The sequence below is a fragment of the Anguilla anguilla genome, chromosome 14, assembly GCF_013347855.1.
Source record: "Anguilla anguilla isolate fAngAng1 chromosome 14, fAngAng1.pri, whole genome shotgun sequence".
Taxonomy (NCBI): Eukaryota; Metazoa; Chordata; class Actinopteri; order Anguilliformes; family Anguillidae; genus Anguilla; species Anguilla anguilla.
The window spans coordinates 37,764,732-37,836,820 of NC_049214.1; the positions used below are offsets into that span (position 1 = coordinate 37,764,732).

The following is a 72,089-nucleotide window of genomic DNA, read 5'->3' on the forward strand; positions in this document are numbered from 1 at the left end:
CGTCCCTGACTCCGGAGATAAGACGATCTTAGCCGACATGAATTATGATAAAACAATAGAACGGGAGGACGACGAACGTTCGGGCCCTGGATGGTGTTGTTGTGGCAGTGGTGTCTTCTGGGAAGGTCAGTCCTCCGGCGGTTGCCTTCTTCCTGATCAGTGGCAATAGCTTTGTTTTTTCTCGCATATGAAGCAACCTGTTATTTTTTTAATTGTGGACGACTGGTAAGAAAGAGAGAAAAAATCCGAAGGCACTCAATCTCCAGATTAGCAATTTAAAAGGCCTTGATTATTTTGGGTTAACCCAACACGTATCGGCAGTAACTGCCTCCATCAGGGGATACAAAAACAGCGCACACAGGTGCAAGATATAAGACGCGAGGGGTGCGGCCTAAGCCAATCAACAAACGGCAATTAGTCTCATTCACAAATGTGTATGATTGGCGTTTGAAGTTGCGTTTCTTGGCTTGCAATGCTCAAGATTCCTTCTTAGATAGCATAAAGCAGATGTCCAGTTTCACTGGAAATTGAAACACACACACATACACACACACGCACACACACACACACACACACACACACAGGTGTGCCTATTACCTTTCCGTCGCCCTAGGCGAGAATGCGGACCTGGGTTGGGTGAGAGGGCAGCGATGGCAGCCCGTGTGTGGCTGCCAACTATCATTGACGCAGCGCGCGGATTTTAATTTCTTCCCCCTTCATTCGGTGCCCCTGACCTTGTCTTTGCCTGCAAACACACAGACACAGTCACAGACAAAGACACACACACACACAAATTCAACAATGCACTTAAGGTAACTTCCATAAAAGGGCTAAATATACTTTCGGCTGCTCTCGGTCCAACGCAGACGACTCCGTTATTCATCTAGCCACCGGCTTTGCGCGAGGAAGGCTTCGATCCCACATGATCGACAGCGTTACGGAAGCCGCTGCGTATTTAAAACCGTCGGTCGTAAAGCCCGGTCGCGCCGATGGCGCTCGCTAAAAAAACGTTAACATCGTATCGTTTTCCGAACGCCGCTTTTTTCGCCAAACGACGCTCCCGTCTTTGCGTGCTAACGATGACCTCTCGCTCCCCCCCCCCCCCGGCCCGGGGCCCGACGCAATCAAGCCCGCGCCCCGCCCGGGCCCGCGATCGATCCGCTGTCGCTCACGCGCGACACGCCGCAAATTAACACCAGCGAGCCGTCTCCCGCAAACGGAGGACAACTGGCAGGCTGATTAAAGGCCACTCCTCCCAAGACTCGTTTTTTTACAAGAGAGACCGGAACAACATCGTTTCAGCATAACGCCTGGGGTATATAATTAAAGACACACGAGGTCGGTGTGTTAAATATCAATTATCAATTTGAGTCCTTATATTGCAGATAGGTTCTAGCGTTTAGCTTGTATTCGAAGGTCTGTAGGTGTTGCAGATCTTTCACTCAAAGCCTTTGATCACACGACTGTGGTCCGGTTCAACAGGCCTGCAAGCGCTTGCAAAAGAGGAAGAGAACCGGAAGATGGAGTCTGAGAGATTTGAGGGTTAAAAAAAAAAAACCTTGAGGTCACTCTGGGGAGTTGGCCAAAATTTTTTAAGAGGAGAAAAATTTGTGTTGTGACCTTCTCCAGTCTTAAACACAGAATAAAAAAGTCTTACATGTGTGAAAGAGATGGTGGAGTGTGTTTACATTTACGGATGTGTCCTGCTAGAGAAAATTCCAGCTATGTATGAATATTGAGCCACTTCAGTGTACCGTTATCTTTCAGTCTACCCAATCCAACTAGAGCATGCTGAGAAACATTCTCATGAAGCAGTGACATCAGAGGCTAGGTTTGACTTCAAACCTTCTGGGCCTGGTCTGGTTTCCACTGGCAGTGTAGTGTAGACTCAGGCCTTTTCTTACCTGTCTGTGTGTGTGTGTGTGTGTGTGTGCGTGTGTGCGTGTGTGCGTGTGTGCGTGTGTGTGCGTGTCTGCGTTCGCGTGCATGTGTGCAAGAGGCTGTATTATGTTTAATCCAAGAAAGCCACAGAAGGAACAACTACAGTATATGCCCCTCTTTACACCCATTGAGCATGGAAGTGTAGTGTGTGTGCATGGGTGTGTGCGCAAGTCTGAATACCAGACAGAATAAAAAAAAACTTGTGTAAATTCATGGCTCGTGGCTAAGGATGAAAATCTTGGACTAAATATTTTCTACTTGCATAAACTGAACAATATAGTATTATAACTACTGCAAACATGTAATTGTACCGTACGATTCTTATCTGAAATTGGTTGTACTGCAAAATACAAAGTAGCTACGGTTATCTTGGGTCATTTTTGTATTACATGCTATTCTAACAGGCCACATCCATTATGAGAAGCTGACAAGAAATTGAGTTTACCGTAACGGCATATGTGGGAGGGTTTCTGTGGCTTTTATTCAAATATGTTTAACATTTTCTTCCGTTAAAAAAAAAAGAATAAAGCTTACAACAAACCGTTCCTTCACATGTTTTTCGAATGTGCATTTCTATCGCGTAAGATTACACTTGAAAGGCTAGGATGTAATAGACTGGGCTGTAAGCGTTGAAGAAAAGATTCCAAATGTCTTAATTTTCTGTTTCCGCGCTGGCTTTTAACCCCAGCCTCTCACTGGATTACGTCGCGTTTACTCTCGCAAACAGCTTGTAGTCACAAATAACTGACCTCTTAAATCACGCGGGGCAGAATGAATACCACTCCTAAGGAGCTTTAACACCCGCGAGCCCCATAAACCCATATTTAAATTAAATCCTAACGAGAGCACATCGGGTCGAGCGGCTGAGCTCGCGCCCCCCAAGACCTCAGCCTCGCGCCCCGTCACCAGCCAAGCCAAGCAGACACGTGCGGGACTGGGGTGGGGGGCGCCCCCGCAGGACTACCCGCCCACCCCGCCCCGCAATTACGCTAAGTGATTTATCACTCCTTTCAATCTGATGTTCCAGGGAAACCCGAACGAGGGCACTTTTATTGTTCTCCCAGGTCTAGACGCGTCGCGGACAAATTTGAGACAATAACCCCGCGCCTTATCTTTGACAACCCGCCGTGCGCGGGGCTATTTCTTGATGGATGTTTAATCTGCGCACATCATAGACCTACCTGCTACCTGGCCAGAGACGGAGTGTTGGGTTACTGGATGTTACGAACACAAACCGTTTTGTTGAAACATAATTTGCTAAAGGTGCTGTATTAGATACAACACCTTTGTACGACGAAGCGGATTGTTTTTTTAATTGATTTTTTTTGGAAAGTTCCTTCCTCAGGAACCACTTCAACAAAGAAAGAAAGAAAGCTGTATTTCTCAAAATAGTCCAACACCCCCCCCCCCCAATTCCAATTTCAAGGTGCTTTATCGCCATGCACAGTGTCGCCAAAAACAATAACAAAAATAGATTAAAAAAATAATTAAAAAATACTAATAATAAAATAAAGATCAACTATACGACTGTAACTAATATACACACATAATACACACTAATGACAAACAGCATACTGCCATATTTGTGCCATATAATATACACAATATAAATAATTAACTGCTGGTGTAGACAGTCATTGCGCTTCTATATTGATGACAGGTTGTCACATACAGGGCAACTAGTGGGGCTGTGTGTCCTTCAGCCAGTAGGATGGGTAATTTTTGTTCATCTGGAAGTGTGGCAAAATTTGGATGTATTATTTTCATTTTTTCAAAGAACTCCTTCTGAATTTCAGCATATTTGTTGCAGTTTAGAAGGAATTGTACTTCTGTCTTAACCTCTCCTGTCTCACAGTGATCACATATCTTCTCCTGTTTGGGGCGGCAGGTTTGTTTGTGTCTTCCTGTTTCAATGGCTAGGCTGTGATCGCTTAGTCTGTATTCGGTACGCATCTGTCTCCGCTTCATATCTCTGACAGTGGAGACATATTCTGTCAATTCGTAATTTATTTTTAGCATATTATAACAATTTAGTTTGTTTTGTAGTTTTGTCATCACCTCCCAATGTTCCAAATAAGAATCTTTTGTTTGATTCATTAATTGGTTGATTTTAATTGAAGCAGTTCTGGTCTGAAACTGCTCATAATTAGTGTTGCTATTTGCTTGGTTTGATAGTTTCAGGGCCGGCTGACTGAGAGGACTTCTATTGGGGCTTAGCTTATGGGATAGGAAGGCCTTATATTGGAGGGAATTTGGTTCACTTTGTTCTAGATGAATCCAAAATTGTAATGCTCTTTTTAGAATGTTAATTAGTAAAGTGTAATGGCCTAATTCCCTCTCTCTCTCTCTCTGTCTCTCTCTCTCTCTCTCTCTCTCTCTCTCTCTCTCTCTCTCTCACACACACACACTCTATCTCTCAATATCAATTTCAATTTGCTTTATTGGCAGGACAACTACAGTCCTATTGCCAAAGTAACACATGTAAGACACAGAAACATGGAAACCACATGTCTCTCTCTCTTGAAATGTAATATTTTAAATGTGCTGTATTAGATACAACAACATTGTATCTCTCTCTTTCTTTCTCACGCATACACACACTCTCTCCCTCTCTCTCTCTCTCTCTCTCTCTCTCACACACACACACACTCTCTCTCTCTCACACACACACTCTCTCCCTCTCTCACACATACACACCCTCTCCCTCCCTCTCTCTCACACACACTCTCTCCCCCTCTCTCTCTCTCCCTCTCTCTCACACACTCTCTCTCTCCGTGCTGTCTGTATGTGCCTGCGCGGTGAAGGATGGCCCCTGTTCACATTCTAATTGAAAAGCGTGATGGCTGGAGGAGCCATCTGCCGCTGTGGGTAGAGGCAGGCGGCGGGGGCCAGACAGGGCCCCACGGGAGCTGTTAGCACTCCATCGACACGAGAGGCCCCTGGGGGGGGGGGCGGAATGGGGGGGGGGGGGGTGGGCCTGAGCTGAGGACGCAGACGCCGAGGCAATGATCACTTCACCTCTGGAAAAATAAACCGGAGAGGAAGATGAATCGTGCTGAGATCCAGACGAGCGAGGGGTCCGCGGTCCCGCCGTCGCCGTAACGACCGGCCGGCGAATGAATTCCATTAAACGCGGCGGCGCATTAAAACAACCTCCGGCGTTATCAATTTCCCGAATTCTGTGACAGTAATATCGCCCCGACGCACCGCCCCATCTGCTGGCCCGCATGTCCCTCTCCCCGTCGCAAAACACACACGGCGAGATGACTTAGAGCGCCCGCTCTGCACGCGTTTCTGCGTTTAAAAAAAAAAAAAACCCCGCCCTCGTTACCGAATGCCGAGCGGCTCCGTTTTGGCTCGCGAGTCGACCGGACGCCGGGATCTCGGCGCGGTGAGAGGGCCCCGGGCCAGAACAGAATGGGCTGGACGCCGCGGAGACGCCGGCGGGGGGCGGCGCCCGCGCTCACGCCACCGCGGGCCTCCCTCTCCGCCAGATCAGCGGGCGTCGCGCTCCCAGTCAAAGTATTAAATTAAGAGGTCGTTACGCGGGGCGCGGATGACGGAGAGCCGCGCGGGCGATCGATGGAACCAGACGCCGTCGGTTAACAGGCGCTAATGCGCTCGCTGATTACTCGGACCGCCGCGGCGACGGCGCGGACATTCATCAGCGGGACAAACAAACGCGCCGCGCCGCGTGTGCTGTTTCCCTGTGCGTGTGTGTGTGTGTGTGCGTGTGTGTGTGTGTGTGTGTGTGTGCGTGTGTGTGTGTGTGTGTGTGCGTGTGTGTGTGTGTGCGTGAGCATGTGTGTGTGTGAGCATGTGTGTGTGTGTGTGTGTGTGCGTGTGTGAGCATGTGTGTGTGTGTGTGTGTGTGCGTGTGTGTGTGTGTGTGTGTGTGTGTGTGCGCGTGTGTGTGAGCATGTGTGTGTGTGTGAGCATGTGTGTGTGTGTGCGTGTGTGTGTGTCAGCATGCGTGTGTGTGTGCGTGTGTGTGTGTCAGCATGTGTGTGTGTGTGTGCGTGTGTGTGAGCATGTGTGTGTGTGTGTGCGTGTGTGTGAGAGCATGTGTGTGTGTGTGTGTCACATGAAACACTAGAAGCACTTTTACACGTGTTGGCCTTTCGGGTGTGCAGAGTGTGCACCAGTTTTGCACCGTTTTGCTACCCTATAGTGACAATAAACACAGATTCACACACCTAAACACTGATCCGTGTGTTTAAGGTGTATTCCCTGCATAATGGCCTGATTTGGCATTAACCATAGAGTTTGAACTTTTAGCCCAAAACTGACAAACGTTCCAAACAGTCGAGTCACAAGTGCTCTGCTAGCGATGTGCCACCAAGCCCCTCCCCTCCCCCATCACCCTGCTCGGTGACCGTCTGACCGTCTGTTTCTGAGAAACGGTCAAGCAGCCCTCCTGCCTCCCCGAGTCTCCCTTCAAACCTGCAGTCCTGCATCTCTGGCCTCTGCGTGAGATCAAAGGTCACTCCTCAACAGGTCAGAGTGAACTGGGCTGTAAACGATCTGATCTGGGCCCGTCTTTTGGACGAGTGCGCGGAGAGGAACGTTCGGCCCCCCCCGGCCCCCCCGGGCCCCCGGCCCCCCCGGGCCCCCGGCCCCCGGCCCCCGGCCCCCCGGCCCCCCGGCCCCCCGGCCCCCCGGCCCCCTCGGGCCCCCGGTCCCCGGCCCCCCGGCCCCCCGGCCCCCCGGTCCCCGGCCTGGCGTCCACGCCGCGAGTCGCGAGCCTGCCGTCGCGGCTCCATTACCCGTGAATTGTTGGCGCGGCGCACGGAACCCAGGGGAGGCGTTAGTGTCCGCCCTGATTTACTCCCGGCAACGGACGCCGCGCGCGGTAGGGGGTGTGTGTGCGTGTGGGGGAGGGGGGGGGGGGGGGGCAGAGAGGAGAATACAGGCCACACAACTGCAAACTACCCAACCAGCACTGGGATTTAAACACACACGCATGCACGCAGGTATGTGCGTACGCACGTTTCATATACGCGTACACAAACACACACACATACAGGCACGTACATACACATGTTTCATATACACGTACACAAACGCGTAAACATGCTCTCATATAGGAACAAACACACACGCATACAGGCACGTACATACGCACGTTTCATATACACGTACACAAACACGTAAACATGCTCTCATATAGGAACAAACACACACGCATACAGGCACGTACATACGCACGTTTCATATACACGTACACAAACACGTAAACATGCTCTCATATAGGAACAAACACACACACATACAGGCACGTACATACACACGTTTCATATACACGTACACAAACACGTAAACATGTAGGCTACTCATATAGGAACAAACACTTGCATACACACAATCATATATCATGTACCACCTCTCTCTCTATCACACACACTCATATTCATAGCCCTGACACTACAATTGTAACACGTTTCTACACAAGTAAACATATTTACAAAATATATATTTTAAAAACATTTTTGTTTTAAAATCTAATCTGACAATTTGAAAAATTGTTGGTTTAAAGAATTGTTTACATCAGTGTTTTCAAGAACATTCTCCTTTGAGAAGACACTTCCTGTTGTGTATGTGTGTGTGTTTGTGTGTGTGTTTGTGTGTGTGTGTAATTAAAATAATTTTGTTTCCTTTCTCCTTCAAAGCCTGAGAACTATTTCAGATAATACCTAATCAAACTAGGCCTTTTCAAAAACTGAATAATTCCACCAGAATAAAATCAGTTGCTGATGAATCTTCCATTACTCAGTCCCTCAGACCAATTCCAGACCACAAGGGACCGTGTCTAAACGTATGTGAAGTGTAGCATTTGTCTGCTGAAGAATATGTGCCAGTCAACTGTCATTTCAAACACGGGTCGTCCACACGAGCTACATATCCAGTTCATTCGCTGCAATTAGATTGAACAAAAGATTGACATGGAGGAGAAGGGTGTTTAAAACATACACAAGGGCTCATGAGGGACAGTACATACCTCTGTGTATACGGGTTACATAGTAGACTACCTTCGAATTACTATTCAATTCCACCAGTGTGATAACATTTAGATTATTTGAAAAAAGGAAAATATGTAATGTGATTTCTGTAACGAATCCAGTTCACGTGACACAAAATCTATTTGCTTGCGCTTGACCAGCCTTCTCTCCACGTAATGTGGGAAAATATGTTGAGAGTTGCTCGCGGAGCGGCAGGTGTGTTAAGGAGACTAAGTTAATTTGTGAGAGTGGATGAAGTGGCTTCACCTGCGAGTATTCTAACCTACAGGTGGCCCACAGGTTCTCACCTGTCCAAAGAAAGAACAACAGCAGCAAGCGGTAAACAAACGCAGTTTAAGGCGTTCTTGCGGCCAGGGGATTTCTCGTCTCTGTGCGCGTGCTTTTGGTAGTTCTAACTGGCAAATCCGCGGTCTAAATCCCCGGAAACCACCGGTAAATCTACTGGACATGGGATCCTTGGAGATTAGCGATGCTTTTGTGCCGCAATCTCTCTCTCTCTCTCTCAGACACAGACAAAGTCTGTGGGAGTTCGGGAGTTCGCATTCCTCACCTGCCGTTTTGGGGACCGTGGCTACAGGGAAGCATTTGTCTGGGTGGAATAATTTAATTCAGCGCCGGTTCGGCGTGAAGCGATCTGAAGCCCCGGCCGAAAACAAGACACCACTGGGGCCTTTTGTGAAAATAAAGCAAAAGAGTGATCGTCACGTGACCTGTCGCCAATCGAATTCCTTTTAGCAGTTGCCACAAGCTCATTGTTACGCGTCCACGGTTCCAGGAAATACCCAAATTAGAACAATTATGTGGAACTATCTCCTGTCACCATTTCAAACTGAGTGACATTTTCAGCACCTGGATGGAGTAACTGAGTTTTGCAATCTAATTTAGCTAATGCATTTATTAAATTGAACCTGTGCAAACTTTGCTTTCCCCCTTGTACAACAAGCATCCTGTGCATGTATGACGGGCACGATCACCTGTACAGGTAAATTTTCCACCAAGTGCTTGCATGCGTTTTCTGAGCAAGTGCAAGAAGTTTTATATGGGATATATTTGGAATGGTTCTCTTTTCAGTTTTTATTTGTCCTATAATTTAAATAAACAAATATTGTTACATATCAACATTTGTTGTGCTGGAGTACATTTAATTCCAGGGCCAGCTACCTCGTTTTCAGTTCGCCATTGTCGAAAATAGATACCATTTTTACGTGCAATATACCGATTTTGTCATAGAAGTAAAGATTATGCCCTGGTTCTATAGTACAGACGGGTGAACTGACATGCTTTCACGTGGACAGAAATTTGGGGGCTGGCGCGCGCGCGCACGCACAAGTCTCTCTTCCCACCATCAAAAACGGAGTGGCCTACATTATCTCACATATTCCTGCTACTGATCCGTTGGCTTCAGTAAATATTCCGCAGCCAATTAGTGCATTTAATTCCGCCTGACTTTAAATAAGTAAGTACGCAGAATGAGGAAATTCGCGAGCGTGCACTCGATCCCCCTGTTCGCTAATGGATTGAGGATTTCCATCACATACGGGCATATGTGGGTAAAAGCGACTCGCTTATCTCCAAATCAAAATGTCGCCGTGCAGACTGCATCGAATTTCTGCGTTGAACACGCAACCATTGAACTCTTGATACGGCTTTGGTAATTAGCCAGACCAGCCATTTGCAAATTCAGTCAGGACTCTCGTCTCTCTATTGCCTGGTTGCTCGATTCCATTAACGGCGGAGCGGCTAGATGGTAGAACAAGATTAATCAGGGAAAACTAGATCTGAACATTTCACACAAGACATGATTATTTCCCCCCGAAACCCTGGCCTTGTAGCTACAGTCATTTTGGATAGTTATGAATGATAAACATTTAATTCAGTATTTGATATGAGCCAGTTTGTTCTTGAACTCCATTATGGAACTTATGGAACTTAAGTTATATTTACCCGATTGCACTTTTCCGTTTACAGTATTAAAGATAATTCTAAATATTAACATTTTCTTAAGAATATACGTGGCAAGATCCTTCTATAATTATCTACTCTGTGTTTGATGCTTCAGAAATAATTAATTTCATCTTCTGACAGACTGAACTCTCAACTCTCTTTCTTTGAATTTCCTTTCCGATTATATTATATTATAAAACACAGATGTAATTAAGGATCCCATGACGATGTTCCCTTTAGGGTAACAATTGCGGTGTCTTGGGGTGAAATTCCCAAAATGGCCACATACAGGGCCACAGACCCAAGCTGCTTGGTTACTTAATTACTGGCTTGGTAATTCCGCGAATCCCCTGCACATTTTGATTACTCAGGTCAACACTGCAGCACAACTATTTAACCCATTTATTATCATTATTATTATTATTAATAATAATAATAATAATAATAATAATAATAATAATAATACAATAATAATAATACTGCTGCTGCTACCACTAATACTACTGCTACTACTACTAATAATAATAATAATCTGAACTTGGTGGTGCTGGGGAAGAGCCACACTCAGGAGACAGCAGTGGTTGGATTTCGCTGACAAATTTATTAAAGACCTGTATCACTTTATCATCAGAGAGAATAAATAAGACATAAAACATCTTCCACATAAACAAACACGTACACCGCCCTGGGGCCAGCATTGCCCCGATTGTTTCAGTATAATAAAACGGACAAGACACAGCTGAAGACACACAAATGCATAGAAGTACTCCTAATTAATTTGGGGCGGGGGGGGGGGGGGGGGGGGGGGGGTAACTTTTACGATCTGTCCATCCACAAAATACAAAGTCTTAAATATCTGTGTTCAGGTTAGCCTCCAGAGAGAGCTGTAAAAAAATAAGTCTTTACAATGAGAAACCGTGATAAATAGACATTTGGCAACAATCAGACACTGTAAGACAGACTCGGACAAATAAATTAGAACAGACCTCTGCAGTATGTCACTGGAGAACAAACACAGAGGGAAAAAAAGGAGACTATCGAGGCTGGAGGTCTCCCAAATCCAGCGGTGGCAGGTCTGCTTTTCCACCGAAGTCACAGCTCAGTCACGCTCAATCAAACCAGAGCAAAGACACAGCTCAGTCACGCTCAATCAAACCCGAGCAAAGACTCAGGGCCAAATTTAAAGAAAGGAGGTTGTCGGGAGAACCCGGAACGCAATCTTTAAGTAAGCCAATCCCGTGCATTTAAGAAGGGGAAGACCCTCCCCCCAAGCGGCGCTCCCTCTCTGAAGCAAATCACTTCTGAGGCGGGAGGAAACACACCTGCGTCAGAACCAGGAAGTGCGTGCGCTCGCTTTGGGTGGGGATGTAACCTGGGCGTAGCCATATAAACAAGGAAAAACCAAACCTACGTTAAATTAAATTAAATTTAAATAAATTATTTTAAGAAATGAATTGAAAGTACTTTCGGCGCCGAAAAGACCTCAGGCACCTCGGTTTGTGTCATGGGTCCTTTTTCTCCCCCCCCCCCCCCTCTGAGTGAGGCTGAGTTTCCTCAAACTTCTGAAACTACTCGCAACTGGGTTGGACTTTCTCAAGGGGGCGGGACTTGGGAGAGGCTGTCCAATGAACATCCAGAAGAAGAGGATAGGCTACAGATAGCCGGTCCTCTGGCCTCCATGGCAACGGGATCTTGTGCTGCCAGCTGAACACTGTGCATTCAGACACTTCAGAACGCTTCTTTTTCCTGGTCATCGAAAGTGTTCTGTGCACCACTGACAGCACCCACAGCCCTATCCTGGGCTCAGCCTGTGTAGACTGAGGAAGGAGTTCAGTCAGTGCATGAGGACCAAACTTAAAACTGGCGGAGCAAGACCATGCCCCTTTCCAATCGATTGCCCCCATATTTCTAGAATGGAAGGGAGGGTAAGTGGTCCTCCAGAGGGTGAAGATGTGAGTTTGGATAACTGACGTCAATCTGTACCCACATATGAAGAAGAAGGTTAATGATTGGTTGGTTGGTTGGTTGGTTGGTTGATGGTTGGTTGGTTGGTTGGTCGGTTGGTTGAAGGTAGGTTGGTTGATGGTTGGTTGGTTGGTTGGTGGTGCTGGTGGTTTATGGGTGGGGCCAGGGGGAGGGGCTATCAAAACTGGGTGTGGTCCACCTCGTCGAGCCAGGAGGCGGGGCTAGCAGGAAAGTCAGGGTAGCCGCCGCTGCTCCCCGTGGAGAGGTCCGAGCTGGGCCCGTTGACCCCGCCCATCGCCCTCATGCCCGGGGCCATGCCGGGGGCCCCGCCCTGCGTCATGATTGACAGGCCCGAGTCGGGGTACACCAGGCTGGAGATGAGGGGCTGGTGTCCGGGCAGGGCCTGCAGGGACCTGGGGGACTGGGGCAGGCTGTAGGGGCTGCTGGGGCGCATTTCGGGGTACGCGTCCTGGGACTGGATGACCCCGTGGTCCAGGGGGAAAGGCCCGTGGCCGGCCCCCGGTCGCCCCATGGCGGGGGACGTCTCGTTCATCCCCCCGTACATCCCGTTGGAGTGGCTGATGTCGGACATCGGCGGCTCGTCTGAGGTCACACACAGAGACGAAGAAAATCAGGGAGGGGCCTTTCGAAAATATCCTCATGCATACAAAATTTCTTGAAGTGTTTTGAGAATAAATAAAAATGAAATAAAATAATAAATGGCTTTGTCATTTTAAAAAAAATCTATATATTCAGGAAATATCAACAATAAATGTTTTCTATTAAGATGAAAATAAAAGATTCCACCATTTTGGCATATTATCAGTTTAATGGTGTGTGCTGATGGCAGTCTTATACAGTATACCCAACTCTACAGCATCACAACAGGTGTGCACACTACTCAGGGAGCAACTGCCAATCAGAACCTCTATTTTTGGGTAGGCTATTAATTATCTTAAACGTAGAAGCAAATCAATATGTAATATACCTTTTCAATAATTCTTTGCACCAAAGGACAAATTTTTCTCTCTCATAATCTGCACACAGTGCTCTCCAAAACGAGGTGGTTCCAATACCAATGTGATTAAATTCCGTATTAAATGTCATGGACACTACAGCCTGGATTAAATATAATTACTTAGTGGGGTTTTTTTTGTTACTTACACTATGTTTTCAATTAAGTATTAAATGAACGCTAACATTTGCATTTAATATATATTTATTCCATTACTTTGAAAGAAAACAAAATAGCAGCAAAGAAAAAGAGTTTGTACTATAGCCTCATTAAAAACAGTAACGGGATTGTCATGGTATTACATCCAGTTGACAAAAACACTTACAAGCGCTCCACCAGATTAACATTTTGTTATTCAATGTTGTCACGTATCTTGTACATTGTATCCTTTGCTTAGATGTTGCTGGTCTGCATTACCTGTGAAGGAGACCTCTGCGTCACTGTCTAGTCCTTCCTCCTTGATGCTGTCCTTATCGGATTTGGAGCTGCCTCGCGATCGCTTCATGTTGCGGAAGTACTGCCCCCACCGTTGCCTTCCCGCGTCTTTTTTCAACCTCTTCTCCTTTGCTCGCCTGTTCTGGAACCACACCTGCGGAGAGAGTCACGGGGATGTGCGTTTAAACACTTTATCCTTCATAAGCTCTCATAACTGAGGATCAGCTTATGGAAACAACGATTGTTTGACCCAGACACACGATTAAGGACCCGAGAAGTGCAGTGTTAAGATTTGGATCCGCTGTTGGAAATTTAATATTTACTTTTGTTATTCCAGAATCCCTTTAGTGGGCAATGTAGAGACGAAGGTCTAGTCTAGACTCCTTTGCCCTTTCAACCAACTGAGCGAAGAATGTCATTCTGTGGTGCTGTCCATATGCGTTGGTGCTGAATACTGTCAAAGCACCATAACGCAGCTTTGCAATAAATCCTTGTCAGACTGTTGCTAACTGAAATATAGCAAATTTTGAAAAAAGGACAGAAGTACGGACTATATAAGATTCTAATTATCATTTAAGATGCATTAATGTTGAGGGATGATTCATTTTCTAAGACTGTCAAAAGAGCGGGCCCGAGTCTTTCTTCATTCGGCGGGGAAGATTGAAACACAGGGACCGAACATTAATGGCAGAACTACCATGGCCACCGAAAGATTTATTTCAGGTATAATTAACTTCCAGACAGAGGGAAGTTGTCCTTAACCCACAGCACAGACGGGTTAACGTCGATAGTACCCGCGCACGAGTCCACTACCGTCCAGTCGATTTAATTATTCTAAATTCAGCACGGCCACTCTCCTATGCACATTGTAAATCATGGCTTTAAAACGTAGACGGGCCGTTTTGAATACTCGGACTGTATGCCCAGTTTGTTGCTTACACTACGGATATCTAACAGCTAGCGGCAGATCTTTTGTGATCAAATATGATAGACAAATATTAGTGTGCACGCAAAGCTACATGTAATTTTGCTGAACCAAGCAATACGAGACTCTATCAGGCCGACATTCCACTTTTTTTCCAAATCACTTAAGAGCAGGATGAATAATGGGCATGGGGAGAGCGGTGGCTTCCCTGTTCCCATGGCGTCCTTGCAAATACATAAAACAATATATATGACCATCGTGCCGCAGAATAGGTCTAACCATAGACAGTGCGTAACATTTCCCTCCTAGAACTGCTAATGAGCTTGTCCACACCGAACTGACTTTCAAGTGGGGACTTCATTTAACGCTCCCCGGCGGCTTTAAATTAAAACCATTAGACCTCCCCCTCCCCCACGTGCGCGCAAGACAGCTTCTTTTTACCGTCCCAATAACCCGCTCATGTCTTAGTTTTAATATGAAGGAATCGGTTGACGTTGGAGAAAATTCAAATAAATACGTGAATACAGCAAGTATTACCTGGACTACTCTCATATCCAAGCCCGTTTCCGACGACAGCTGCTCTCTCACGTGACGCGCTGGTTTGGGAGAGTTGTTGTAAGCGTTTTTCAGCGTTTCCAACTGCTTGGCAGTGATGGTGGTGCGCGGTCTTTTCGCCGTGGAGTCCGCCTCTGAAACGAAATTGCAGGACGTTTCATTCACTCGGAGGTCGAGAAAACAATGTGGATAAGTACAGTCCTGGAGGAACAATCTGTTGGCGTAACACTTTCTCTTCAACCTCGTTCAAAGTTAAATACATCAACTTCCTTCACGTCCTTACATAAACTTGGCTGTAGCGGCTTTTTATTACGGCGTCACCTCCAATGCATCTCTTATTTACATATGTGTAGCTGATGTGGAGCAGGAAGGACAGATTGAATTTTAAACATTTATTAATCATCCATGCAATATTCCTATGCAATATCGCTTAAACATAATATAGGGAGTTTGACTGTACAGTACGATGCTTTAAACCATGTAGTTCTGCCCAAAAAGAAAGGACCCGGTTCAAATCAAGCACACACAGGGAACGACCGACTTATTTTACTACCAACTTTAAATCAAATGAAAAATAACCTTAGAAGGAACGATAGAAAAAATACATCAAAATAGTCTGTGGGCTGCCTATCGTGTTGCGTTTTGCATTCCAGAATGCTGACTGAGCAGCCTTTCCTCTGTGGTCGTAAAATAAATGAAAAAATATAAAACAGCCGTTTTTATTTATTTATTTATTTATTTTTACAGTTACAGAAATTTCAGATTTGATCGTGTTGTTTTAAGGGCTTGATATGACTTTGAGTCAGTGGGCCCCAAATTGTACCGCCTGTCTTCCCGACCATATGGCCGCATAGAGCAGTGTCCACTTCGGTTACGGCATCGCCCGTAAGTAATGGCGCCCTCTTGTTAACAAAAAACAAACTTGTATGTTTTTCCTGAAAACGTATGTTAATTCACGATGTTGAGTAAGGCCGATCTGGATGTGTACTGTAAATCCACATACGAGTGAATATAAAAAGGGAGATTACTAATGAAGCAGTCTGTCTTTGCTTTAGTCTAAGATTTTTTAAAATTATTATTTTGAAGCTTGGAATTATAGTTTTAACTTCGGATATGACCTTTGACAGCCTGTGCTCAGATCATATTTTGCTGCTGAAAACAATGTTGCATTTCACGGTATTCCCCATGCAATATTATGTGCATTTAATGGAATCAAAAATTTTAAAATTATTTTCTGTTCGACCGAAAGCCTGGTTTAGCACATCACTACTACCAGCTTACAATATGATGCAAACAATACATGAAACACGTTCAAAGAAACGGGTTAACCATTTAACGATTTAAAATACAAAGGTCTATTAGTGTCTACCATCCAAGATGGATGTCTATATTAAAGCACATGGCGGTTTTTATTTTTTTATCATACAGGCAGAGAGGTTTGGCAAGATGGAGATAGCTACGTCTGTGCCGCCTGAAATGTAAGTAATGTGAGTCTTCAGTCACCGGCGAGTCTGAGGAAGGCTAAATGGCATCCCGATGGTGATTTGGTCTCCTTTTTGTGAAGCAGGCCGGCTGAATCGCAGCTTGACTGCAGTTTAATCAGCGCGCGGAATGTGCTGACTGTCGGCCAAAGTTACATTAGGTATTCGGCCGGGGAGCGTCCATTTCTCTCCGGGAGACGCACTTGAATTTGCGATATATGGGGCCCCTTATAGCGCGCTATCGATTCGGAGGCTGGCTGCAGCGTTATTAGCGCGGGTGGGTCAAGTGTTTATGGCTGACCTGCTGACCCCGCAGATTAAGTTCACAGTTCAAAGCAACTGTTCGATGAAAGGTTATTGAATAAATAAAAAAGTTTAAATTGCACGGTCTTTAAGTAGATGCGCGTAGCAATCATGGCATTTCATACCGACAAAACGGACAGGGTTCACAGTGTTCCGCGTTTTACGATGCAACACTTTTTCCCCTCATAAAACTACGAACACTCAGAAAACTTGGGGAACCCCCGGAACCGGATATTAATCATAGCAACTAATTCTCCCATATCTTCATTTAATCCATACGGCTCGCATGCACTCATAAAGCACACTCACCTTAATGCTACGTTGTATTTCTGTAAATACAATTCGTATTGTGGAAAAACCAAATCGTTTAATTTGTAAAAATAAAAAAAAATGACAAAATAATAAAATAAAAACCCGAAATAAACTGTACAAATCCTGTCATATTTTCAGAAACCAATACATGTATTTGCATGGGTGACGGTTGGCATACACAAGAGCGTTGTTAATTGATCTGCTCAAAAGAACATTTGCATTCTGTTATAATCATATTGAAAATGTAGGAAATGTAGGCCTACGGTTCTAAACACACCATTCTGTTGTTTTCTACACCTCTAATAATTATGTCTTAAAGACGCAAACATTCCCCAGCCTGTTAAAATGTAGATCTACATTATAGCTACGCCAGCAGATTAAAGTAACACGCCATGTAGGCCCACTGAGAACACATACAATTACATACAATTACGCATGCAATTTCCGATTAAAATTTAGGAAATAGTCCTTTGGAGATGCACTGAATTAAGACACCGAATTGGCGCTTCTTGGTGCCGTAACTGAATATAGCTTGCTAATATCGTTGCTTAAGACGCATCACATAGAAGTTATTATTATTATTATTATTATTATTATTATTATTATTATTATTATTATTATTGAACATGGAATTTTTGTTCTAGCCAAGTGAGCTACACAATAAATACTTGTGGGTCAGTATTGAAACTTCCAGCGGTGCGCGCGTTCTCACCTCTCTGCTTGGCGGTCTCGTAGTCGGCCTTGCACACGAGCCTGCTGTCCTCCATTAGATAGTATTCGTCGCCTGTGGCTAGCTGCCGTTTGCATACTATGCAGGCGAAACAGTGGAGGTGGTACACGAAGTCCTGCGCTCTTCGAACGACTTGGGTCGGTGGAATACCTTGTTGACAGGCTGCGCATTTAGTCCCAAATCTCCTTTTGGAAACAATAGGCCCGACATCAAATATATTGATGCAAACACACAATTACAGACATCATAATCTTATCATCAGCATAAACAAAAGTTCAGAGTGGAAGAAACTAATTTGCCCCACCTTATTCATAAACTATATCAACGAATACTGCGAAAATGGTTTTATACGACCTTAATACATGATTCAAAATACGCGCTTATTCTGAGCTGGCTACTTAAAATGAACAGGCTGTCCTTTTGTAAAGTCATGCAATAAAACAATAACCCAGTAAATACATCTAAATTTAAGCAATTTAACAAGGCACAGCATTAATTCACACTCGCAATCTCTTATACACGAAAGGCTACTTAAATATGTCACCTAAACGCTTATACTTCTCTTCACGAATTATTTTAACCAGGTTAATTATCAGAAGAGAAAAAAACGCGATAACGGAGAATACACTCACTTAAAGAAGTCTTCTTTGCAGTAAACGCTGTCGCCCCTGCTGAAGCACTTGTCCGCGAGCTGAGACTGGCAGTCGCTGCATTTGAGACACTTGCTGTGCCAGTGGCGGTCCAGCACCTTGAGGATGAAACGGTCCACGATGTGCTGATTGCATCCCGCGCAAACAGGGATTTCTGGTCGACAGGAACAAATACACAAACATAAAAACATTTACGTTTACATTCACAGCTGGTGGCAGGTTACACTGCGTGTGTGTGTGTGTGTGTGTGTGTGTGTGTGTGTGTGTGTGTGTGATTGGTAGTTTTGATATGTTGCATATGCTGTTTGGATTTGGCAGTTAAGTGTATTGTAGTCCTGGTAACACTGGCGGAGTTTTTGCCAGGTTTTACTCTACAGCAGTGGCACGTGCAGGCTTCGCAAAATACATTTTAGGAGAAGTTTAATTGTCAGACACCAAACCAAAAGCACTGTCTCGAAATAAAATGGTGAACTGTTGTACCGAATGCTTTACTTGTCTACTAATAACAGTTATACTGTTTCTGGCTTGTCCTGAAGGCTGATTAGACACAACTGTAAAGGTCAAAATAGTCAGAACAACGACACTAATAAATGATGAATAAATAAATAAATAAATAAATACAATTTACTTTATTTTCTGGAAAAGATAAAATATTCCAATAGATATACACCGTTATAGCAGGGACATTAAGTGATCATTGACCACAAAATCACTGATGACTGACCACAAAAAAGATTCAATGCAATGCAAAACTGGAAATGTATATTTTCACGAGCAATTGCCTATCCAAAAAAAAAATAATTTAAAAAATGGTATGCACTACACATATACTACATGCTTCTAGGATCCTATTTTTGAAATCAAGTTTGAAAAGGGTGTCCAAATTGTTGGTTGGATGAGATTTGCTGGCCTTAAATCCGAATTACTGATTGATGAGAGTTGTGACACGTGACCATAGATATCAGAACGCCCTATAAAGGAATAAACAGCCTGTTTGTTATAAGTAATTTCACAATATGACAAACGCATGCTCTTTTATGGTTATATATATATATATATATATATATACACAGTAACCAGTAACTTAATTATGATAAACGAAATAAAAAGTAACCTAACGTGGTTTGCTTCCCAACGTTCAAGGCATAAAGGGACGGTGAGCCACACATAATCATGCTAGACTTTAGTAATAATAATAATAATAATTGTTGTTGTTTTTGATATTTTATTATTATTATTATTATTATTATTATTATTATTATTGTTGTTATTATTATTAGTTGTAGTAGTAGTATAAGCATCATCGACATCATCATCATCATCCTTGCGCGCGACCTTCTTATTATCATTTGGTCATTAGGTGTGTATGCATGCAAGTATTTACAAATACTTTTAATAAACGACTACTACTTCCAATACTACTACTTCTACAAGTAATAATAATAATAATAAGACACCCCTGTGCCATTTTGACAATCCCTCGACCTTGTTATTCTTATTCTTATAATAACTATGTGTGTACGCAAATACTTTAAAATACGCAAAAATGTATTCTTGCTACCACCACTAATACGACCACTACTACTGCAGGACATAAATAGTGAAAAGCCACTGTGCTTCAGACTTTTCAAAAATGCAGGTAATGTTCAGATAAAAATCATACACACAACCTCTTATTACTCCAGGTCTTGTCTCGTGCCAATATAGGCTACACATTAAGAATTGTTTATAAATGCACAAAGGGATTGGGAACAGATGCGGAAATGCAACGAATGAATCACAAACACCAGTGGTTTAAAATTCCATAGGAATAAACATCCGACCGATATGACCGATCTCATATCATAAACCGGCACGCGACATACAGTCCTGAGTTTATGTGTTGGCTTCCGACATCTATTTAATGCGCATGTGTGCCAGGGTGTCATGTTTTATTTACAATAATAAGACCATCTATACTGGCCGGTAACTGACCAGTAATCACTAAGTTTGATCTTTCAATTTAATTTCAGCATGTGACGGAAAACTGTGCTTTCTGTTCATTCTTTTCTCCCTCCACAACCCTATTTCCCATCTATCAATAAACGAATTACTTGAACTGAACATATCTTACTTTGCATGGCGATCAGCAAGTCCTCCCCTAAAATCTTAAAGCAATATTAAATCCAGGGTGGCTGTGTCTCGTCCACTTCACACTCACGAGTCGAGAGATGTGTCGCCTCCTCTTTTGGTTCTCCGGTCCAAAGACCATCCCTCTGGGAGCTAATTGAAGAGAGGCGCGCTACGCGCTTCTGAACGCACGCCTCCGCTTGTTCACAGACAAGAAACTTAGAGACGGCCTAATAAAACTGCCCTCTCGCGCAGCACCGGCCAAGCCGCGCGAAAGGAAGTCCCACTGACCAATCACTGCCGGACAAATGCTTCTTATGAGGTTTTTCTTTTCAATACGTTTCCAGGACGCGCAACGCATTCCCGGGGCGTATAAGGCAATTCATTTATAGCGTATCAGCAATGACACCGAAGGGGTCTGACGAGCTACCAAAAAGGGTCGTTTAACGGGCAAGTTCTGAAAGCAACCCGTGGAATTGCCCTCATCGTTGCATGTAGCACCTGTACGAAGGCTACTTGTTTCGTACAAACTTAACATTGGTAGGCCTGCTTGCGAAAACAACGTGCACAGCATGGAACTTATGCCTAAGCCAAATCAAGCCTTATTTTTTCAGAACCTTATATATGTATTTCTAATAACTGCTCACATGCTCGAAGACGCTATCTGGGAAATTATATGTCGTTCTGAAAATGCATAGATCTGTTTTACAATAGGGTTTCATTCGACAAACAATGCATCGGCCTGATAATGCAGACATTCAGATTTGCCTACGTTGAAACAATAGCAAGCCACTCAAACTACACAACCGAAAGAAATGAAAGTTGAACTGCTTTTCAACTCAACCGAAAAGTCCACTGAGAAACTAATTCTGGAGAAACTTTGTTCGAATGCACGTCCGGGTCAAGCCGGTCATTCTCGTCATTGTCGTTGAAGTCTGGCTATTTCATTTTAAGATAAGCGGTTTGACACCGCAAAGGTCAACGAGACAAAACATATGATCCGCTTTCCAGCTTCTCTCATAAAGTAGCCTATCCACCATTAAAGGTCCTACATTTAAACATGAAATTAACGTTATTATTCCTTTTGAATATAAAGGGCCGAATGTATATGCTAAGCAATATATGCCTTCTAAACTAACTTGAATTCAACTTCAGGCTTTACCGCAATTATAATTTCATGAGGGTGTCCACTTGGCGATTCACTGGAGGAAGGAGTCGCATTCCTTTTGTTCGTTTTGTGGCGGTTTAATAAAAAATGAACCGAGCGGTTTTATGTAGCGGCTCTCCCAGCTACCTACAAACAGCAAGGGAGTAACGTCATGAACAGGTGCACCAAACGCTTATAATTTATTCAAAGGGGCCTGTAAAACTAGAATATAATTTCCTTGCCCCACGGACGAAAGTCATTTTTGTGCTATTTACGCTGCTGTTTCAACCAATTTTAAAATATATTTGTTATTCCCGTATAATTGTATTTATTTTAAAAATAAATCTTATGACAAATAGTTTACTATCGGCCTATAGCTAAAATCCTAGCCTGCTAATTAATACCTGAAGTAAAATCAAAGTGCCCATAATCTCCAATTATTCCAATGATGTTCCAAAAGGCAAACAAAAATTTAAATGCATTCATTCTTTTCGGAAAAAAAGATGTCCAAATTGCCTGCAGGAACCAAATCCGAATGGAGTGTATTTCTAAGAAAGAGAAACGTTTGTGGTGTACGCTATAATAAGAAAGATAAGACATATGTAATTTTGCAGATTCCCCTTCTTTGGTCCTAATCTTCGGACGTCCAGATCTAGCCATAATCCACCGCATTACAAAGATAGGATATAGAAGCATCACAGGAAAGGTCTAGAACTGGGAACTGTCGCCATAGCGACTTTTGGGCAAGCGATTGTGTTTCAAATATAGTGACTTGAAGCAAACGGCAAAACGTTTAACCAAAGAGACATTGTTATAGATATACATTGTCGCTGGATTTTTTTCTCTCCAAGTTTCTACTTTTTGTGAAACTGACATAATCGAAATCGGTCTATGTCATCACCGCTATTTAAATACGCCGATGTCGATATAATCATGTTTCCGGACAGACACAGCGTCTGTCCCTTGAGAGTTAAAACTGAGTTATCAAACAGTAAAACTTGTCCATCGAAAGAACTAGTAAAAGAGCGATAAGACTAAGGTGAGGGGGAGCAGCCTAGGCCAAGAGAATTTGCCATATCCTTGCAGAAGCAGTTGTATTAAAGATAATATTCATTCAGAGCGGAGCTTTGACAGGAAACGATACCTTTGCGTAGTTCTTCATTCTGCGCGAGCAAAGCAAACAGCATCTCCGTGTTGCCTGGCGCTCGTTTCGGAGAGTCCCGTTCGTTAAGAACATCCATTTCTCATCGTATCGTTTTTAGAATAATGGGGGAAAATAATAATCCTCTGGTGTTTGTTAATTATTTATGGTACCCGGGTGCGCGAGATTTCTTGGAGGCAAAACAGAATTCCGCCTGCGTCTCGTGCGCTTGTCTTTGCTGTGCAGTGTGCTTTGTGCTACGCGCTGAGAGGTGGATTACGCTGCCTGGTTACCCTGGTGACTGCACTGTTAAAGCTACAAGAGATAGAATAACATCGCCTTCGACGTGTGAAGAGGTGTACCAACACCAAGGAGTCTCCGGAGCCCGTGGGCCCTAAATTGCGCAACTTTTACGCGAACAAGAGTAAGTTGTCTGATGTTGAGGATGTTGACTTTAAGGGCAGTCTCATTCCAAAGAGTTTCCCGGAGGCTGTCCTCTACGCACACACTTGTCTGATTTGCAAGCGCATTCAGATTGCACATTTTACGTTTTGTGCCAGGTCGCTTGCCAATTAATTGGATTAAATATCCAAAAATAATTTGGTTGGTTAAATTCTCTCTTTTGATAAAATTGTAAAACGATTGCCAGCGTTTGTCACCAGTTTCCAATGGTGAGATTTTACAGCATTTAAGGGATCTCACCATTTGGAAATAAACCAAAGCTCCTCTCTCTCATTTTGCAGGACTTGAGACAGCATCTGGACGCTTATTTTATTATATTATTATATTTATTTATCTCTTGGTGCTGTCTTTTTTCCATGTTAAAGGCACTTTTGTAAGTCTATCTGGCCAAAACTGGCTGCCAAATTATATTTTAAAATGTATATTGTTGCAAAGTCCCCTTTCAACACCGCCAGAATGCGACAAAAATTGACAAAACGTATTGGTGACCCATTTAGCTCAGTCAGTATATTAATGTATGTCATATTTTAATGTTGTTTAATTGTCTGTTTTGGTAGAAAGGTTGGGAGCACACATTTCTTATGAAGAGGATTTAAGGTTATTGATCTGTTATGTACCTATCAGGGTATAGCCTCAGTTGTGTACTTTGTGGCTAGATTGACTTAACCACGCAGAGGCAAATATTTCCTTCGGACAGGCTGTCCTTCCTATAATGACCAAAGTGTCTGCGAAGTCCTGACAACGCAGAACCACAATTTTACATTTGATCTCTAAATATGTATAAAATAATCAATATTATAACAAACTGGTGTCTTTATGCAGGGAAATTGATAAATATTGCAAAACAATACACAAAAAACACAAACACAAAAAGAAGGCTAATCTCAAAAACGAAACAACCAGTGGACAAGGTATGCTGAAGTGCTTGCCATGAGTGGATGTACCTATTATCAATGACCCTTTACTGACCTTTACTTGGAAACTGCACCTTTATAAAGAAGATGGCTATCAAATGCATTGATAAATCGTTGTTGAACCCAGGATTCACTGACAGAAACTGCTAACGAGTTTCAGGGGATAAACAAACCTGCACTCAATAAATAAAGCGCGAAAATATTTTTGGTGTGAAATGAGATCTCGCACCATCGCACCCCGGTGGACTACGGTGCCTAGTAGAAACTCCCCACAAAATTCTTCCCCACACAAAGAATGAGGTCAAATAACGGACAGTGACAAGATTCTAAATCATTATCTTTAAAAGTACAATAAAATCACAAACCTACGGTGAAACAAACAAAATGGTAAAAAATTCAAATGCGATTTTTAGGCTTTTTCTTTTTCCATGAACTGACGAGTGTAAAGTAAGTTAAAACAGTCATTCACATATTTGCAATTAATATAGTGGAATATTTTTGTTTAGCCTATTTTGTATTTTATCGAATTTATGTCATTGAAGTATTTTGGAGCACTATTTCAAAATGTAGCTTAAATCACCACCAGACAATTGTGAAACATTTAAACAAGCTATTATCTATAAGAAAATAGAAATATACATACACAGTTTTTCAGGGAGAATTCGTACTGGTTTTGTAAGTGCTAGACACTTATATAATTAATATATAATTAATACATTTATTTTATGGCAAAACGATCATTTTCATGTACGATAGGATACACACACACACACACACATATACATATATGTATATATATAAAATATAGGAATTTTTGATACATTCTTTTTATGGCCAAAGCGATAGTGTATACAGTATGTACTATATATATATACACACACACACACACACACATATATATATATGTAAAAATATATGTATATATATATATATATATATATATATATATATATATGTTAAAATATATGTTTGTGTGTGTGTGTGTGTGTGTGGCTTCTAGACCAGTTGCCTACGGTTTTTCTTGAGGTAGACGCATTAACGTGCTGCACGTCCACGATTTCCAGCGCCAGGCGGTTAACAGCAAAACGCCGTCACGATGGCCTGTGGCGGCTTCCAAAAAGACAACTGTTTGCTTTGGTGGAGACCGGGCTGCTCAATAAAATGTTAAGTGAGGCAACACCCAGATGAATTCTATTGACACCGATCTTTAGCGCAAAACGGCGCCCAGGGAAATCAGCCGTAGTGCCACCGGCGACTCGTTCTCTAATGAATTCAAAATCAATGCCCCATTCGCCTGCGTTTTCAGAGTATATGAAGCGCGTTTTGGTGAAAGGCGCACCATGCTTCTATATGTTCTTTCTTGCTTTCAAGCTTTAATAATATTTTTATGTCATATTGATCGCCCACGTTTGACGGGCCAGCAGACAGTAATGGGGTGAACTGAGACAAGCTGATGACCAAAATAACGAGCGAGGTAAACCCCTCTCATTGTGGGTTGTGAATTGAAATGAACTCATACGATTTAAACGGCTTGTTTTCTCATAGTCTACATTAAAGTATATCCAGTATCATGGCATCTGCGCTGCAATTAAGTACACAACTTTTTTAACTCCGTGATTGATTACCTTCGTTATGTTTAAATGCAGTAGCCTACAATCATGTAGCATTGCTATTATAACAACAGAAATGACACATTAATAACAATAATTATACTTTTAAAATCGTGTTTGTGTGTTACATTATCCGTAATATTAGAGCTATATGATTATCACCACCACGATCGCCGGCATCATCATCACAAGTTTTGCTTTTATTTTTGAAAGAAGTCGACCTGTGAATATCGCATGTCTCATTATTCTCGGTCTGAAAGATAACAGGCGACGCTTCTGTCTTTCAGATAATGTGGACGATTTACAGTGACTTCACCGCAGGACTTATCATGACATTTAAGACGAAATTTAAGAAAATTTTCAGAAAACAATATAACTGACATGCATGTTCATAACCGACTACGAAATACATTGCTTTAACTAACGAGTAATACCCATATTACTGACAATGCAGAAATAAACGATATTTTGTAAAATAGATCAGTTGAAAAAGTAGCGAAACAATATAGCGTACAAATGAACCAAACATGTATTTCCGTTCAGACATGTAGCAATGAAATAAAAAACGCCTTGTTATCATATTTAAAATAGAATCCCTTCGTTAATGGATGTTATATTTGTTGTTACACTGAATTACATTTTTTTCGACACAATGTCCATTTTTTCAGGACCGCAATATAAATGTTCTTGGCGACAAATAAGCACTTCCAAGCTGTACCAAACAGAAGGACTTCCCTGGGGGAAAATAAAGAGATTATTTCTAAAATTCTACCGCTCCTACAACCAACGTAGGGTTCCGCTGTTTTAGAGGTTTTTACTGTCTTTACTGTTTTTACAGTGCCGTCTCAGACACAAATAGTGTGCTTTACATTATTCCCTTCTTGGACTTGCGTATTCTCGCTGCTGATTTTTACTTCTTTGCGTCTCTACATAAGGGGTGAACTTCAGGTGCAACACCTGTCGTGGGAATTCGAAACCTGTTGAGTGTTTCCTGCCGTGCGAACTGCAGGCGAACAGGCTGTCGCGCGGCGGTGCGTCTCGAGCAGCTCTGCGGCGTCTCTTTGGGGGGTTGGGAGTACCCCGCTACCGCAATGAGTGATGGTGTGAAATGACAGCTCGCGCTTAACATCTGTTCATACCATTCGTTAACAATGCAAGCCATTACGTATTCATAACGTCTCCCGCGAACTGGATACACGCAGAAACGTAAACAAAAGCATAACAGGCCAACTGCGTTTATGAAACATGCAGTTCTACTCATGCTGCAAGGAGTTAAATAAAACGCTGGTCCAAGCTCATACAACCAGTAATATCAGTGACAATTTTAATTAGGCCATATAATCAAAACATTTAATTAGTAGTGCTTAATATATCCGAGTTTATATGAATTATATATATATATATATAGGAAAATTTACTTTACAAGTTACTTTTTGTGTGGTGTTGCCTAAATAAAATAAAGCTGCGACTGGACGCGATACGTGGAAAAGACAATTAATTAAAAAGGAAACTAGCTATGTGATAATGTAACGTACCAGCGTTCCATTCCCTTCCGGTCGAAATATCCTTGTCACCACCAGGCACCAGTGGACTTTTTAAGTAGCGCATTCCCTGGTGTGCCTATGCTTGTCCAGTAGCCTAGGCTAGTAACCTACAATTTCACGGCAAATTACGTCCTGCTGTTAAACACAATGGGATTGACTCGGAATACTGACTTACCTTGAGAGGAAAAAAATACACGTGAATAAATCGCAAAAGCAATCATTTTTGGGTAATTTAAGTATCAACACATTTCTTACCTTGGCTGGAGGTATATCTGGAGTAATTTCCGTGGTTTTGACAATTCGACCCTGGATGTTCGAGCAACATTTCGACTTCTGTGTCACTTCAAATGAGCAAAAAAATTCCAAAGTGGCCGATGAGACTGGATGAAATTACAGTAAAATACGTTTTCAAAAACTCTCGATAGTTAATACTGGTTACATACAACGCAGGCAAATTAAATAATAATTAAAAAAAACCCTCAAATGCCTCGCGCACACGCAGTCTCACACAGAGAAATCCAAACAAACGCAGCAAATTGAGTGGAACGCTGAGCTCAGGAAATGAAAAAGACGCGTTTTGGTCTTTCCCTGCTCAGTGGTATTCTGACAACTTTCAGAACGCCGCAACTGTCTGGCCAGCTCTGCAGATTAGCGGAGGGGAGAGGTTGAGGGACTACTGACAATTAACCGCGTCAGCTGACCTCGAGCCGCCACTGGTGCCCGTTTTAGCATAACAAAAGTGAAGAGTCGAGCAGGATGCAGCGTCGCGAAAGCTCTGCTCTGTCCAGGGTCCTGAATGGGGAGTTTCTGCGCACGATGCCGTAGGCGTGTGCACTGTGTAGTTCTCCTTGTCTTCAAGTCAAGCCCCCATATCCATCTAGCGGTACACGTGTCCATCTTTCATCGTATACAATAGCGCACTGGGCAATCCAGCGTCGGGACATTGTTGTCATTAGATTTCATTCTCTCTTTCCTCTATTGTCAATTCCCGAGAAGCCTTCAACAATAGCAACAATTGTTCATTAGACAACTCCATTGTTTGTACTAGTTAGAGTTTTTCTTTTGTAATTCAATGAAGTGTTGAACGAAAAAAAAAACTCACTTTTTTGTGCTTAAATGGGCTACGAAGGTACAATAACTGATAGTCTTCAGTCAACCTTTATTTGATCACCAAAAGACACTCCAACCAATCTATTAATAAAAAAAAGTAAAAAAAAAAAAAATGTAAGCTCAAATGAATCCGATGGTTATTGCATCTGGAATAATATATCTCTCCATATAATGTAATATTGTAAACTATCTATTTTTGCGTGCCATTAAATTTTTTGCAGTAATCAATTTACATTTTTAAATTCTGTAGTAGTTTTTGCTGTTATTGTGGAATTGAAACAGTTCTCACTCCTTGATATAGTCTGACAATAATTGTCTTTTTTTTGTTTTGAAACGCTACTCGCAAACCCTTTAGTTATCACTAAAAGGACAGAGCTTGCTTGTTATATTGTATTAAATTAAAAAAAAAAATATCTAGATGCTCTAGTTTTTTATAGTCAGCGGATAGTCATAAGTATAATGTCGTGTCTGAGATATTTTCAAAATGTTTTGAAACCAGACTGGTGGGTTCCGTCATATCATAATATGATGTACAGAGACATTTTTTTCACAGCTTACTTTCACATCTTATTTTACCTTAGACATCTTCAGTATCTTAGGTACTATAACACTGTAAAAATAAAATGTCTCGGTAATATTTTCAGGTTACGGAATCAAAATGCTGGGTTTTAAAACATAAACGATGTCAGTATTTTTTTAACCAGTTAAAGTGTAGCAAGAGCTGTAAATAACAATAGAAAATCTCGGAATGCTTCGTGAACAACTTTTCTCATCCTAATTTCCTTCATACGTTTTTCATTTTTAAACTTAAATTGACTGAACTAAGTGTTTAGTAGGCTACTCGTGCTCCTAGAACCACGGCAAACTAACTGAAAACTGTGTTTAAAAATGTAACATAATGCACGTTTTAGGGTCCTAAATTTGCACATTCCCTGGAAGACACTGTTTATTGATTAGTTTTATCCTACAGTTTATTAGTGAGGTCGTGCTCTAAGGAAGGACGTCACCCCACTGCACCGCAAACACACGAGACGCGGAGCTGCAGCACTGTGACTGAAAAGGCGATTGGTCGAGTTGAGACTTCCGGGCTCTTCAAGGGTTCCATTTACTATATATGGTTCTATTTTGGATATCTTCAAAATGTTTTTTGACCCTACTCCTGAGTGAAATAACCTCAAAATATTATATGATGTATAGAGATATTTTTTCACAACGTCGTGTGGACATCTTCAATATCTTAGATACTTCATGGCACTGTATATATATATATATATATATATATGTATAGTGGAACTCATATGGGCCCAGACAGGCTTTCTTTACTTCTGTACTTGGCTGTGTGTCGGTCAATTTCAGTATTTAATGAATAAATTCAACCCGTTAAGTCTGACAGTTATTTGTGTATTTGACATGCGTTCTCTCCACCGAGACCTTCCGAGGTCGTAAAGACATGGCATCACCGAACAGGGTTCAAAACTGTAAAGCAAGGATGGACTTAATTGTACTCCCCGAAGTGCAGAGAAGCCTGCCTTGTCAAATTCTTGAGCAAATTTAGAATTGTTGTTTTACGTTCATGAATGCACTGAATTTGAAGAAGCACTTGTGGATACATCAATTATGGAAATACAGATTATTTAATCAATTATCCGTCTATTATTCTGATTCGTCGGGTTAACTTTTATGTGAAAATTTATTTCAAATGCACATCCACAGCAGATTCCATTCTTAGCCTGATGCTTTGTTGGTAGTGTAGGCGCAGCTGTCAAAGTAACGGTTTCGAACACTTTCTTTGAACAGAGTAAGAAATGCTAATATGCCTGTATTGGCACACCTGGACTGTCTTTTTTAAAATCCAGATCGCTGGATATGGGCCCTGGATAGGCTTAAATCACCGTATATTTATTATTGAATCATTTGAAAACAAAAATGCTGTCACAGCAAAACGCTTTTAGAACTAAACTAGAACATTAATGCATTTCGAAAATAAGTGCTTCTAAGGACATCAGCCATTTTAATGCCAAGTAAATTTGGTGAAAGCTAAAATTAACAAATTTTAACAGGCCATAAAATCGCTGAAGATATCAGCATGCAAACAGATGCCAACCTACTGACGAAACACTATGATTGGTTCAAGGCACGTAGTCTCTGGCAACACACGATAGCTCCTCCCACCACTACCTGTCACAATCACTTTTGCAACGAGTCTTATTACCCATCCTCATGGTATGTTACGTCACAGCACAGAGTCATTAGAAAAAAAATGTTACTTTTTCTTGAGGAGTAATGTCTAACCTGGTGCACCAGCCCAGCCACAATGATAATACAAAGTATCCTTATTGGAAATAGCACGTGCAAGTGCTACCAGTACTTAAACACCGAAAAGTCTAGTAGTGGTTGTGGACTGTCAAAACCACACCTGAGTCGTCACGGAAATTTGTGGATATTTATTTATTTTAACACAAAACAGCCATCTGCAATTATGATAAATTCATAATTTAATACAAAAAATAGAAGCACGTGAACTCTTGCAACCTAAATTGGTGTAACGCTTTAGGTATAGAAATTAAGAAATTACAAGTCATAAGATTTCAAACAGTTTTCACAGCACGTCCCCAAAACGTCATCATTACGCTTCCCTCGTCGTTTCTTTGCCTCCGCATGCACGGAACTGCTCAGGATGCTACGGCTTTCGGGGCAGAAGGCCTCCTCGCCAACCAATCCCCAGTCCAGAAACTAAGAGGTGGAGATTGAATATCGTCATATATTCCCGATTTGAGATTCACCTCGATAACTCAAAAGAGGATAGGGACAAATGTGCCCTAGCCGTGTACCCCGCGCGCCTGCCAACTTGTTTGCGCGTGTGTTTATTGTTTATCGTCGTTATCTCAAAAGCCGTTTTTTACTGACGAAAGTGTTTTTGTAGATATACAGTAGCTTACATATCCAGGGGCAACGCTCTTCGTCAGACTTGTTTTCATCGGTAGAGGCGATGTGGCGGCTACGCGTAATCCAACATCAACAAGTCAGTCTGATCTCCTTACAGAAGATTATAGAGAGCAAACGGCAAGTCTGGAAGGAGCCACACACTGTAACTAGGTTTCTGTACTGGACAGAGCATCAAAGGCGCTTAGAAAACAACAGCAAACGAGCCTTAAAACCTCCTCTCAGCATGAGAGTTAGATTATTTCTATTATTGTATCATATAGTGATTATTATTATTATTATTATTATTATTATTATTATATTATTATTGTTGTTGTTGTTGTTATTATTATTATTATGATGATTAGTAGGCTTTATTATTGTTATTATTATTATTATTATGAGCAGCAACACCGTCACTGTGTGTCAGTTTTATTTGCACTACTGAAAGTAATACTTCGTTACACATCTATTGCAGAATTACTGAACATGAACAAAATAACGGATGTCAGATTTAGATAAATAATCAGTGCTGAAATCTTATGAATACATACATGCCTGTACTGAACCTATGTATGTAGACACACGCGAATGTTCACATGGCAAATCTAATTGCGCTGGTTTGGAAACGGGCTAAGGCTATTTGCAAAGAGTCCCAGCGCGAGAACATCTGGAGCCCTGAGGGGCTTTTTCGGGAGCGTGTCACCCGTCACCAGACACGATCGCGTTAAAAGGCCCTCTTAGCCTCCCGAGGCCCTTAGCGACCGCTCGCGACTACTCAGCCCGATGGAACTTCATTACCGGAGATTGCTAAAACGCCGGCGCACCTGGGCCTCGTTGGAGTGGCCGTGCAAAAATAGGGCTTAATAACTCTGAACAACGACGGCAGCATTGTATCACTGGGGGAGGTGGGGTCTCACGCACAGTAAGAGGACAGAAGACGTACGACGCTGAACCAAGCGGTCCTCGAGAGCGGAGAGTCGCTCAAAGACTTCTTTTCTTCTTTCACCACTTTGCCTCTTTCATGTTAGCGCCTCCCCCTGGTTCGTCCGTGCGGTTTTTGGCTGACGGATTAGGCGTGTGTACGTCCGCTCCAACTCCCCCCCCCCCCCCACTCTGCTCTCTTTTTAAATTGTTTTTCTGACATTCAAAGACGTGTGTGTTTATGCCTTAAGAGGCTGATGGAGCAGCAGAAAAGAGGCCTGGCTTTTTATGGCTGATTTGCATCACACTGCAGCCACTAAACAAGGGGGGATCTTGAGTGCCCGCACCCCTGTTTGTGCTCCTCTGAGGGGGTGCCGTGTTCTGAGGCAGGCTGTGTTAACAGCTTGGCTTTCAGGGGAAAAAATTCACTCTGTTTTCTCCCAGAGGCCACTGCCACGGCCGTTTGATCTCCACATACACACCTCACACAGAGCGACCGCTGTCCTTTCCAGTCAGAGCGACTGCTCACCTTCCCAGTCACAGAGCGACTGTTCACCTTCCCAGTCACAGAGCCACTGTTCACCTTCCCAGTCACAGAGCCACTGCTCACCTTCCCAGTCACAGAGCGACTGCTCACCTTCCCAGTCACAGAGCAACTGTTCACCTTCCCAGTCAGAGCGACCCCTGTCCTCTCCAGTCAGAGAGCTACCACTCATCTTTCCAGTCACAGAGTGACTGCTCACCTTTCCAGTCTCAGAGCAACTGGTCGCCTGTCCAGTCACAGTGACTACTAACCTTTCCAGGATGTTTGTGCTTATTTTCAAGGATAAGATTGTTTCTCAAAAGAGTACATGGTTAATTAGGAAATTAGAACTTGGAGAGATTATGCATCTTTCTGTTTTAAATTTTAAATTTAATGCATTATGTTTACAACATGTTTGTTTTTCAGAACTATACCAACAAAATAAAAACCTGTTTATATGTCAGCAAAGTTACACCGCATCGCTTTTAAAACACGTTTTAATCACAGCTGGGAGATGGCTGAGCGGTATAGTAAGGTCTTTCATCTCAGTAGGTTTTATTGACTAAATATTTCTTTCTGAAAGTCGTTGTCTGGAAAAGAATATGTTGCACAAGTTAAGATTCTAAACAATTAATAGAAATATGACCCCTCTGTTTTATAACTTCAGGAAACTGATGAACAAGGTGTGGAATCTTCATGCACGTTCCATTCATGCAACCTTTTGTTTTTGCGCTTAAAGGCTACTGATAACTTGCAATATTATATTCGATAATCTCCACATTTCTCCTTCACTCGTGCACGTGTGATGCCAACGCAGAGCGTGAGAGTGATCTGCGGTACTTTAAATTTTATTCGTTCTGTAAATCTCTCTTTCCTACGTCAATACGAGCAGTGAACTTCTATGGACAAGCGAGCGCCAGATGGCTGCTCAGCTATATGAATGCGCAGCCCTCCCAAATTTACGGTTCACTCCAAAATGATAAACGCCGCAATACATAATAATAACATCAGAAAAATGTCACCATCGCCCAGCTTTTTGATGGAAGCGCAGACAACGAGCCGGAACGATTTCAGTTAATAACGCATCTCCATTCATCGGCCACCCCTATGAAAATCTCCGCGCGGAGTCCTCAGATTAATATTTGCGCTCAACGGCGGAGACCGGAAATGCGTGTATCTGTCAGCAGAAAAAGCACAAGTTCTGCTCTACTCGGTCCGAACACTTCTGTTGAGTCAGCGGTGCGGAGTTATTGGCAGTCAGGCCCATAAGCGGCGCTCCGCTCAACGGCTGGAGCCCAACTACGCATTCCCTGGCTGAGGAATGAATCATCTTTAGAACGCCGGCTACATTTTTCCACGAGACTTCGGAGAGTAACCAGAGAGGCTCATGGGAGAAACGGTCCGGGTCTTTATTGCCAGGTGTGCAATTGTACCTCAGAATATTGCTACTTAAACCACAATACGTTTTTTTTCTTCTTTTCCCCACTCAGTCTTGGGCAACACATTTTTAATCGAGTGGCATTGTTTCATTTATAACTTTGTAAGGTAATTCCAGTGATTGATTAGGGCTATAATACAGAGCAAAATACAAAGAAGTAACACTTGGTAAAAATTATTCAGTGAAGTTTGAAGGCAGAACCCAAGGGAAGTCCTAGGCTAGTAACCAGCTATCCGAAAGGGGGAATTTAACCTATATACAGTGAAATAAAACAAACATTAAATATATCACAATAAATCATGACTCTGCCCATAGCAGTGAATGAATACATGTTTGGAGGTGACAAAGTGAAATTAACTGATTCAGACAGGATCTGCTGGCCTTAGATATATTTGAATTATGTTAAGATTTTTCTATTTTCTTGTGCATGGCTGTGTATATTCTCGCTTAGTATGTGCGTGTGTGCAAGTGTGTGTGTGCATGTGTGCATGCCTGTGTGCGTGAGTTCTTGTGAGAGAATGTGTATGTGTGTGTGAATGAGAGAGAGAATCTGAGTATGTGTAAATTTGTGTGTATGTGCGTGTGTGTGTGTGTGAATATGTGTGCCTGTGAATGAGAGAGAATCTGTGTGTGCATGCATATACAGCGTGCGCGTGTGTGGGAGTGGTGTGTGTGTGTATGTGAGCATGCGCATGTGTGGGAGTGTGTGTGTGAGCATGCGTGTATGTGGGAGTCTGTGTGTGTGTGTGCATATGTATGGGTTTGTGTGTGTGTGTGGTTGTGCGTGTGTGTGGAAGTGTGTATGTGTGTGCGTGTGTATGGGTTTATGTGTGTGTGAACGTGCGTGTGTGTGTGAGGGTGTATGTGCGTGTGTGTGTGAGGGTGTATGTGTGTGCACGTGTGTGGAGGTGTGTGTGTGCGCGTGTGTGTCCGCACGTGTGTGTGTGAGCGTGCACGTGTGTGGGAGTGTGTGTGTGTGTGTGTGTCCGCGCGTGTGTGGGTGTGTGTGTGTGTGGGAGTGTGTGTGTGCGCATGTGTGGGAGTGTGTGTGTGTGTGCGCGTGTGTGTGAGTGTGTGTGCATGTGTGGGAGTGTGTGTGTGCGCGTGTGTGTGTGTGTGTGCGCGTGTGTGGGAGTGTGTGTGTGTGTGTGCGCGTGTGTGGGAGTGTGGGTGTGTGCGCACGCGTGTGGGTGTGTGCGCGTGTGTGGGAGTGTGGGTGTGTGCGTGTGTGTGTGTGGGAGTGTGTGCACGTGTGTGGGAGTGTGTGTGTGTGTGCGCGTGTGTGTGAGTGTGGGAGTGTGTGCGTGTGTGTGTGTGTGTGCGCGTGTGTGGGAGTGTGTGTGTGGGAGTGTGTGTGTGCGCGTGTGTGGGAGTGTGTGAGTATGTGTGTGTGCGCGTGTGTGGGAGTGTGTGTGTGCGCGTGTGTGGGAGTGTGTGTGTGTGCGCGTGTGTGGGAGGTGTGTGGGAGTGTGTGAGTGTGTGTGTGTGCGCGTGTGTGGGAGTGTGTGTGCGCGTGTGTGGGAGTGTGTGTGTGTGCGCGTGTGTGGGAGTGTGTGTGTGTGCGCGTGTGTGGGAGTGTGTGTGTGTGCGCGTGTGTGTGTGTACGCGTGTGTGTGTGTGCGCGTGTGTGTGTGTGTGTGTGTGGGTGTGTGTGTGTGCGCGCGTGTGTGTGCGCGTGTGTGTGTGTGCGCGTGTGTGGGAGTGTGTGCGCGTGTGTGGGAGTGTGTGAGTGTGTGTGTGTGCGCGTGTGTGTGGGAGTGTGTGTGCGCGTGTGTGGGAGTGTGTGTGTGTGCGCGTGTGTGTGTGTGGGAGTGTGTGTGTGCGCGTGTGTGGGAGTGTGTGAGTGTGTGTGTGTGCGCGTGTGTGGGAGTGTGTGTGTGCGCGTGTGTGGGAGTGCGCTCGTTTATGCTGCGTCCCCATGCCAGTCCTCTTATACCAGCCCCCCATTGTGTGGCTGTCAGGATCAATCACTGCACTGAATGGCCGGCCTCGCGCTGGGAGGGAGGGAGCCAATCACACGCCCCATTAGCCAGGCTTGGTTACTCCGTGCCTGGGCCGTCCCGGGACTCTGGCTTGGAGAGGGGAACATAAACATGTTGGTTTTTTTTACTGCCCACAGGGCCTGTGCTCTGGCTCTCAGCTCCAAACCCACGGCTGTGGCGACGATGGCCGCTGGTCGTCGCCAGGGCAACCGGCATCATCTCGCGTTGAGGAGAGAAACTCAGCTCCGGTGATCGTCACGAACGTCCCCGACTCGCCCCGTCCGAAAGTTACACAGCGATATCCTTGTGGGGAGGAGCCGAGATCTTAATATCATTGACATGACACCTGCAGGAGCTCAGGACAAGGTTGGGTGTTAGTGTAAAGGGGGTGGGGGGGTGTGTTGGTGTTTAGGGGGCGCTGAGCGTGCTCACGCCTTGTCCGGGACAGCCCCTCATTGTCTCGAGGGGCCCCCATCTGCCGGGAAGGGGGTGGGGGGGTGTGTGGGTGTGTGTGTGTGTCTGTGTGTGTGTGGGGGGGGGGGTCTGCGGCAGCTTTGGCGGCAGCTGGACAAACTGCCCAACGTCCGCTCCCCGCTGCCCCGGTCTAACTGCCGTTTACTACCGTGCCTCCTCTGAGGAGAACCCGGATGAGCCGGGTGTTCTGGAGGACCACAGCACAGCCAAAACGTCCAGCCCCTTTGTTCTGGTCACCCTTCCCCACCCCCCCCTCAACAACCCCCTGTTTGGAGGCCAGGAGGAGAGGGGAAGAAAAACCACAACTGTCCCGTGTCTTACCTACTGTACATCTGTGGGTCTGAAGCTCGGAATGAGTCAGGCTAACCCAACTGGGCTTTGTATCTTTGAGGTTGCAGGTTTGAAGCCCAGCTGGGGCACGGCCGTTGTACCCCGTGAGTGAGGTCCTTAACCTTTTGCTTCAGTAAATATCAAGCTGGTACATAATATATGTAACCTCTGCAAGTCATTCTAGGTAAGAGCGGTTTCAGAATGGGGAATATTTTTACGCGAATGTTCAGTAACACAAGAAAACAATGGCTACCGTTACAATGGCAATAATTTCAACGATGATAAGTAGAAAATAGTTATGAAACGTTAAATGAAAGCAGGCAAAAGTATTGATGAAGAAAAAATATGTGCTGTTGAGACTGATTGACACAACAAGGGCATCATCCTGCAGATGTACAGAGTAAAATGTCCAGTGTTATTTCAACAGTAACAGAGTACATATGAGGCCAATTGGGACCATATGTACGATGTAAGAATTGATTTAACACTGAACATTTTACAATGTATTTGTGTGTATAACACAGGTGGAGGCAAGATAAGGGGACAGTGTCAATTGCCTGAGAATGGCTCAGTATGGTGCGACTAGAACCAGGACCAGCATTTTTTATTTCTGTTCTGCAGATGAATTCATATTTCATACATATTATTGAAATCCTTAATGCTGTTTGTGTCTTACACATTATTCATAACACCTTAATGAATACTACTTAATGCATCATGCCCATTGTCATAAGCATATGACTCCTACCACAAGTGCAGAGAATTGCAACATATGGGACTGGTCTCACAGACACAGACTAAGCTTAGCCTTAGACTAAATTAAGCACTGAACCCGTACAAAACTGAACTTAGTCCAGCACTAAGCTCAGTCTTAGTCTGTGAACCCGCTCCGTGGTGTTACGGCTCACGCTGTAATTCCCAGGGCGATATTTCATATCCGTACGCCAGTCATTAAAAAGCCGCTGGCGTTGTTTACGTGCGTCTCTTACCAGAGCGACAGCCGTTAATTAGAGCTCGCGCGGGCGCTGCGGCGACGCCGGACGTCAGTGTGAACCGGCTCTGGAGTTATCGCTAACGGAGACGCTCGCTGAAGGCACGGCCCGGGGGTCAGGATCTCACCCGGCGTCGAACAATCGGGCCGACCCCCTCGAGGAGCAGAGGGGTTGTTCTCCATTCAGGGGGACCCTCCAGCCATTGTGAGGTTTAAAAGGGCCCCCCTCAGGGTTTCGACGCGGATATCTGAACCCCAGAGCGCGGTGTGAGGCGCGGGGAGAGTGCCACCTCCTTCCAGCGCCGACCTCGGGCGCATTCTCATGCTAATGGGGTACAACACAAGACACAAAGGGGGACCCCGAGGACTGGACGCGGCCACAATGGCCTCTTAACTCGGGGGCGACGTTTTTACTGCCGGACATGTGTCACTTACCCCCTCAGACAATCGGAAGCGACGAGTGGCCGTCCCGTCGGAATCCCCTTTACCCCCCCCCCCTCCTCATCTGCTCCGGTGTCCATTCATTTTTAAAAAAAGAAATCATCTGCCACCCCAATGATGACCTCGCTTCTTTCTCTCCCTCTCTCTCTCTCTCTCTTTTTTATTGCGCCGTGTCGCGCTTTGTCCGCGCGAGGTGCGGCTCCTCCGTGTTCGGGGAAGGCGACCCACGCCGCAGGGCGAGGGGGTCAAAGTTCGAGCCCCCCCCCCCTTTATGAAGGCTCACGAGAGCCGACGGTAGGGATTTTTTCCGGCATTGATGTGGAGGTGCTGCCCTGTGGAGGCACTGTCTGCTTCCTCAATGTAGGTGGTCTCCCCTCTCACTTGGTGTCCTGCGAAAGCGGGCACGTAAAACACAACATGTGTTAATGTAAGGAGAATGAAGGTTATGAGCATTAAGGATAAGTAAGAGCAATAAATAGATTTAGTGCTCCAATATGTTGCTGATGTGTGTATGTTTGCATGCTTGCTTGAGCATAAAAAGTATGTGTGTGTGTGTATGTGTGTGTGTGTATGTGTGCGTGTGTGTGTGTGCTCCTGTGTCATTTCAGATCACACAACAGCACAAATACGTGACTGTAAGCAGGGACTGGTGTAACCTGCAAGGGTTAAAGGGGTTAAGATAAAGAATATACACTGCATTGTGCCCCCAAAAGCACTTGGGGGGGGCGGGGTGTATTACCTTACTGGCGTTTAGCAAACCCTCTAATCCACAGGGACTTAAAATGCAAACCCAAGTGTAAAAGCAGGGGTCTATTGCATTAATTCCCCTCAGAGGGACAGTAGAATCCCAAAAGTGGCAAGAAGAGCAAGAAGTTCAGACTTGATAGACAACTTATCACATACCCGATTAGACATTAAACTAAGATCTAAAAACAAGAACAAACCAACTCAAATGAGCATAAAACAAAAAACAAACAAAAAAAACAAATGTGTAAACAAACAAAAAGTTACATCCAATCCGGTGTTAGCATCATTTTTATGAACTAATGACAGTGTAAGGTTGTAGAGGTCATCCTGGTCTTGAAGATGACCCATAAATGCTCATGCACGCGCAACTGGACCAATGGGTAATTAAAAAATAGTTAGATAATAACTGCAATTATAAGATTGCCCGGCCTCAAAGGTAACTGGCAAAAATGACAATCTACACAAGGGTACTCAAATATAGCCCCCACAATCAGCACTACTGGTTCTCTCTTCTGCGTGATAGTCCATACTGAGCCAGTGATTACACTCACCTGTTGAGTCAGGTTTACACCAGTCCCTGATTACAGAGAAGGAACGAAAAGCCAGCTACACTACTGGCTCTGAGGACTGTATTAGTGTACCCATCATCTACCCCATTTCTTCATTGAATTTATACCAGAATTTGGGCAAAAACCATCATGCCATTTTAATCCTCTCAATTATAACAGCTACGTAGAGACGGTTGCAATAATAAAAAGGCGTGTCAGTATTGCTGCGTCAACTGGATTAAATTATTAGCGGCAGTGTTTTTTAATCTTGGCAAACGTCCCGCGAGAAAGCCCCCCCCCCCCCCCCCCGTTAATCATTAATCATCGAAAGCGAAGGTTGCAAGTTACGGGACGCGCTTTTGAAGTCACCGTCGGTGACACTCGGACGCGAATTAAGAGACGGAAGTATCGCGGTAAGTCACGCTTTAAAGGACCTCGGGAGATACTCAATCAGCCCGTAATTCAATCCGCCGCCGCGGGCCACTCCAAACTCCCGAACTCCGACTCCGCCGGCTCCAAATCAGGCCGCGCGACTCCTCTCCAGAAAAATAATTCGCGAGTAAATTACGGTCCTCCATCAGGAGAATTAGGCTGCCCAAATCACTGAACCCAGGTTTCCTGCTTCCTGTTCTTGTACTGAACCCTCTCCGCCCCCCCCCCCCCCCCACCCCACACACACACACACACACACACCACCTCAAGTTTACTCATTTCCTGTAGAGCTTCCCCCCCCCCCCCCCCCCCCCGCCCCCACCCCTCCAAGATGGGTGAGAGACAACATTTCGCGCCGCACGCTATTTTTGATGATGGATGTAATCACTCCGTTCCAAAAAAATTAATGTATTTATTATTTATAATTTATTTGCTTATTAATCACACTCTGTGTCAGGGAGAGCTGGACAGATGGGCCTGAGCGGAGACCAGCGGGGTCAGGCCTTTAAAAGCCGCCATCCATCACCGTGTCGTTATTATATGTCATTATTGCTGAGCTGGTCTCGATTCTATAAATTAGAGAACAATCCATCGAGCGCGGCGGCGGAACTGTCCGCGCCTCGCTCCCGCCAACAGTCGCCGGGCAGCGCCGAGGCATCCATTTTGCCCCCCCCCCTCCCCCCCCCCCCCCCCCACTCCCAAACTGTTTCCCTCACAGATTGCAGATTGGACCATTTTAAAAAAAAATCTCCCGCCTCCTCCCCCCTGGCTGTGTATGAAACGTCGGCCAGGCGCCGCGAGTGTGGTCTGGCGACCTTGAGACGGCTTCGGAAACTTCTGGAAAGAGCGGGGCCGAACCCGAACGTGCTCAGCGCAGTGAGAGGATATCCCTCAAAACACCCCCCCCGTCCTCACCCATCCCCCCAACTGTGGCAGAGGGACCCCCCCTCCCCCCCCCCCCCCCCCCCCCCCCCCCAGGGTCAAATAGTGGTTAGATTTGGGGGGGGGTGGTTGAGTTGTCTTTTTTTTTTTCTGTGGTAGGCATTTTAAATGCAGCATAAGGGGGTGACTGGACTCATGTCCCATAATCCCTCAGTCTGAGACTCCTGACCCACTTCTTACTTTGGGGGGGGGGAGCAGCCTCTTCCTTTGCCCATTGCCCTGCAGAAGGCAGGCTGGGGCAGGGGGGTGGGATTTAGGGGGCAGAGTAGACATAAGGGCAAGGCGGACCGGCAGACCTGGGTCTCCTGCACCCAAATCGGGGCACGCCCACAACCCTTACCTCTTGGCCAACCAGCAGGACCACACCGACAGTTAGTTCAAATACGTTTTAAAAATCCATACCTCCTGGTCTTGGAGTTGAGCAACAGCCAGGACCCAAGATGTGAGTACAGGTGGTTGGATGTTTGAGATCAGGACAGGACACTGATCTTATGACCACCCTGGGCTCTGTGCTCTGTGCAGGGCAGCAGTGTGCTCTGTGTAGTGACAGGGTGCTCTGTGCAGGGCAGCAGGGTGCTCTGTGCAGGGTAGCAGGGTGCTCTGTGCAGTGACAGGGTGCTCTGTGCAGGGCAGCAGGGTGCTCTGTGCAGGGTAGCAGGGTGCTCTGTGCAGGGCAGCAGGGTGCTCTGTGTAGTGACAGGGTGCTCTGTGCAGGGCAGCAGTGTGCTCTGTGTAGTGACAGGGTGCTCTGTGCAGGGTAGCAGGGTGCTGAGAGAGAGAGAGAGAGAGAGTGGCATTAACAGAAATAAACACCCACAGAGGTAAGACTCTGCCATTCTCCCTAATCCCACGGTTCCTGGTGAGGCAGCTGCTCCCTGTAGCTGACTGAAGCAGACTGAAGCAGACTGAAGCAGACTGACCCACCTGTACGAACTGGCGATACTGTTTTGGAAAATGCGTGCGGTGTAAGGGTGCCCGTCGGGTCCATAAATGATTCAGCGTAACAAAACACACCGGCGGGTCAGTTCTGCCCCGCCCCAGGGATCTCCTCTGTCCTCTCCCTCACCCCGCCCCCGTCCCGCTAGAACAGACGGCCGCGGGACGGGGTGAGACTGGAGGACCGGCCCCAAATGCCAAATAACCGCTCCCCCCCCCCCGATCTTTATAGTGCAGTGGTCTCCAACCCTGGTCCTGGAGAGCTGCAGGGTCTGCTGGTTTTCATAGTGACTCTGCACTTCCTGAATCAATTAGAGCAGTTGATTACACAGTTAACTCAACTCACCTGGTGTCTTGGGTCTCAATTGGGTGCTGATTTTAAGGTGAAAACAAAAACCAGCAGACCCTGTTGCTCTCCAGGACCAGGGTTGGAGACCACTGGTCTAGTGACATCCTCAACACCAGGACTAAGAGTCTCAGCCCTGGGGGTGGAGGGGGGACATGACTTTAAAACCCCTCGTATTACCCCTCCTAAGTATAATCACCCTGTGTCCCGCCAATCGGATAACCGCGAGCGCCCAGCGTTAGCCGCTAAGCGGGTCGGAGGGCTGTGTCCAAGTGGGGACCGAAGATCTCCAAAAACTGCAAAAGAAAAATGAAAAGGAGCAGGCTAAGCACAGATCAGCCGAGCTAAGACAAATAAAAGATCAGCAAGTCTGTTATATTTTCCGTTGTAAAACCCAGCAGACGTCCGTAACTGGGTTAGATGGCATTGCAATGGTCACGATGCTATCTTTAGTTTAAATGTATTTTTTTATTCTGATATCTGCCCCCCCTAAACACCCACATGCTGCTCTTTCTTTACTCCTTGATCTTAATCCGAGGAGGAGTTTAGTGTCTGGCGTGGGTGGAAAATCCTAAACTGCAGGAGGAGAGAGGGGGACCCCCCTAATCCCCCCCGCGCCCGGATTCGTGGGGGCCTCGTTCAGCCACTCGGGAAGTAGGCCAAGGACCGGGGAGGGGTGCGAGTTCAACAAGACCCTGCTCCCTCTCGACGCCTCACCCCCCCAACACACACACTCACACAACAGTAGCACCCCAAATGCCCTGGCAGTAACCCCCCCCCCCCCCCCAGTAGGAATCTGGAGAATCCCTACAGATCTTTTCCAGGCTAATACCCCCCCCCCCCCTCCGATCCAGATTAGACAGAGCACTTTCTTCAAGGAAAAAGAGGGCAAAGAGGGCTCAGACCATTTTACTCTAATTTACAGTGTGTGTGTGGGTGGGGGGTGACAGAGGGGAAGGGGGAGGGGCTCCCGCTCCTCTAGGGAAACCTGAACCTGAGTGGTCACCCGTGGCAACCGCCGCTGTAACCGAACCCCCTCCAGTCCTGAAGCTTGTCACCTCCAGCGTCTGCTGGCTGCACACACACACACACACACACACACACACTGAACAGGTAACACAACCCCGCGAGGACCCAGTCCTGCTACACACACACACACACACACACACACACTGAACAGGTAACACAACCCTGCGAGGACCCAGTCCTGCTACACACACACACACACACACACACATACACATACACACTGAACAGACATACCACAATGCTCCCTGCTCCTGCCAAATGGCTGAAGCTCAGCAGGTGTGGGCTTGGTTAGTACTTGGATGGGAGACCACCAGGGAATACTGAGTTGCTGCTGGAAGTGTTGTTGGTGGGCCAGCAGGGGGCAATCTTCCCTCTGGCCGAATAAACCCCAATGCCCCAGTGCAGTGACTGGGACACTGTGCTGTAGGAGATGCTTTCTTTCAGATGAGATGTTAAACCAAGTTCCTGACTCACTGTGGTCATTAAAGACCACATGACACTTGTCGGAAAAGAGTATGGAGTTCACCGGTATCCTGGCTAAATTCCCAACCTGGCTTTCTCTAACTTGCCACCTAATCATCCCCTGATCACATACACACTGTACACACACTCACTCTACACATACACACTGTATGAATACAATATGCACACACATATGCACTATACACACATGCACACAATATACATTATACACACAATACAAACGCTCCCCTTTATTTCCCCTTATGTGAGAGTGTCACAGGTTAAAGGTTAAAGTGACCCTGGAGTCCCCTGAGGAGCTGTTCTCCTGACAAGCTGACCACGTGTTGATTATGAAGGAAACTCAAACTGTTCCACAGAAGACATAGTGGTGATTGTCCGTCAATGCACATTTATTGTTCGCAAGTTACCAGCACACATACACGCACACACGCGCGCGCGCGCGCGCACTGTATGATAAAACACCAGACTTTACGATATCAAAACAACACCTGAATCCCGAACAAATCACCGCCTTTTCACGTACCGAAATATTTTGGAGTCAACCGGCAGGGTTCGTACACTTAATATAAAAAGGCAAGCAATTTACGGCTGTTCTCCTGAAGGCTTGTACTCTATAACTCTTGAGGACTGAGGTCAGGACAGCCAGCAGAATCAGTCAGTTCTAAAGTGAGAGCATGTGCACTTGCCAAAAAAACTCTTATAAATACAGCACCCCCACTTCCTGTGAAATGTGTTCATAAACACCTCCCCTACCTCGAGCATAGCTTTGATAATCAGTCTCATTTTTACTTTACGTTTTACTGCAAGAAGGAGTGAGCAACGTGCAGGGTTTTTGTTTCAGTACGCTGAAATTGGACCATTCTGGGGCATGCACGTACGATTTGCGCATGTAAAGGTCTAAATAGCTACAGTACCACAGGCAGTGAGTTGAAATGGCACCTGCGACATGCTAACCCAGTTACGTGCGGACACAGAACACTCCCACCTGCTGGCGGCCAAGAGCATGACATCCTGATCAAGTCTGTGTCACAAGCTCTGGTCACAAGATATGGACTGGATCAGGAAGTAGGGACTAGGTGAGAGTTTAGCCTAGTGAAAAGATACTTGTGTATTACCTATAAATCTTTTTCTTTTTTTTTCAAAAAGAAGATGGTACAAAGGTTTGCAAGGAGGACTGCGGAGCTCCTTTAGGGACATTGCTTTATTAATGCAGGCAGAACGAAGCAGAGCAGTCTTTGAGCAACAAATGAAAATGTTGCGGCGCAAATGGCCGACTGTAATGCAAAAAAATCTGGGTTTCTGTGAAATCAGGCGCTGTCAGAACACCCACTCCACAGCCTCCAAGGTTTACGCACATTTCCCGAGAATGAAAGCTATTAGGAAACATTTTGTCATGCAGTCCAGTTAATAACGATTTATAGAGCATTTATTCTATACTTGACATCACTAAAAGAGTACAATATTCACTGCTAGTTTGTCACTAAAAAATGCGGTTCAGTGCGCAATAAATAAACTAAGGCTGGTTTATTAGATGCAAGGAAAAATAAAAAGACGATATTTTCACTAACGTGTTTTAGTGTATTGAGAGCATGCGCACATTCACACACACAAGCATGCAAGTGTAGGCACACACATACACAGCCACACGCAAACACATAGAGCAGTATCGTCACAGTCTTCCCCCACGGTCTCGCTAATGCTAAAATAGGCGCTCCCTAATTCACCTTGGGCATGAGAGAGAATGAGCCCCCATAGGACAACAGTCTTTTAGGGGTGTGTCCTCTCCCAAACCCACCCCCACCCCGGCCCCACTGCCCGTCCGCACACTGTTCGCTGAGGTCAGGGCAGGACCCCCGTTGAGAGAGCGACGGTTTCCAGGGGGCGGGGTCATTCAGGCCACTGGCCGGCTGACAGCTTGCAGCTTCCTGCCCCCCTTCAGCGTGTTCACGGAGCTCCACAGCACACCGAGGGCTGCTCTGGCGCTGGCCGCACGCTGCGAGGCTGCTGCTCTCACGACACCCGGGAACGTCTCGGCGCCGCGGCGCAGCTCGCAGCTACACAGCCTGACGCACCTGAGCAAGCCCACTGGACCCGCGCCGGCGATTAGCCTTCCACGCCGCAGCGCGGCAGAGACCGGAGACGCGAGTTAGCACGCTAGCGTCCGCCGCGGAACCCGTTAGCCACCCGTTAGCTCAGTGGGCTAATGCTCATCTCGAGCGCACCTGCTGCTTTAAACTCGCAGCACACTGTGGGCCGCAAGCGAGAACCAGGCCGCGACGCCTCAAAATGGCCACCTCAGGAGCAGCTGGCTTGACCTGGACTTGAAGTGAATTATATTTACTTCAGAAAGTGGTTAATAACTGACAGGGCAATTAAATGAAGTGGACAGTATAGAGGCAGCTAACAGCAGTTTTTGGAGCACACACGTTGAAGGCAGAGGTCCCTGAAAAGTAAGAACCTTAACTGTCGTTTTTGACACAAGCAAGTCTGCAAATTTAGCACTGAAAACTCAACACTAGGAATAAAATGTTATATTTCAAAATGAATTGTGTCATCTGTACAAGTTACTTTGGAGTTACACCTGAAGTGAATTTTCTTGCTTTAGACCACACACCCCCAAATGCCCTTATAACCAGCCGTTAGAAAACTGAAATTTCAGTATATTGTTTTGGTAAAAATTGAAAAAAACCTTGTCTGTTTAAACAGCATTTACCTATTAATTACTAATGACCTTTTAAATACAGGTAGGACTCCCAAATACACCACCCCATCAACAACAAAACAATAATATTACACGAGGCCAAATAATAACAGGACTACCAACATTTTCCAAAGAAGGAGGAGGAGGCCATAATTCTTCGCTTTCGGAACATTTATCTTTTATGATCACCTCTCATTCTATTCTTCCTCCAGCGTTCGTGCCCCTGGCACTAAGCCGAAACCAGCCCCCACCGCTTAACAGAGACGGGAAAAGGCGCCCAGGCCCCGGTAAGTGGGGCAGAATTTGAGCCAAAATGGCCGTTAGCGTAAGCAGATTGGGGTGCCGGGAGCCATCTTGGGATTGCGGTGCGGGCCGGGCAGTTTTAAGAGGTTTTAAAAGGGGGCTAAAAGATTCCAGCCCGTGCCCCGATCCCTGAAGATTTTTGGATTTAGCGGCTGATCCTCCTCCCACTCCTCCCATTTCCAGCTCGGGACGCCCAAGCCGGGCTTTGGGAAGATTTGCCTGCACTCTCTCATTACTCTAATTGGTTTGGCTGCCCCAAACCCAGACCCTCCCCAGTTCTCATTTCACCCTCCCTACACTATGGATAACACAGGCTGGCTGCTTCATCATTTAAGGTCTGTGTGGTAAAGTTACATTGTATTGAATGCACAGGTATTAAGTGAGAATGGTTCAATGTATATGAACTATTTATATATTTAATATTTACAGCACACAGACACATATACTTACTATTTATATTTTGGGACAAAGACATATTTTTTCGGATTAGTCTGTTGTTTCCTTAGTGCAGGTATGAGGGCGCTTTCAGTATCTATTCTTGATTTTATGCTTGTGTTTTCCTTCGGAGCCTGTTACTGGCATTCGTCAACATGAGGACCAGAGTTGTACCAATGACAGTCAAGGAAGCCATTATTAAGAAAAAAGAGAGAAGTTGCTCTGTAATTACAAAGGCCCTGATAAGACAAGGAAGACATCTGCAGTTGATGTCTAAAGACTTCTCACCATAATGAAGAAAAATCCCCAAACACCTGTCCAACAGATCAGATTTTTAATTGGCCAACTCATTCAACCTATATGAATCCAATGCGTTTCATTTGCTGAAGAGAAAACTTAAGGCAACTAGCCACCGAAACAAGCAGGAGCTGAAGATGGCTGCAGTTCAGGCCTGGCAGAGAAGATACCAGATCACCAGAGAAGATACACAGCTACTGGTGATGTGTATGGGTCACAGAATTCAAGCAGTCATTGCATGCAAAGGATATGTGACAGAGTACCAAACCTGACCACCTTCATTGACATAACATTAATATGTCCCACACATTATAGTGCCCAGAAATGAAGGGACTACGTATAAAGAGTGCTACAATTTCTACATGACGATACCAAAGTGTATAAAATACATTAAATTGATTTAATTTAAATACATTAAAATGTAATAAAAGTTGAGAATCTGCACATTTATCACATATGAATTGTTTGATCTACAAATCTAACATTTGCAGAGCCAAATCAAGAAAAAATATATCATCGTCCCAAACATTATCGAGCACATCATGTGCGTATATATATATATATATATATATATATATATATATAAACTGTGCCTTTTTAAATATACAGTATATTAAAAAGATGATGATGCATTTCACTCATAGGGAAACCGCTATACTAACAAAAGAAATGAACTGTAAAATACATTTAGTAAATCAGCTGAATGTTGAATGTGGGATTGATTAATCAACCTGCTGACTCCGGAAGCTCCTGTCCTGTGTTTGTGAAGGGTCACTTCTCACAGACCGAAAACTTACAGGACCTTGACTGAGGGCAGCAGACGCCCAATCAAACGCCAGGGACTGAACCAAAGACCGGCAGCTGCCGCGAGCCCATTGGCTACTGATGAAGGCCTGAAACAATGGCAGCAATGCGAGGATGATTATGAATATTTCAAAGTTATTATTCTCAGAGACATCATGAGGATGTCACCTTGGCATTGACATCACTTTCACAACCCTGCCTGTTGAACATAGAGAAATAGCTGCTATCACGCCCTGAAACAAACTTCAATCTTTACATTACATAACATTACATTACAGGCATTTAGCAGACGCTCTTATCCAGAGTGACTTACATCACTTTTTACACAGCATTTACACTGCATACATTTTTATACAGCTGGATATATACTGAAGCAACGCAGGTTAAGTACCTTGCTCAAGCGTACAAAAGCAGTGTCCTACCTGGGAATCGAACCAGTGATCTTCAGGTTACAAGACCAGCTCTGTACCCATGATACTACATTCCACACATAATCCACAAAATGTAGCCAACCGTGATAAATTGTAAACTAGTTAATACATTACTCTGCTGTTGTGAAGTTGTGAATTCACAGATTCAAGACACATCAACAGATCATAGTATGATGTGGTATGACTCAATGGTATGGCTCAATAAATATAATAAAAAATTAACTTCTGGGAAAATATGGAGAGACTGAGAAAAAATATCATTGTCACCAAATATTTTAATAAGAAATCATCAGTAAAATGGACAAGTTTCAGAGTACTGATCTTCACTAAAATCAGTTTTAATTGACCTGATTCACAATGAAATTGGCGGAATATCTGAGGAAATCAAAGGGAAAAGTTAATGTAGACTACGAGTTTTAAACCCTGCTACAGTCACTGAAAATAAACAGTGCAAGGAAAGGCTAAAGGAAGTGGACAATAAGCCAAGCTAAACAATCAGATGGCCTCCATATAGGCTACGTTCATCCAAATACCTCACGTAGCGGAGAATCGGGGTAAATTTAGGAACATTATCCTGGACACTGCCACGAGGCACCACCATGAGGTTCTTCAAAAACAGGCAAGTGAGCAGAGTCTAAGAACTGAATGACAATAACAACGCATTAATAAAAAAAATGTAATGCAGACAGATGGTTCTTGTTTTCATGAAAAGAAAAGAAAAGATTTAAATTGCCCGCTATAAACCTAAAATCAGCTTAGCCAAATCTCCTCTTGTCTTCGGTTTTTCTTGGCGCCGGTAATATGGAGTTTTTTTTGGCATGACGTATTTAAAAGCGTTGACGGAACGTGCGCGGTCAGTAGATTAGAGGATGAAGAAGCAAAAAAAAGCAGCTTGTTCTGTCTTAATCTTTCTGTGGTAAACATGTTAAAGGAAGACTAGCCTGTCCAAAGTGATTATGGGTCGAGAAAAAATCCACACAAAAACAAGTGACCATGTAGACGCTCCATGTAGGCTACATCATCCCTCTCAGGACACAAAAACAAAACAGCACAACAGAAATACTGTCGTACTGAAATACATCATACTGACGGGTTTAGTGGACCAAAAACGGTGGAGTTTGCACCGGAAAACACTGACAGAAGCAACAAAGAACAAAAACAAACAGTCAAAAAGATCTCCCAGACCAGAATGTTTTTTCTTCCAATCTGATTCTAGTTAAATTAAACATTCAGTGGTTGTGACCTGACATCTCAATCTAATGCCTTTGTTCCTGACCAAAGGAAGACAGACAGCTGTAGATGTTCCAAAATTATCTAATCTTCCTGCCTCATGAACATAATTTAAGATGTTTAATGGCGTCCAAATGAACCACGTTAGGATGGGGGACTGTAGCTGGTTTAAATGATTAGGATGCAGTCTTTGCATCAGGACACTTTGGTTTCACCAAATACAAAATAAAGAACACGATACTCAATTCCATTTGAGAAATCCCTCTCTGCATACATAATCTACAGTGGTCACCGTCTTGGTAGTGGAACATAGCGCCACCTAGTGCACTGATTAAACCACAATTCCACTGGTGGGAAATAAAAATGGGCGATTTGCCCAAATGCAGTCATAGAAACGGACTGAAACGGAACGGAAGTGAAAAATAAATCTTTCTTGATATGTTGTCACAAACTATGTTTATTCAAATGTCATATTAAATCTGCTGTCAATGCATATTTTATTAATGATAGGTGAAAATAAGTTTTTCAGGTTAATGTGTATATTTCGTATTCAATAATAAAATAAAATGATGTAGGTCTACTGCTGTCCAAGGTAACAGAATTACAGGTAAATACTTTAATGCTACGCTAGGGAACATGCATGTGCAAACATGCACGTGCAGCCTTCATGTGCAGTATGGTGACATGGGTTCTGTTCTGCGCAAATAAACATGGCTGATTTGAACCTTAAGAGGAATTAATCTACGTATAGTAAACGTCCCTACACTCGAGCTGTGCTACTTAATTGGGCCTTCATTTTTTAATATACTCGTTTACTTCTTATGACCTCAGTTAATTTGACTAAACTTTCCCCATCAGCTATTGCCTTATACATTATATCTAGAGCTTAACGTCTCCTCCGTTTATATGAGTATATATTTATATGAGTAGTCAGTTGTGAAAAACGTAGAATTTAACACTCTAAGATGTATACATCAGTAACACAGAAATACGCAGTAAAAATATTTAGTGTTACATAAATTCCGATAGAGTACATTTGACTGCATTTGGATGACCAAGGAATTAAATTAACACCAAAAATATTATTGTATGTAATAAGTATGGATACAGGGCTCTGGATAAGTTTTATCAAAACAATTTTATTAAAAGAACAATACCATACATTGTTCTTATGCCTTGAGTCTATTTATTTATTTATTTATTTCAAAGCTAGCATTCCATTTACAGTATGGATGGTTGACCTTGAAGGCCATTGTTAAATTTGGCTGTAGTAGGGATTGCTAGATTGACTCCAATCTACAGCCAAAGCAGGTCTTAGTTTTTTTTTTTTTATTATCACTGGATTTCTGAAGATTTCAGTCTCATTAAATAAACAGTAGCCTATCTAATCCTTACCCCATCCACTGTTCATTTTAGACCGGTGCATTAAGAGCAGCCATTACCATGAAAGACACATGCAGCGATTATTTCCTCGTGACGTGTTGCTGGCGATGGAGACGATGGTGCGGAACTCTCCTCACCCAAGACGCTCGCATCGAAACAATGGGGACCGACTGTCAACCCGCAACAGATTGAAGCCCAATTTCTGGGGGGTAGCGCTTTGACGAAACGACACAAAATCTCCTTAAAGCCAGTTGACTGCGGGGGATTTGAGACCGCATTACGTGGCCCCGGGGCGATTTGCATATGTGCATTACATTAATGAAGTCGGGCTAAGGGGATAAGGCGACCTCTATTGAATATTGATGTCGACTAAAGAAAAGTGACTTTTCTAGATCCCTCTAACAAGCGCGCGCCACAGTCGAAGGCGGGTCGGGAGGGGAGGGGGGGGGGGGGGGGACGCGGTACCTCATTCATCGCAGTGTCGTCGAGAGGTCAGGTCGCTCATGCAGCGCTAAATTGGATATGTACGTTAATCCGGTGAGGGTGTGGGCTGTTTATTAAAACAGTAAGAAGAAACACAATAAGTGACAGGGCCGGCCCGTGGCCTAAACGGTCTATGCGGTTGTTCAGGGCCACAACCGACCACGAGGGGGGGCCCACACGATCCAATGTTTATCTAAGGTAAATAACGTTATCTTCGCAATTACGTTATTCATCCCATATCGCGGAACTAGCGGTATTAATTTTATTATCTGGCAACCGAACATTTCATAACAGTGTAATTTAAGGAGGTTTTTAGCAAGCGAACCCCCCCCCCCCCCCCCCCCCCCCCCCCCCTCCCGCTCAGACAGATTTTCTTAGGGCCACCAAAACCCTGATAAGTGAACACCATCCTCTGCAATTCCGGGATTAAAACAAAGGAACAGTGTCTTAGCTGAAAGTGGAGTATGTTTCGGTAATTTTTGTTGCAGCCTGGCTTGCTTCGTTGTGTATTGATCTCTGTACTTCCCGAATAGGCCTATCGGTATTCCGCCGGAGCTGCATAACGAGCTACTTACTGCTTTACTTTAGTTCCTTTTAGCAGATTTTAGCCTATACTTTTATAAATGAGTAGGCTGTGTACTGCCTGCTAATTACCTTCTCTGTGAACACAAACTAAATCGCACAGTACATAGTATCATACTACTATACGCATCATGTAGCCTACGTGAAACTTCTACTGTACGCCATTCAATTATGATGTCACAAGGTGACCATCGTCTTATTCGTACTCAACAGTGACTGAGCCTATTTTATTGCGAGGTCGGAGTGTGGGAATTCTCAATACAGTGCATTCCTGGATGTGTAAATTGTACTTTGATTTTTGAAAAAAAAAAATCGTTTAAAATCTCTGTTCGGCCAGGCCATATTGTCCCATATTGTCCCAATTTCACAAAAACAAACTATAAAATTCTCTTGCGCGCTTTACGTTTTTTTACGTTTTCTGTTATACTCGCATGGATTTGGTTTACTGCACTTCACGTCTGCACATGCTTTCCATTTAAAACTTTAAAGTATTCACAATAACATAATTGCTTAGCGGCAATATAAACAGAGGAATAAATGTCTTTTGAAACGCTGACCTCAATGCAGAAATGGGTTAGTTAATCAGAAATATTTTGTTCATCTCTAAGATGCTGTGGTGTACTCTGTTACAGTGCACTGGGAACTTATTGAGGAAAAAAAATAACAGAAAATGTATCATTTATTCATAAAGTGTTTACATATATTATTTTAAATGAGTCCATTCAAAACAATGTTAGCCATCAAAGTCAGTTTGTTTTAATGTCCAGGTGAAATATGTGGGAGGCATATGGCATAAATGTTGTTAGACACAGCGATCAAATATATATTATACTGAACAAAAATATAAATGCAACACTTACCAATTTCTAAGATTTTCTTGAGTAAAACGTAAATCAGGCAACTGAAATCGATTAATTAAGCACTTATCTATTGATTTCATGTGATTGGGGATACAGATATGCATTTGTTAGTCACAGATTCCCCCCCAAAAAAAGATACCATGAAATGAACAGAATACCGATCAGTATCTTGTGTGACCACCATTTGCCTCATGCAACGCAACACATCTCCTTTGCATTGACTTGATCAAATTGTTGATTGTAGCCTGTGGAATATTGTCCCACTCCTCTTCAATAGTTGTACAAAGTTGTTGGATATTAGTGGGAACTGGAACACGCTGTCTTATGTGCGTCCCAGAGCATCCCAAACATGCTCAATGGGTGACATGTCTGGTGAGTATGCAGGCCTTGGGAAAACATGGAAGTGGCCATCGAAGGTGAGCTCTTGCCCACTCACGTCGATTGTGACGCCGAACTGCAGACAAATCAAGACCCCGGTGAGGACGTCGAGCACACAGATGAGCTTCCCTGAGGCGATTTCTGCCAGTTTGCGCAGAAATTCTACGGTTGTGTAAACCAACTGTTTCATCAGCTGTGCGTATGGCTGGCCTCAGACGATCCCACAGGTGAAGAAGTCGGATGTGGCGGTCCTGGGCTGGCTTGGTTACACGTGGTCAGCGGTTGTGAGGCCAGTTGGATGAAATTTTAAAATTTCTGAAACGACGCTGGAGGCGGCTTATGGTGGAGAAATGAACACCCATTACTCTGGCAACAGCTCTACAGGACATTCCTGCAGTCAGCATGCCAAATGCATGATCTCTTAACTCTTGAGGCATCTGTGACATGGTGTTGAACAACAAAAAAAACCTCAACATTTTAGGGTGGCCTTTTATTGACCCCATCATAAGGAACACCTGTGTAGTGATCATGGCTTTTAATCAGCATCTTGATATGCCACACCTGTGCAGAAATGCTAGTTAACAGTGATATAAACAAATTTGTGGGCAAAATCTGAGAGAAATAAGATCTTTGTGCACATAGAACAAATCTTTGAGATATTATCTAACGCATTAAAAATGGCTGCAAAAATAAAAGTGCTTATATTTTTGTTACATTACAGGCATTTAGCAGATGCTCTTATCCAGAGCAACTTACACAACTTTTTACATAGCATTTTACATTGTATCCATTTATACAGCTGGATATATATACTGAAGCAATGCAGGTTAAGTACCTTGCTCAAGGGTACAACGGCAGTGTCCTTACCCGGGAATCGAACCTTCCACCTTTCGGTTACAAGCCCAGTTCCTTACCCACTGTGCCACACTCCGTCCTTGTTCAGTGTAAATACACGGAGGCACTGGCCCAGCAACACGACACCCTTTCAAGTCACGTTATTAGTCTAAATAGCCTGTGTAAGGATGTATTCCCTAAAATTATAAATACATGTGGAGAAAACGTGAATTTATTCACCTGCTTCTCTGGGAATTAAATAAATGACGTAGGCGATCCACCGCATCTGCACAGTCCAGGGCAGAAAGACGGTGGACACTGCCCTCTTCTGGTGTGATTCAACTATACAGGCAATCGTTTTAAAGACCGTGCGTGTGGCAATCACTTTTTTGTTTACGGTGTTCGTTATCTAAATTATTCGCTAACTACATTCATGAATAATCCACACTTAACGTTTTTTTTTAGTTAAAATTATGAGATTAAAATAATAAAACGTTTCCGGCTAGAGCCTTCACCGGTGAAATGGTGTTGTGCATAACAAGTATGGAAACCAAATTCGGGGAACTACCAAAAAAGCCTCCGTTCGTATTCGACATAAACAAGTAGTTTACAAGAAGCAATACATGTTTTTTTAGGAAAAGTCACGAAGGGCTTGCCATATGGATTTCACAACGACAGGGTTTTCGATTTTCTTAAAGTGACAACAGTCAGATCGTGTTCACTACTCTTTAATTAGGCTACTGCTGCTACTTTGCAAGCGCCACATTTCTAAATTAATGTTAGCTAGCCTAGTAGGCTATAGACAGAGCATTCCCACAGAATAGTTAATAGCCAAAGAACCAAGCACTTTCTTTCCCTATTTTTAATAAAAATTTATTTTCGTTTCGATTTTATTCTACATTACATTAGGTACGTTACATTTATTTGGCAGACGCTTTTATCCAAAGCGACGTACAAAAAGTGCATTTCATGGTCATAGACAACTGCTAAACACAGGTTCAGTAAGGTACAATACTTATTTTGTACAGCTATTTCTAGCCAAGAACACAGTTTAGTTCACACAGTGAACACTATTCAGACCTAACCTCTGCAAAGCCAACTAGGCAGAAGAATAATAAGCTACAGCATTAGGACAAGGGGGATCACAGAAGCTCTGTGATCCCTAACAATTCTAAACAATTTAGTTTGAAAGAATGTGTTTGATATGGCCTTTTTATTTTACTAAATTTCCCTAAATGTGTTGTTTTAGCCCTAGATGCTGATTTCTTTACCGTGACTTGTTCTAACGTCTGCTTGAAAGAGAAAGTGCTGATGTACGTTGGATAAGTAGATATAGGCTATCGTTTTCTTATAAAATGTAGTCGATAAAAATAGTAGCCTTGGCTATCCTACTTTGAGACATGTTTTTAAAAAAAGGCTTGTTATTTCATTGAAAACAAACAGCAACACTTGACAGTGATGTTCGATTATTATCCATGTACTGTCCATATTTCATATTTCCACACCCACTTTCCTCACCAGAGACTCCTCATTCGCTACAGCAAGAAGAACGAACTATTCTTGTGTCGTTCGCGACGGGGCGGGGCGACATAGCTCAGGAGGTAAGACCGATTGTCTGGCAGTCGGAGGGTTGCTAGTTCAAACCCCGCCCTGGGCATGTCGAAGTGTCCTTGAGCAAGACACCTAATCCCTAACTGCTCTGGCGAATGAGATGCATCAATTGTAAAGCGCTTTGGATAAAAGCGCTATATAAATGCAGTCCATTTACCATTACGATTCGGGCAAAAGTACTGTTGTGTCGTTCGCGAACGATTCGGGCAAGTGTACTGTTGTTCGCGAACGATTCGGGGCGGGCGTAGTACGTTCAGTGAACGAATCACTGAACTGCGAACGATAGTCAGTCAGTGAACTACCAACGACACATCACTAGTGAAACTGAAAGTGTTTCAAACTCAGGCGCTGTTATAAAGACGCATAAGAAAGAAGACCGAACGTATTTTAATAAAAGAACGCAGTAAGTAACCTGTTGATGAGTGGGATGGACAGAATAGACGCTAAATGTGAAGGGGTATGGGGAGAAATGGGAATCTGTATCATAATAACACGCTTAATTCAGTAAAACAAAACAATAAAATAGCGCGAGGTGTAGGCTAATCGGGCTATTTACGTAATCTGATTATTTCCATATTCCTCAATTGGTACAACAAAAACAGAACAAAAAGTAGCCTAATTTAAAAAATAACCCTGAACAATTTTTACGTTTAATAAACGTGTAATAATGTATTTTGATATCTTATGACCATTTTTACCTCGCTCGATATTACGTATTTGCGATCCAAACTGAACTGGTTTCACTTCATTCCAGTCGTAACTACTTAGTCACCCCATGTCTTTCTCACTGAATCCTGTTGTCGCCTGTTTACTTCGCATTACATCCAATAGCATTAAATTCAGCAACTACTTCAGTAACAAGAATTTAACTGAATTGCGGCTGCATTAAGCAACGATGTCGTTGCTTTTGTATCACAAGATAGCTGTAAAACACACGTAGGCCTAAAACAAACAAAACGAGTAGGAGGAGCCCATAGATATAACTAGACCAGCATATTTAACTAGACAGGCAGGCACGCCTTCAGCCAACCCAGGAACCAGCGTTTTCCATTCTCCGTGAAGGTCGTAAACTCCAGTGGTTACCCGAGGAATTGCAGTTACGTAAGCCTCCGGTGCCAAAAAGCAATTTCCCCATTGAAGTCCATTCAAAACTACGAATTTACCCCGGCCAAATTAAATTATTTTGTACATAACTTTTTTGCTCAAAAAATTTCTTCACTTTTGTTCACACATTAAAATGTTATCAGTTGTAGTATTTCTGTCTTTGTATAATGATGGTGATGATGATGACGAGTAATCACATATGAAAAATAAATAGGCCAACATACATTTAAAATGTATGATTCAAATGAGGCTGATAAATTGAAGTGGTGATGATGATGATAAACATGACATTTACAGAGATGAGGATTGTAGAATAACACATAAATCTGATTTATCAAGATTTCACATATTTTGTTTTTTTTCCAATTTATTTATTATTTCATGGCTAACTCGTAGTTCAGTGCGCTCAGTATTGCGCAAACAATGTGCCTGTGTGCTGTGATAGACCGACCATCGCCATTGGCTACAGGAGTTTGTAAATACCGCCGTTTATCTGTCTGAAGTGTGAGTGTATTTTATTTGGATTTCAGAAATATAAATGAGATGTAAATTATACGGATGCAAAAGCAATAGTTTACATTTTTTAGGCAATTTTTAGTTAGCCTGCTAGCCAGTGTAATAAGTTAAAGGTTTGCTTGAGTCCTAGAGGGAACTTGGGGTCTGTCACTCATCCAAAGGTCCCATAAGCAAATGTACTACCCAGTGAGCTATTAGGGAAAAGATGCAAAGGTCAGCATCATGTTTACGCACTTCCATATATGTCAATTTTGCGTGTGTATCCAGTGTTTTTATTGGCAGATGTACCTAAATGTCCAATGGGGAAACATATTTTTTTGTGGGCCTTTGTGATGATGTAAAGAGAAGAAAAAGAATAAGGAAAAAAACACGAAATCCCCTATGTTTGGGCTTTGTTGTGTGAACGTGTGAAGTTGTTTGTGAATTCTATCTGTTTAAATGGGGTCAGAAGGTACAGAAATGAATGTTTTTAAGGGCTGGGAGTCTGTGGTCATTTCAGTTATTTCTGTAGGGAACCATGAAAAGTGCCAAACCGTCAGTGCTGTATAGGTAAGGGGCATGCTGCCCTGCCAAGGCATACCTGCCATCCCAATGTTGCCTAATTTTTTGGTGTAATTTTATATACGAAACACGACAACTGGGATATTGGCATGAACTGTTGCAAGCTTGGGTGAGGTCAGGTATTACGGGTTATCAGGTAATATGGGACAATTTAAGTCTTGTTTATTTCTTGGTCTGAACAATGTCAATACCAGCTGTTGTCAACTGAGCCTGGAAGAGCCATTCCAGTAGAAGAAAGAAATATTTTGTTGATATTAATTATTATTGTGTATTAGTGATTTTTTTAATGTACCTTTGGTTATATTATATATATATTTCCCATGTAGAACATTATAGATGTATCAGATAACTACCTCAAACATTTGCTCCCCCACTTTAATAAGGACCATACGTTTCACTTCCGCTTTTGTAGTAGGAAGCTATCGAGCCGAGGGCACACGCTAGCCTTTGACTATGTCTTTATTTTTGTTTTGTACAGTTTTAAATCCCTTCAGTAAATAGTTAAAAGGAAGAACTTGGATTCAAGAGTCTCTTTGAGTCACGCATCAACTATATGCTTGAATTCAATAGCTTAAGGGGGCATTTTGAACAACTAGAAGGAGCCACACTTTCAGAGCTCTTGCACAGAAACCTTATGATCTAAATCCCGTGACTTTATGGTCATGACATCACAACAGAGGGGTAAGTAAGCATTAAACAGGAAGCTCATCCAGCAGAGCACATGGTGCAGTCAATGGCATAGGATTTTGCTTACTTTGATATTAAAATGATAAAATTGTCATAAATTATTCAGTGAAATCTATTATAATGTAAACATGAATGGGATGCACAGTTGCAACAAAATGAATAAAAAGCTACTAATTTTGTGTGCAATTTTTATTTAACAGTCATTTTTTAAGTTGTCCCATATTCCCTAACATAGAAACATAATTGTAGAATATGGGACACCTTTTGAAGCTTTTACAATGGAAGAAATACAAGTTATAATGTGGAACTCTTGTGCTTATTACATACAGTCATGCTGGGCTCTGGTTCCTGCAATAATGTTATTTTCAAATTAGTTTTGAAGTCGGGGGTCAGAATAATCTGAATGAGATGGGGCCTGCCTCTCATCAAGAAGGTGAAGTCCCCTTCTGTACCAAAAAAAAAATCCAAAGTTTTTTTTGGAGGTGACTATATAGGTCATGTTTAGGTCCCATTTAAGTTCCTGATTGCTTCCTGTCAGCAATGCGGTGTATTGTGTGTGTGTGTGTTGTGTGTGTTTGTGTATGTGTGTGTCTGTTAGAATGTGTGTATGTGTGTTCAGTATGTTCTTATTTTTGTGTGTTTACAGGTTGGGTAAGAACCCACATGTGGTTTAAACTGGTCTGATGTGTTCCGGTCTCCTGAGGTAGGGGGCGCTGCTCATAAAATGAGTCTCTCAGGAAAGCCAGAGAATAAAGGAGAAACCCACAGCACTGACAGAAAGAGGTATAAATGCACGAATCAGATATTTAACATGATATGAGTTAGAGCTGCAGTAAGAGGATGAGTTTAACTGGAAGCTCGGTCTCTATGTGATGTGAGTTAGAGCTGCAGTAAGAGGATGAGTTTAACTGGAAGCTCTGTATGTGCTGTGAGTTAGAGCTGCAGTAAGAGGATGAGTTTAACTGGAAGCTCTGTCTCCATATTTTTTGTTCATAGAGTCCAGGTAGAAAGATCAGGGTCACCTGCACCCAGCTATGTGTCTGTGAAGAGTGACAGTTCTATGGATTATCCATTCAACCTCAAAGGAGAGTCCACAGGTGATCAAAGGTAATGAAACAGGTTCAAAATTACACAACTGTTTATTTATGATTCATTGTCACTGGCATGTTTTGGGTGTAGTTGTCTGTTTTACAACACACACATGTAAAAGGGGTGTGTTATTCTACATTCAGGTGTAAATGGGGTGTGTTATTCTACATTCAGGTGTAAATGGGGTCTGTTATTGCACATTCAGGTGTAAATGAGTTGTGTTATTCTACATGGAGGTGTAAATGGTGTGTGTTAATCCACATTTAGGTGTTAGTGGGGTGTGTTGTTCTACATTCAGGTGTAAATGGGGTGTGTTATTCTACATTCAGGTGTAAATGGAGTGTGTTATTCTACATTCAGGTGTAAATGGGGTGTGTTATTCCACATTCAGGTGTAGGTGAGGCGTATTATGCCATATTCAGATGTGCTGTGAGTTAGAGCTGCAGTAAGAGGATGAGTTTAACTGGAAGCTCTGTCTCCATGTGCTGTGAGTTAGAGCTGCTGTATGAGGATGAGTTTAACTGGAAGCTCTGTCTATGTGATGTGAGTTAGAGCTGCAGTAAGAGGATGATTTTAACTGGAAGCTCTGTCTATGTGATGTGAGTTAGAGCTGCAGTTGGAGAATGGGTTTAATTGGAAGCTCTGTCTCCATATTTGTTTTTCACAGGGTCCAGGTAGAAAGATCAGGGTCACCTGCACCCAGCTGTGTGTCTGTGAAGAGTGAAAGTTCAATGGATTATCCATTCAACCTCAAAGGAGAGTCCACAGGTGATCAAAGGTAATGAAACAGGTTCAATACTACAGAACTGTTTAATTATGATTCATTGTCACTGGCATGTTTTAGGTGTAGTGTTCTGTTTTACAACACATTTAGGCGTAAATGGGGTGTGATATTCTACATTTAGGCGTAAATGGGGTGTGTTATTCTAAATTCAGGTGTAAATGGGGTGTGTTATTCTACATTCGGGTGTAAATAGGGTGTGTTATTCTACATTCAGGTGTAAATGGGGTGTGTTTTTGCACATTCAGGTGTAGGTGAGGTGTATTATGGCTTATTCAGATGTGCTGTGAGTTAGAGCTGCAGTAAGAGAATGAGTTTAACTGGAAGCTCTGTCTCCATGTGCTGTGAGTTAGAGCTGCAGTAAGAGAATGAGTTTAACTGGAAGCTCTGTCTCCATGTGCTGTGAGTTAAAGCTGCAGTAAGAGGATGAGTTTCACTGGAAGCTCTGTCTCCATGTGCTGTGAGTTAAAGCTGCAGTAAGAGGATGAGTTTCACTGGAAGCTCTGTCTCTATGTACTGTGAGTTAAAGCTGCAGTAAGAGGATGAGTTTAACTGGAAGCTCTGTCTCCATGTGCTGTGAGTTAGAGCTGCAGTAAGAGGATGAGTTTAACTGGAAGCTCTTTCTTCATGTGCTGTGAGTTAGAGCTGCAGTAAGAGAATGGGTTTAACTGAATGTTCTTTCTCTGTGTTTTTTTCATAGAGTCCAGGTAGAAAGATCAGGGTCACCTGCACCCAGCTATGTGTCTATGAAGAGTGACAGTTCTATGGATTATCCATTCAACCTCAAAGGAGAGTCCACAGGTGATCAAAGGTAATGAAACAGGTTCAAAATTGCACAACTGTTTAATTATGATTCATCATCACTGGCATGTTTTAGGTGTAATTGGCTGTATTACAACACATACACATGTAAATAGGGTGTGTTATTCTACATTCAGGTGTAAATGGGGTGTGTTGTTCTACATTCAAGTGGAAATGGGGTGTGTTCTTCAACATTCAGGTGTAAATGGGGTGTGTTATTCTAAATTCAGGTGTAAATGGGGTGTGTTATTCTAAATTCAGGTGTAAATGGGGTGTGTTATTCTACATTCGGGTGTAAATAGGGTGTGTTATTCTACATTCAGGTGTAAATGGGGTGTGTTTTTGCACATTCAGGTGTAGGTGAGGTGTATTATGGCTTATTCAGATGTGCTGTGAGTTAGAGCTGCAGTAAGAGGATGAGTTTAACTGGAAGCTCTGTCTCTATGTGCTGTGAGTTAAAGCTGCAGTAAGAGGATGAGTTTAACTGGAAGCTCTGTCTCCATGTGCTGTGAGTTAGAGCTGCAGTAAGAGGATGAGTTTAACTGGAAGCTCTGTCTCCATGTGCTGTGAGTTAGAGCTGCAGTAAGAGGATGAGTTTAACTGGAAGCTCTTTCTCTATGTGCTGTGAGTTTGAACCGCAGTAAGAAGATGAGTTTAACTGGAAGCTCTGTCTCCATTTTCTTTTTCACAGGGTCCAGGTAGAAAGATCAGGGTCACCTGCACCCAGCTATGTGTCTGTGAAGAGTGACAGTTCTATGGATTATCCTTTCAACCTCAAAGGAGAGTCCACAGGTGATCAAAGGTAATGAAACAGGTTCAATACTACAGAACTGTTTAATTATGATTCATTGTCACTGGCATGTTTTAGGTGTAGTGTTCTGTTTTACAACACATTTAGGCGTAAATGGGGTGTGTTATTCTACATTCAGGTGTAAATGGGTGTGTTATTGCACATTCAGGTGTAAATGGGGTGTGTTATTGCACATTCAGGTGTTAATGGGGTGTGTTATTCTACATTCAGGTGTAAATGAGTGTGTTATTGCACATTCAGGTGTAAATGGGCTGTGTTTTTGCACATTCAGGTGTAAATGGGGTGTGTTATTCTACATTCAGGTGTAGGTGCGGTATATTCTTGTGAGGGAGTTGGAGTTTTGGGAGACCAACCGCGACTGAACAGGGGGGTTCTTTAAGCTATTAACCAGAGGTAAAATAGCCACAAAGTCTCAAGAGACAAGGGGAAGGAAAAAAATACTCCTTAGGGAGAGTATCCCAAAGAAAAGCTCTACACAACCCACGTACTGGGTAAAAAAGAACTAAGGCTTAAGGAGTATGAAAATAAAACAAAACTGCCGGAGCAGAAAACGGGGCAACTCAAAGAAAACAGACCTCGAACCGAGGCTGAAAAAGTAAAACCCTAAAGAAAGAATACTGAGCTTAGATTGTGGCACTGACTTGTTGCCAACAATCTAAAAAAGCTAAAGACTGTTGTGCTAATTTTATAGCCACAACAATCCAATATCGCAACTCAATCCTTTACCTTTACCTTTACCTTTACCTTTACCTTTACCTTTACCTTTACCTTTACCTTTACCTTTACCTTTACCTTTACCTTTACCTTTACCTTTACCTTTACCTCGCTTGACAGAATACCGGCTTTCGTGCAACATAAGTGACACTGAAGCAAAGCTTATCGGCTTGCTCAGGGTTTAAATAGAATGCCAACAGGTGCAAATTGTAAAAAGAAATTTGCACGTGTATAATTTAATCAACTCAATGGCCGTAATAACTGAAGAAAAGGCGCATGAAAAAACCAATGGCCGTAATAACTGAAGAAAAGGCGCAGGTAGGAAAATAAATGGTGGTATCAGCCAAAACCATGACAATTCTGCCATATTCAGATGTGCTGTGAGTTAGAGCTGCAGTAAGAGGATGAGTTTAACTGGAATCTCTGTCTCCATGTGCTGTGAGTTTGAGCTGCAGTTAGAGAATAGGTTTAACTGGATGTTCTGTCTCTGTGTTTTTTTCACAGAGTCCAGGTAGAAAGATCAGGGTCACCTGCACCCAGCTATGTGTCTATGAAGAGTGAAAGTTCAATGGATTATCCTTTCAACCTCAAAGGAGAGTCCACAGGTGATCAAAGGTAATGAAACAGGTTCAAAATTGCACAACTGTTTAATTATGATTCATCATCACTGGCATGTTTTAGGTGTAGTTGTCTGTATTACAACACATACACATGTAAATAGGGTGTGTTATTCTACATTCAGGTGTAAATGGGGTGTGTTCTTCCACATTCAGGCGTAAATGGGGTGTGTTATTCTACATTCAGGTGTAAATGGGGTGTGTTATTCTACATTCATGTGTAAATGGGGTGTGTTTTTGCACATTCAGGTGTAAATGGGGTGTGTTATTGCACATTCAGGTTTAATGGGGTGTGTTTTTGCACATTCAGGTGGAAATGGGGTGTTTGTTAAACATGCTGCAAGAGGATTCATTTTCCTGGAATTTCTGTCTGCATGTGCTGTAAGTCAGAGCTGCATTAAAAGGATGAGTTTCATCGAAGCTGTTTTGTTCACAGGATCCATCAGTCACTGGACTCCAGCTGTTTTGATGATAAGACGTCACAGCTGTTTTTCCCAAAACAGGTGCGAGATCTGCTTTTCCTCATTGTTTTTAATAGGTTATTATATGTTTTCTTCATACAGTTAATTTATTTCAAATCTATGTGATGCATGTGTATATATGTGGCTAATATTGCTCTCAACATTAGTACAGTTTTGCATCGTGATTGTATATTACATAACCACCTACAGTGCAACACCACACTAAAACAATAAACCAGCCTTTTATTTATATATTTCAAGCATGCTTTAAAAAAATTTTGTAATATAATGGGTTAGGCATTGGTCTTGTAACCTAAAGGTTGCAGGTTCGATTTCCCAGTAGTACACTGCCATTGTACCCTTGAGCAAGGTACATAACCTGCATTGCTTCAGTTTATATCCAGCTGTATGATTGGATACAATGTAAAAAGTTGTGTAAGTTCCTCTGGATAAGAGCATCTGCTAAATGCCTGTAATGTAATGTAAAAGAGATTCCTGAGTGGAAACAGCAAGCGAAGCTCCTGGCTGTGCAAAAGAAGTGTTAGCGCTAATGCTAATGAGCTACATTAAGCCCCTAAAAAGACCCCTCTAATCGAGTTATGAAGTGCCTCCTGGCCCTCATTGGCTCGCAGAAAGTCCAGCTTCCTTCTGTTTCGTGGGTTCGAAACATGGCAGCGGAGGAAGTCGCCAAAAAGCGACTTACAAACAAGAAGCATTCAGTTCAGTTTGCATTCACGGCATGGATTGCACAGAGCATCTCCATTATTCTACGGGAAAGCGCGATTCATCACTAGTAGTGTCTCTACAGAGACATCAGTCAGGAGCAAACGTTGTACTCCGTACGTGAGTGTTTGGACCTGTTGCATGTTTGGTGTCTGGAAGTATCTGTCCCTTCTCTGGCCGTCAAAGACATGACACATGCGAGGATCATGATGTTCATTTGAACTATTTCAATAACCATGATACAGAACACCTCTCCATGTGTTTATTTCACACTGATACAGCCCACCTCTCCATGTGTTTATTTCACACTGATACAGCACACCTCTTCGTGTATTTATTTCACACTGATACAGCACACCTTTTCATGTGTGTATTTCACACTGATACAGCAAACCTATCTGTGTGTTTATTTCACACTGATACAGCACACCTTTTCATGTGTGTATTTCACACTGATACAGCCCACCTCTTCATGTGTTCATTTCACACTGATACAGCACACCTTTTCATGTATTCATTTCATACTCTGATACAGCACACCTCTTCATGTGTTTATTTCACACTGATACAGCACACCTCTTAATGTGTTTATTTCACACTGATACAGCACACCTCTTCATGTGTTTATTTCACACTGATACAGCACACCTCTTCATGTGTTTATTTCACACTTTGATACAGCACACCTCTTCATGTGTTTATTTCAGGCTCTCCTACGCACTCTGATGAAGCTGAATAAAGATGAAAAGTTGAAACTGTTTGAGAACCATCTGAGTCAGGATTGTCCAGAATGCTTTGAGAGTCTCTCTGAAGATCCTTGTGCTGTGGATAAGTTTATGATGAGTGAACTGCTCAAGAGTCATAAAATTCAAGACTCCCCAGAATGCACTGAGAGAGAGCAGGTGGATCCTAAGGCCCTGTACATAGTTGAGAAGATGCTGGAGACCTGTGACAATGAGAAGTCTCTGAAGATCACACTCCGCATCCTGAGGAACATGAAGGAGAAGGATCTAGCCAACTCACTGGAGAGAGAGCAGCGCAGTAAGAGTTTTCTCTCGTTGCTACTATGTGTACATTAGAATACTGAAATTAATTGTTAACTTTGTTCTTAATACTCTTATTCATTATTCAGCAATGGTAATTGCAACATTAGCCACTTAGCACACCAAGGAACACCTCTGATTAAGAACCTATTGCTTTAACTACATGAGGTGACTTAAGTGTGTACTGAAGTGCTCTAATTGAATAATTAAGTGCAGGGCAACTGCAAAAACCAGCAGACCCTGTTGCTCTCCAGGACCAGGGTTGGAGACCACAGCTCTATTACTGCAACACTTTATTTTCTGCTTGCACCAACTCAGCCTTGAAGCTAGGACCATAACTACATTTGAGGTCACCAAGGTCATTTATTTTTTTGGGATCCATTTCTAAAACCTAAAAACACTGTTGACTTGAATTGAATAAACATTGTGTAAGAAGTGTGTAACACTGTGTGAGGTATGTAACAAACACTGATGTTTGTAAAAATAATGTGAAAACTAACTGCATAAATATACAGTTTCTTTTTGAAATCTGTAATTCATTATATCTTCTTTTAAATATAATTATTTCTCATATTGCCTCTCTTCAGATGAATTCATAAAAAGAGCCCAGCAGGCACTGAAAACTTATCTGAGGAAGACGTTTGAATGCATATATGAAGGTTTGAACCACCCAACCCTCCTTAATGAGATCTATACCGACCTCTACATCACAGAGGGAGGAGGTGGGGGGGTCAATGATGAACATGAGATCAGACAGATTGAGACGGCCTCCAAGAGACAAACCACACAAGAGACTGCAATTCTCTGCAATGACATCTTTAAGCCTTTACCTGGACAAGAGAAACCCAGAACTGTGCTTACAAAGGGCATCGCTGGCATTGGGAAAACCGTCTCTGTGCAGAAGTTCATTTTGGACTGGGCAGAAGGAAAAGCCAATCAGGACATTGATTTTGTCTTTACTCTTCCTTTTCGAGATCTGAATTTGAAGAAGGAAACAGCATTCAGTCTAATGCAACTTCTGCAGCACTACTTACCGCAACTGAAAAAGATAAAATCATTTGAAGGTGATGAAGTCAAAGTCTTGTTTATCTTTGACGGTCTGGATGAATGTCGACTTCCTCTCAATTTCCAAAGCAATAAAATCTGCTGTGATATGACAAAGGTATTGTCTGTGGATGTGCTGCTGACCAACCTCATTAAGGGTAATCTGTTTCCCTCTGCTCTCCTCTGGATCACCTCCCGACCAGCAGCTGCCAATCAGATCCCTCTTGAGTGTGTCCACCAGGTGACAGAGGTACGAGGGTTCAATGACCCACAGAAGGAGGAGTACTTCAGGAAGAGAATCAGAGATGAAAAACAGGCCAGCAGAATTATCTCACACATAAGGTCATCCAGGAGTCTGTACATCATGTGTCACATACCAGTCTTCTGCTGGATTTCTGCTGTTGTTCTGGAGACAATGCTGGGTGAAACAGAGAGTGGAGATCTGCCTAGAACTCTGACTGAAATGTACACACACTTCCTGCTCATTCAGACCTATGTGAAGAATCAGAAGTATCATGGCACAATTGGGACAAATCCAAAGAAGATGTCAGAGTCAGACAGAGAAAACATAATGAAACTGGGGCAGCTGGCTTTTGTACAGTTGGTAAAGGGCAATCTGATATTCTATGAAGAGGACCTGAGAGAGAGTGGCATTGATGTCACTGAAGCTTCAGTGTACTCTGGGGTGTGCACAGAGATCTTCAAAGAGGAGTATGGGTTGTATCAAGAGAAGGTCTTCTGCTTTGTGCATCTGAGCATTCAGGAGTATCTGGCTGCCTTGTTTGCTTTTTATTCATGCGTAAATGAGAACATAAATGTACTCAGAACAGAAGAATCAAAACCTCACGGTGACAGAGTGCAGATGTCTGAGTTACACAGGAGTGCAGTGGATCAGGCCTTAGAGAGTAAGAATGGACAACTGGACCTTTTCCTCCGATTCCTTCTTGGCCTCTCTCTGGACTCTGTTAAGACTCTCTTAGGAGAACTACTGACACAGACAATAAGCCGATCATCTGTACCAGGCCTACAGACACAGACAGGAAGCCGATCATCTGTACCAGGCCTACAGACACAGACAGGAAGCCGATCATCTGTACCAGACCCACAGACAGGAATAAGATCACCCTTACCAGGCCCAAAGACACAGACAAAACATAGATCATCTGTATCAGACCTACAGACACAAACTGTTCGCAGATCATCTGTACCAGGCCTACAGACACAGACAGGAAGCCGATCATCTGTACCAGACCCACAGACAGGAATAAGATCACCCTTACCAGGCCCAAAGACACAGACAAAACATAGATCATCTGTATCAGACCTACAGACACAAACTGTTCGCAGATCATCTGTACCAGACCTACAGACACAAACAGGACGCAGAACACCTGGGCCACACGCACAGGCACAGACAGAAAGCAGATTGGAGAACATTGAGGAAACAGTCAAGTACATTAAAAAGAAGATCAGTGAAGAATCTTCAGCAGAGAGGATCATCAATTTGTTCCGCTGTCTCAGTGAACTGAATGACAACACTCTGGTGGAGGAAATACAGAATTGCCTGAGATCTAGAAAACTTTTGGATAAAGTGCTAGAACCACACCAATGTTCAGCTCTGGCCTTTGTGTTACTGATGTCAGAGGAGGTCCTGGCTGAGTTTGACTTGAAGACCTACAACACAACAGCAGCAGGTCATCAGAGACTGGTACCAGTAGTCAGAAACTGCAGGAAGGCCATGTGAGTATTATTTAATTCCTAATGTAGATGATTGACAGTTAGAACTGAGAAAATTCTTCACTTGTAATAACCAGGCAAAACAAGGTATATCTACATAAGAAATAGGATTTATTTCTCCAGAAAGAGTCTAGCATTTACACACGACAAATGGTGGACAAGCCCAAACTCAAGAAAGCAGGGGCAGCCCCTACTTTTTATTATCAAAAGGTTTCTTTCTAATAACATACATAATTCTAAATCTGATTGGTACATGGTAATACATAAGTATATAGTAACATTTAACAATTAATTAAATGATTGACTAAGTTTAAAAGCATAGCATGAATACTGAATGATGACTGAAATTAACATCCAGCCTTCAGCATTACAAATGCAAGCTCTAAATTAAAAATAATTATTTAATCTTCATCTAGCATATCCTTTCATAGTCCAAGAGAACATGGTGTTAGAGATGGTTCCTGCCTGGTATGGATAGCAAGGGGGAGGCCAAGCTCACCCGTTTAAACTCCTAGAAATGTATGAGTGAGTGAGTGAGTGAGTGATAATTTTTATCCATTCTTTATTTCTACACTCAACACACCACTGACATTACATAAAAAACAATACACCAAAAAATAAAAAAAACTAACATTAACAAAACCACAAGTCTACCACAAAAAAAAAAAACAGTCAAGTTCGTCCTATTCCATCTGCAAACAGTAATTCCTTTCCTTCCACTGAACATAAGGCACCTTTAAGACACCACACACACTGAAAAACACACAAACTCTCCATTACTTTGTGATACTGAAACTCCATCAACACCCTATGTCTGATCATACCCCTTAGCACAACCACCACATCTTGCCTATCCCCTCCACCAATTGTGTTTTTGCGACTTGTGTAGATTGCCATCTTTGCTTGCCCCAAAATGAAATTAATAAGCTGGCATTTTACTCTTTGCTTTGGCTTATAAGGGAAACCAAGGATAAAAACCTTATTCGTGAAAATTTCCCCTAGTAGCTGAAATAATCCTCCCAAAAATGAAAGCAGAGCTGGAAGCCTGACACATTCCAAAAAACAATGGAAAACAGTTTCCCTGGCCATACGGAAGGGACAATGTTGGGACACAGCTGGGTTCAACACTGAAATAAAGCTGTTAACTGTGATGATCCCATGCAGCACCCTCCATTGTAAATCCCCAACCCTCTTGGCTAACGGTGGTTTGTATAGTGCCCTCCATGCTGGCTTTTCCCCCCTCTCCAGCCCCAAATAAGCCCTCCATGGAGTATCTGTAAGAGAGGTTAGTTTTTTTTCATGAATGACCTTTACCAACATTATATAAAGCAACTTCCCTTTAGCCACCTCCAGGACTACTTTGTCTATTCTCTGTTGGTCGATGAAAGGACCTGAAATTACATGTCCAGAAAGCCTGGGAGAAACAAATAGCCCGGGGAATGGATCCCCTGCATTGTGAGGGCCTGATTTAGCAGCAGAGTCTCTTAACAGCTGCCTTTCCTCCTCAGACAACACCTTTCTCCACCCCTCCAGGACTCTGGAGGCATATCTTTCTGACCTGACCCCAAGGCTTGGTCCTATATTCTCCACCATGTCCAGCTCTGGCCCAGCTGTGTCAATTACCTGCCGCAACTTGATTGTCTTTGCGGCACAGAATAGTTCTGTCAGCTGTGGAAAAGCTGCGCAGCTCACATCCAGTCTGGACCCATGCACTATTGGTTCTTCAAGGAGCCAGTAAGCAGATGTAGCCGGACCTGTCCGGCGGTGCACCAGGAGTCCCCACGCACTTAACAGTCCGTTGTAAAAATCCAGTAGTCCATTTAGACTAAGCCCTTTGCAGTTCATGAAAAAAATTGTTTTGTCTATGCCCAAACCCGCCTGCTCGTCGCAGAATAGCACAGGCTAAAGGTCTCCAGACTACATTTTTTGGGCCATAGAGCAGTCTCTGAATAAACTGTAGCCTGAAAGCAGCCCCCCTGCTTCCCAGATGTACTAGCCCTTGCCCCCCCTCCTCCTTGGGCAGGTACAGGATGCTCTGGGGGATCCAGTGTAAACGGTCCCAAAAGAAGTCCACTATCACTGCCTGTACTTGGGCCAGTAGCCCGGGAGGAGGGTCCACGCAAGTCAGGCGATGCCACAGTGCTGTCGCCACCAGATTGTTAATAATTAGTGTCCGCCCTCGATAAGACATCTGTGGTAGCAGCCAAATTTCCACTTCTTCAGACGACCCTCTACCATTTCTAGTACTCCTTCCCAGTTCTTTTTGTGATGGCATCGTCTCCTAGAAATATTCCCAGGAACTTCAGCCCACCACGCTTCCACTGTGGCCCTCCTCTCCATTCCCCCACTAGCACTGCCTCACTCTTACCCCAGTTAACTTTTGCAGATGAGATGGCCTTGAAATCCTTAACTATGCTGTTTAGCACACGAACATCTCTTTGACCAGTAATACAACAGCAACATCATCCGCATAAGCAGATAGCTTAATATGTGCCGTGCTACTTGGAATTTTTAACCCTTTAATTTCTGCCCTTATCTTGCTCAACAAAGGTTCAATGGCTAAGGAGTATAACAGTCCACTCAGTGATCACCCCTGCCTTATACCCCTACTCACCTTAAAGGGGGCACTCAAACCACCGTTCACCTTCAACACACTCTCGATGTCTTGATACAGCACCTTAATCTTTTCAATAAAACTATAATTGAAACCAAAGGCCTCAATGGTTTTCCATAAATAAAGGATGTTCAACCCTATCAAATGCCTTCTCTAAGTCTAAGGAGATGAGGCCAATATCAGTTCCCAGTTGCCTACAGATTGCTAAAAAATCACAGATTAAAATGACATTGTCAGTAATTGTCCTGCCAGGCACACAATAGGTCTGGTCTGCTCCAATGACCTGCCCCATCACTTCTCTCAACCTGTTAGCAAGAGCCTTAGAGAGGATCTTATAATCTGTGCAGAGCAACGCCTCAGGTCTCCAGTTTTTTATTTCTCTAGGATTGCCCTTTTTTGGTAGCAATGTTATTACTGCTCTCCTACAGCTTATTGGCAACAGTCCCCTATTCAAGCTGGTGTTCAATACTGTTAACAGGTCTTCACCCAGCACATGCCAAAAGGTCTTATAAAAGTCTGCTGGCAGCCAATCAATCCCAGGAGCCTTCCCAGTCTCCATGCCCTGTAGCGCTGCATAGAGCTCCTGTTGGGACAGAAGTCCTCCCAGTTCTCTGTCTGCCTGTAATTTTGGATGTCCATCATGAAGAACATGG

At 43.5% G+C, this 72,089-nt stretch overlaps 2 protein-coding genes across 19 annotated transcripts; one reads left to right on the forward strand and one right to left on the reverse strand.

The window, feature by feature from the left end:
- Positions 1-12,018: 12,018 nt before the first annotated feature.
- Positions 12,019-27,528, reverse strand: lhx3 (LIM homeobox 3). 2 transcript variants are annotated; one of them, XM_035392064.1, is made up of 6 exons: positions 27,459-27,528; positions 18,259-18,430; positions 17,609-17,811; positions 14,783-14,934; positions 13,303-13,474; positions 12,019-12,473 (listed from the first exon to the last, which is right to left on the reverse strand). In XM_035392064.1, the coding sequence occupies exons 1-6, from the start codon at positions 27,526-27,528 to the stop codon at positions 12,049-12,051; spliced, it is 1,194 nt and encodes a 397-aa protein (XP_035247955.1). In that variant the 3' UTR covers positions 12,019-12,048. The 2 variants fall into 2 exon arrangements, with proteins under 2 accessions (XP_035247955.1, XP_035247954.1); XM_035392063.1 differs by lacking the exon at positions 27,459-27,528 and adding an exon at positions 22,677-22,773.
- Positions 27,529-56,398: 28,870 nt separating this feature from the next.
- LOC118212710 (NACHT, LRR and PYD domains-containing protein 3-like) lies at positions 56,399-69,493 on the forward strand. 17 transcript variants are annotated; one of them, XM_035390907.1, is made up of 11 exons: positions 56,399-56,536; positions 59,648-59,784; positions 59,998-60,108; positions 60,758-60,868; positions 61,572-61,682; positions 62,364-62,474; positions 63,702-63,812; positions 64,251-64,317; positions 65,706-66,039; positions 66,629-68,148; positions 68,299-69,493. In XM_035390907.1, the coding sequence occupies exons 2-11, from the start codon at positions 59,726-59,728 to the stop codon at positions 68,827-68,829; spliced, it is 3,066 nt and encodes a 1,021-aa protein (XP_035246798.1). In that variant the 5' UTR covers positions 56,399-56,536; positions 59,648-59,725; the 3' UTR covers positions 68,830-69,493. The 17 variants fall into 17 exon arrangements, with proteins under 17 accessions (XP_035246798.1, XP_035246792.1, XP_035246788.1 ...); XM_035390901.1 differs by having other exon boundaries at positions 65,706-65,818; positions 65,906-66,039; positions 66,629-69,493; XM_035390898.1 differs by adding an exon at positions 58,793-58,995 and having other exon boundaries at positions 56,444-56,536; positions 66,629-69,493.
- The last annotated feature ends 2,596 nt before the right edge of the window (positions 69,494-72,089 follow it).

What these genes read in the sequence shown, in the direction of transcription:
- LOC118212710 (XM_035390897.1), top strand. Translation starts at nt 59,726, where the DNA reads ATGAGTCTCTCAGGAAAGCCAGAGAATAAAGGAGAAACCCACAGCACT. An exon ending in CACAGCACTGACAGAAAGAG is followed by an intron (nt 59,785 to 59,997) that starts GTATAAATGCAC and finishes TTTTGTTCATAG; the next exon opens with AGTCCAGGTAGAAAGATCAG. An exon ending in GAGTCCACAGGTGATCAAAG is followed by an intron (nt 60,109 to 60,757) that starts GTAATGAAACAG and finishes TGTTTTTCACAG; the next exon opens with GGTCCAGGTAGAAAGATCAG.
- lhx3 (XM_035392063.1), bottom strand. Translation starts at nt 22,773, where the DNA reads ATGGATGTTCTTAACGAACGGGACTCTCCGAAACGAGCGCCAGGCAAC. An exon ending in GAATGAAGAACTACGCAAAG is followed by an intron (nt 18,431 to 22,676) that starts GTATCGTTTCCT and finishes CCTGTCGACCAG; the next exon opens with AAATCCCTGTTTGCGCGGGA. An exon ending in CGAGACCGCCAAGCAGAGAG is followed by an intron (nt 14,935 to 17,608) that starts GTGAGAACGCGC and finishes ATTTCGTTTCAG; the next exon opens with AGGCGGACTCCACGGCGAAA.